Here is a 72,089-nt window from a genome sequence, read left to right on the forward strand (position 1 = left end):
CATTGAATTGTATTATTTTCCACGCAGCTTGCTTCTCCTTCCTCGAAAGAGATAAAAGCTCAACTGTGAAAAACGTGTGTCAGGGCATTTATAAATAACTTTATATATTAATTCAATGGGATTTGGATTAATAAAACTTGAAATTTTTCACGTCTACGGAGAACAATTCACGCAGAATTTCAGGAATTCAAAGAATTCCCGGTGAGTAGTTATCCTGGGGCAAACATACATGGACAGGACACAGCAAGGTACCCTCAACAGTCTATACCACCGAAAAAAAGTGAAAAAGTTAGTTAATATTGCGTTGTTCATGAACATCTTCCTTTGTTTTTAGCTCGCGGGGATGTGTTACGATGAAGCGATGTACCTCCGTTAACTTAGCCTGAAGCAGCCCAGTCCGAAGGCTTCATGCAAGTGAATATAGCACCTAACACGACAATCCAACAGCAGACGGGACGTAACCTACCCCTTCTAACACACAATTTTAATGACAAAAGTCAATAAATTTACAATAAATATAATTTATATTGCATTATAATGCATGATAAAATAAAGTAAATCAAACAGGTCTGCAGGTTTTCTTAAGGTTATGGCCCACTGAGAAGCCGGAAGAGAAACTGGTCCGTTTTGTGGCCGCGCTTCCGGCATCTGTGCTCGTCAAGCTTAAGAATCAGTGTTATAGCGAGAAATAAATGCGTAGGGAGGTGGGATTAATGGCACGAAATATTTTCTGGGAGGCAATCGCAATTAATAGACCCCTAAATGCCATAGACGTTCAAAGACTTTATATTTGGAATAAATGGGTTTTGCATCGTTTTTCTTGTTTGGTCTCCCTGTCACTACTTAAAGGAATTACAATTGTGATTACTAACAGTATGTAAGAAATGCGACTAATGCCATGAAACAAGACAGTTGGCAACTTCAACGTCAAGATTCTGTCGGCCAGAAAAGTAACAAATGGCAGACTTTCAATCAGATAAAGTTAAAATATTGATGAAAAATTTGGTAAAGCTATCAAAGCCGAGAAATGTCTGTAACTCGATTATTCTGTAATTGTTGACATTCGTAATTACCTATTCTGCATTGCGAAAGATTGTTTAACAAGGGATTTCGCTTTTTTTTTTTTTTTACGAAATTAGTATCTATTGTCGACATATCGAGTAATTATTGTTCGTTCTTTTCTCGCTTCGTGAAGAAGCAAAATGGCGGGCAAATCTTGACTAGCGTTGTGTTTCAAACGGCAAAGCAGTGTTTCAACCTTCTTAACAGAAAAATTCCCGCATAGCCCCGAAGACCATTCTCGCATAGCCCAAAAAACCATTCACGCATAGCCCCAAAAACCATTCACGATAGCCCCACGCACCATCACGGTAAGGTTAGGTTAGGCTGCTTTAGGTTGGGCAATATAGTGAAAAAACTGTGTGTTTTGAAACACTTACCGGGGATTACGTCATCAGATGCTCTGAACATCCGGTTCAAGTACATGGATGGAAATGCAAGCAACAGCTTTCATGCATCGGACGGACATTATTATAGAAAAATACAGGATTTAGCTGGCAAATACATTGAAAAATGCGAGAAAACACTTCTACGACCTTCCGAAATTACACAGAAACTCAATTCCGTAAGTACTTTCTCCTGTAAATTTGAAGAAATCCATTTCCCGGCTATGACATTTTTACCAAAAATTTCTATATTGTGATAATCTAAGCCAAACTATCTTGTAAGTTCTTGTAACATTGAGTACTTCCCTGTTAAAATATTTATGTATAATATAAGTTAAATTTCGAGTTGTTTGTTTTTATCGTAATTTTAGAATCAAATTCTTGTTATGCCATATGTGAGCAAAAAACTAAGCTTGAGGTTATGTATTAGAATATTAGAATAAGTGATGGAAATTCAAAGCTACAGAGTGTGTGATTCCTAGTTAAGGTGGGACTATTTTCGTTGTTGAAAGTATACAACTCACATCTAATAAGTTAGGTATAATGAAATCGTTGAATTTGCGTCATGAAGACACTAAACTGCCCCCGAAATTAACTCTTCAACACGCCACTGCCTCACCTTATACACGAATATGGATACGTCTCACCCCTACACGGCACACAAAGAAATTGATGAAGAGAAGGGGCAGAAATGCGGGGAAAGGGGGAACAGGGTCTTCAGACGAACATTACACATTCCATCCAGACACCGGAAAGGGGGAGAGAAGAGGGGGGGGGGCTGAAACATGAAATAAATTAGCATGTGTTTTTCACGGAGATTTGAATTCTACCCAGGGGCGTGAGTTTAACCCATCCCCCCAAAAAAAATTCTTCCCTCCGGCACCGGAGAATGCTGTCAACGGAACGTCAGTTAAGTTGGCACCCGAGCGAGGAAAATAGATACACGGCGCATATTTTCATATTTTCTTAAGCGACAGGCGCGCGGTATGCACTTACCACGCGATCCTTTTGGAGGGAGGGGGAGGGGAGCTTCTGAATCGCAAATGTGTGAACGGGTAACATTATTAATATGTTTTCAGGAAATATATTCTTTGCAATATAAAACTGAGGGGAAAACTCCATTCGTTTTCTCACCACCTTGCTCCGAAAGCCCACACCGTAGGATTACACCACACGTTAGAATAGCGAAAAGATGCCCTTTCAAGGTTTTTCTATCCTTAAAGGTGGGCAACCCGTTTGGCACTGTGTATATGGGTTGCGATCTGTATCATACTAACTAGTGATGGACGATATAAGAAATTTGATATCGCGATATACTGTCAAGAAAATATCGTCACAGACGATACGATACGCTATGTATTTCCGTATCGTGATATCGGCGATATATCGCCAAATATCGTGACGATATATCGCCCAGACGATGTATATCGAGAAATTTTGTGACGATATATCGCCGACACGATATATAACGCCAAATATCGTGACGATATATCGCCAGCAAGATATATATCGTCAAAAATCGTGACGATATATCGCCAACAGGATATATATCGTCAAATATCGTGACGATATATCGCCAACAAGATATATATCGTCAAATATCGTGACGATATATCGCCAACGAGATATATATCGTCAAACATCATGACGATATACCGCAGACACAATATATATCGACAAATGTCTTGACGATATACCTCCAACGCGATACATAACGCCAGATATCGTGACGATATATCGCAAATACGATACATATCGCCAAAATATTGTGACGACTTGCACGGGAATTTTTTCGTTGTCTGTAACGAGAAAATAAAGTTACGTAGGATCTCCACTCACTAGTAATACAACATAACATGACAAATAAAAAAAATCAGAAAATCAAAACAAAATGTAATACTTTAGTTTAAGGGCTTTGAACAGTATTAAACAAACAGACTACAATACTAAATCTTACAGAGATGTGTAAATAAGAACAGCAATATATTCATATATTATTGCATTGTCTACTCAATAATATCTCCACTGTAGCTCTAACACTGTTGAAGTACATTACAAATTTGCATGTCATCTCCTACAAGTTATATTACTTAATTGGCTTTTATTACGTGGAGCAATTTTTTTAAAAAATATATAAGATAATGCGAAAAAACATTACGTAATCCCCTAATATCCTTTTATTTCAAGTGAAATACTGAGAAGTGTCTGGAGTATTAACATTTCATTTTTAATATATGCTCATCATAAACATTGCCCATCTCTTTTCTCAAAATTGCATCTGTAAGAAAAATGATATTTTCATAAAATCACAGTTTGCAACACTGACTTAATTCCTCAATAAATTTGTCTCTTTAAGAGGATATATTTGCCAGTTTCTTCTCTAGGTTGCCCAGTATGAAAAATGATATTTTCATAAAATCACAGTTTGCAACACTGTGACTCAATTCCTCAATAAATTTGACTGTTTAAGAGGATATATTTGCCAGTTTCTTCTCTAGGTTGCCAAGTATTAAAAATGATATTTTCATAAAATCACAGTTTGCAACACTGACTCAATTCCTCAATAAATTTGACTGTTTAAGAGGATATATTTGCCAGTTTCTTCTCTAGGTTGCGAAGTATAGAGTTTCTATATAAAGTGATATTGTCGCATCTTCTTTTAATGATTTCGATGTGGACATGTCCCCCCCCCCCCGAAACCTTTCCTGACCTGAGACGTCCGGCAACACTGCATTCGCGAGAGATCCATCGTACTGGGAGATCGAAGATCGACACGAGAGGGTGACGCATCCCCGCTGCTATATTTTCATAAACACGCACACGAGGTCTTGTATAATTTACCACGTGAGAACACAGCCACATGTGTGCGAGTGTGTGTGTGCATATGTATACGCAACCGCGATGTGATTGCGTAAGCTGAATGGCATGGGAAAGCGACAGTTGGCCTGATGGACCTCCACCTGTGTACATGCAATGTGTGCGCGTGCGATGAGGTTCAGTATAATTAACCTCAATACAGCTGATGGGTGTTCGAAATGTGCACACACACACACACACACACAAGGATAAGGATGTAAACACGCATCCATTAACTCTCGCTTTCGGAGCGGGGCAACACTGCATTTAGTGCACTTGCAAACACAAGTAATATACCGGGTGTTTCAGAAATATTTGAAGGGCTACAAGAATGTATTTTCTAGTATTGAACTTAAGTTAATGAAACCAGCCACCTACAAATGCTCAATGTGTGCACCAAGGGTGACACGGCACCCATCCACACGATAGTGTCTTCGCTGCGATGATAATACTTTAAGGGAGCGCGATATCACGCGCCATCTGTGGGACGAATAACCTGTCTTTGATGAATCCTCGCAAAAAGAAGTCACACGGTGTAAGGTTCGGTAATCTTGGGGAACGAAACATTGCACAAAACACTGTAAGTGATGTGGGTGATTTGAGTGCCGCCTAGCGGCAGGGATGTGAACTCTCAGCTTCACAATACATACACGCACAAACTGTTTGCGTTCGTCGATTGTTCTGCACTGGTCTCATTAACGTTAAGTTCAATACTTGCAAATACATTTTTATAGTCCTTCATTTGTTTCTGAAACACGTGGTATTTTAGCCCCTGCGGCTACAAATAAAATACAGTGTGTCCACAATGAGACTCCAACATTTTGAAAGTCTATAACTTTTTCATTTCAGATTGTACAGCTGTGATTCAGGAAGAAGCAGAAGCAGAAACTCAAAAAGTTTATGTGGTAACGTTTTAGTGCGCGCAATAGCCGTATTGGCGCTGCAACAATCGATTGTTTGAAAATGGAGATTCCAACCGAGCGTGCACAGGTTCATTCGAAAGGAGTCCACAGAAGTCAGTAAGACAAGCAGTGAAGAACTGTGTGAACTGTCGACCGTTTCATACCAAGTTATCTCGCTGCTCGTCTTACTGACGTCTGTGGACTCCTTTCGAATGACCTCCGCACATTTTCTACAACCTGTTCCTGGATTCTGCGTTTACCACCACCGTGTCCTTTCAAAACATTGCCGGTCGCCAAAAACTGGTCACACCACTTCTTTATAGTCTTGAATGTCGGAGGATCCTAATTGTACACACGACGAAAGTTTCGTTGCACTTGAATAACTGATTTTGTTTCTGCATACCACCACACAACCTGTGCACGCTCGTTTGGAATCTCCACATTCAAACAATCGATTGTTGCAGCGCCACTACGGCTATTGCGCTCACTAAAACGTTACCACATAAACTTTTTGAGTTTCTGCTTCTGCTTCTTCCGGAATCACAGCTGTACAATCTGAAATGAAAAAGTTATAGACTTTCAAATTGTTGGAGTCTCATTGTGGACACGCTGTATTATATTTTCATCCACACCGAAAGCTGAATTACAGCCCTAGAGGGAAAATTCTACATAAAACTCTGATATCTGTTCTTCCACTTAACCAAAAATTACGATTTTTCTACAGGCATGTGCTCCCTTGCCCCCCCCCCCCCACCTCTATTGTACGCCCATTCTTGAAATATGCTCTTCAGTACTTGTTCAGTTTCATGTTCGATCGTGAATGACACGAATGTTAGTGGACGGACATACTAACTGTACAAAAATAGGAAGTAATCCACTTTCAACAGTCCCGGAAATTTAATAACATATTAATGTTAAATTAAGATAATGTTAATCGACTAGAATATTTCATAACATTGTTGTCACTCCCTTTCTTTCTAATGAGCCTATGCCAATTGTTGCCCATTTCATAAACAAACAATCACCACTAATTTGTTTGCTGTGGTGCGACAACCCAATTCAGTCGAAATCGATTCTCAAAGTATTTTGGGTCAAATACACAAAGGGCGAAGGGATTCTGCCAATATTGACTCGCCGAACGTTGAAATAGGGAGTCCGATTCTTTTTTCCAGGAGTTCCAGCGCGGTCATAAAAAATACCAGCTCCAATGGGAAATATGCCGAGGGTGTTGATGTCGAACCCCGACACGAAGATTTGTTTCGAGAACAACAACAACGGGTCGGGTCATTTACTGAAATGTCGTTTATTGAGATTCCACGGGGCCTGCCTTCTACGCTCAATGCAAGCTTAAAGGGAATGAGCTATCACGTGTGCTGCGAAACATTGACGAAGTTGGTGTTAGGTTCATTTTATGCACAGATAGGCTAATTGGGACTTGAAAAATGGAATCCGAAATATACTCACCGGGATTCGAAGTTGGAACGTTTGCTTAGATTTCGACAGCATTAACTGCAGTGTCGGGATTCCATAATATGTTTGAGTTTGTTTTTAAATCCATTTTGATGCAACCAAAGTGCAACAAGTTCGCTTTAATGCATGAAAAGTGCGTCATCTTCGCTTTAACGAATTAAAAGTAAGTAATGATTGCGTTAACGCATTAAAAGTGCGTCATGTTTGATTTAATACATGAAAAGTGAGTCATGTTAGCTTTAATGCATGAAAAGGGCGCCACGTTTGTTTAATGTATTAAAAGTGCGTCGTATTAGCTTTAACTGGCCACAAGTGCACCAATAGTTTATCAACTTTAATGCATGCAGTGACGTGCTAAGGCTGTGGCCCACCCTGACAGATATAATACCCAACAATTTCTTCGTAAACTAAAATGAAGGTGTGTAGATTATGAAAGTAAGCCTCACTTATTTACATTGCGCAAGAAGTATAAATATACCAGAATACATTTTTGTTTGAAGATGTGGCCCACTTCAAATCTTCACCAGGAAATCTTACGCCACCACCGAATGCACGAAACGTGCGTCATGTTCGCTTTAATGCAAGAAAAGTGAGTCATGTTCGCATTCATGCACGAAAAGTGCGTCATGTTCGCTTTAGTGCACAAAAATGCGTCATGTTCGCTTTGATACACAACAAATGCGTCATGTTCTCTTTAAAGCACGAAATAATCCTTCGTGTTCGCTCTCAAGCACGAAAAAATGCGCCATGTTCGTTTCAATGTACGAAAACTGCGTCATGTTCTCTTTAAAGCATGAAATAATCCTTCGTGTTCGCTTTCAAGCACGAAAAAATGCGCCATATACGTTTCAATGCACGAAAAGTGCGTCATGTTCGCTTTAATACAAGACAAGTGCGTCATGTTCGCTGTAACGCATTAAAAGAGCGTCATGTTCGCTTTAAAGAACGAAAAAATGAGTCATGTCCGCTATAATGCATGAAAACTGCGTCATGTTCGCACAATGTTTGCTTGGAACGAATTCGAGTCAGCGTTTAGAGCATTTTCCACTGTGTTGAAGGACTGCTTAGGGAAGCAAGAGTTTAGGAGGACAGTATTCCGCGGCCGGGCGGGAGGGGGGTGAGCGGGGGGTTTGGAGAGGAGGGGAGATTAACGAAAAAATCAGGCTCCTCAAGTTTATCCTCCGGCCTGGACAGAACGTTCTGTCGTCACCCCACAGACATCGGATAGGGTAATCCATCTTGGGCCTCATTTCTCAAAAGAAGCGAACTGCGGTCCGACAACTTTCAACGAGAACCAGCGACAAGAAAATGATGCTGAAAGGAACAGAGGAGAGGGAGAGGAAGAAGAGAGAGGAGAGCGAGAGATAAAAAAGTGAACAGAGAAAGAAACGAGGTTCTGATGATAAAAAGAAAAAAAAGTAGACCTCGAGGAAGACAATAAGAAAGAATGAAGGACAATGGGCTGAGAACGAATTCATCACCAACGCAGTGTCCACCACTTATACAGCAGATGATAAATATCTCAAGGATGGGTGACATAGACATGTCTCCCCCCTTCCACCCCATTCCACACCCCACCCCCACCCTCTGCCAAGCAGTACTCTTAGTTTCAGGTCTTGACATTTTCTGTTCGAGCTGAATAAAATGGAGTAAGGACACTTCAAAAATTATCTGTTTTTACTATTTCATATTATTCTAAGTGTGAGATAGCTAGAGCTCAGAACTGATTGTTCGCCGATGATAGGCTATATGTACTAAGAGTATAACACGTTTCTTTAAAACTTTGTTAAATACGCGGCACTAGCGTAGGCAGGGGGGAAGTGATGAGGCTGCTACCTCTCTCAAAATTATCGATATATGGTCACGATATTTTGGCGATATATCGTCACGATATTTTGGCGATAGATATCGTGTTTGCGATATATCGTCACGATATTTTGGCATTAGATATCGTGTCTGCGATATATCGTCACGTTATTTTGGCGATATATCGTCATGATATTTCGCGATATATATGATTGAGACGATGTATCGCCAATATCACGATTGATTGATCGATTTGGTGTTTCAAGTCCACTTCAGGCACAGTAAGGCTAATCGGGATTGGACCTACAGTCTAAAGTGGGATCCACCGGGTATCGAACCCGGGACCACTTGATTTCAAGGCGACGACGCCACCACTGCGCCATCTGAGAAGCCCGCCGATATCACGATACGAAAAAAAATATCGCATCGTGTGACCATATTTATTTGACGTTATATGGAGATATGAATTTTCCGATGTAGTCCATCCATACAGAAAACACACTTTAGTGCAAGAATCAAATTCATAAAATAGATTCGATTCAATTAGTTTCAAGAATCGAAGTATCGATGTCGGTAATATCAGTATATTCGATGTCCATAGTTATCGACGATATAAAAAATCGAGGTATATATTTACATGTTATGGACGCTCAGATATTATTTAAAACATCAACTCAATATCGATATATCGAAATAGCTCATAGCACTACCAATGTGCCCTCACTTCCATATGTTAACAGTTTTGTTAATAGTCTGCAACAATACAACACTAAGTATTCAGGTAGCGAAACAAATTTAGCAAAAATGGTTCCTCAGGGTTCATATTTCAGTGTACGACACAGAGAAAGAATTGTTCATTAAACCAGTCTAAGGGAAAAGATAATTAAGTTTTTACTGTCGCTTGACAGGTGAGTACATGCACCATAAATAACCCCGTTCCGTATTCAAGGAGTTACGTCGCGAAAGGGAATCACATATTCATGCAGGCACAACGTAAGCTGTCTTCATGAATATACATTCACTTTTTAAAAAGTATTCTTTAATATGACGTGCTCAGCACATATACACAGGCAGTGAATGGGAAAACTACAGAAATGAAACAGGTTGTCATTGTCAATACACTTACAAAGTAAAACAATATTAATATTGTTCTGAAGAACAATGTAAAAAGTTGATTGGAGAAATTATAATTTAAGAGTCAATTACCGCTACCATCCAACTACCGTCAGTAATGTAATTTTCATAATTCAGATATTTAAAATATTTTATGTAAAAGAAATATGTATCTTTATCAAAGATAAAATACAAACTGGAAGATCAAATTCAAATTTGAACGTTTCCTCTTTATATATATATATTTCAGTACTGTAGTATAGGTATGTGTGTGTATATGTGCCATCAGCACTTGAAAAGATAATAAAATTTAAATACTGTGTTATTGTGTATTTTTCAAAGGAAACTATCAGTCTTTCTCCTGCAGATGAACAGAATATGCAGTAATCGGTTTCACTAAAACACGTCCTGCCATCTATTGTCTCATTTTGTAACCATTTTGCTAATAATATCCAACGTGTATATCTGCCCTGGCTTTTATTCTAACTGCAGTCGGGACGTTGAAATGTCCTGACTTCTTATACGCACATTCACGGACATTCTTCTCTTTCATTAAAACAATCACTGCTGATACTTACCATGCAATTAATTCTATAGTACATAATACGTTAGTTCATACGTAATAAGGAAAATTGGTGAGAATATGTTGCTAAAAATATTTTTTAAAAAATGTTAATTTTTTAAACTTGATTGATTGATTGATTGATTTGGTGTTTTAAGTCCACTTTATGCACAGTAAGGCTAATTGGGAGTGGACCTACAGTTTAAAGTAGGATCCGAACCATTGTGTGCCTATACTAAGTGGCGTAACTCATGGTATCGCACGGTTAATGAGGACGATGGGGGATGACTTAATGATTTTATGAATTATTCAGGATTCGAAGCCGGAACCTTTGGTTCCGTAGTATGCTACGCTAACCCTTACATCCAAGAGGCTGTCGAATACATCTTTCATAAGCAATTATAGTGACGCTATTCACACACTGGGAATAGAAAGAAACAAAATAATTCCCGTGGCCTTCACCCTTCACCCGATTATATTTTTTTGGTTTACGAGGTTATTCAAGCTGTGTTTATAGAGCTGTCTTGTCATGTCTCTACGAGCGTCCCACAATTGGCAGAGGTGAGGTAGGTTTGGTGAACTACTATCTGGTTCTCCCAGCTAGATCCTAGGGATCCTCCAATCATATTGGAGTTAGGCGTAGAGCTGACTACTGCACTGTTAAAAAAGTTATCAAGAAACAACAACATGAGGCCATGGAAGTTTACAACATATCATATTCTGGAAAATTGATGCACTACGCTCTGAACGTTATATATACAATTATGTAGATAAAATAATAGCCTTAAAAAAAGTTCTAATGCGATATTCATTCAATTTTCCAGCCATTAGCACTTGAAAGGATAATAAAATTTAAATACTGTGTTATTTTGTATTTTTGAAAGGAAACTATCACTCTTTCTCCTGCAGATGAACAGAATATGCAGTAATCGGTTTCAGTAAAACATGTCCTGCCATCTATTGTCTCATTTTGTAACCATTTCGCTAATAATATCCCACGTGTTGCTTTAGAAACGGCACACAGTGCCTAATTAACATTTCATTTGGTGCAACGCCATCTTCAGTAATTAAAACCCGCCCTGCGAATACTTCCCTGATAATAAAAGCATTTTCGAAACGGTTATCCTGCGAAGACGCACAAAGTGAGGCGAGGCTGCTATGCGGGAAGGTCATAGCTGTCAGGGGACGAAGCAATTTATAACCGTATTCGGACGAGCACCATTCAAGCCTCATTACAAACACGGGCGAGTTATGGACCCGCGCATATATGTACACTGAATCACAAACACGTTGCAGAGCAGTGTAAATGTATACACAGGGTCCAGTATTCAACCGGAAGTGGCAGTTAGCCGCAGATATTCCACAAGCACACAAACAGGGAGGGAGGACATAATACATATAGACAATACTCAATGCTATGAAGTCCCGGTGTCGAGCATGTAGGTATACAAAAGCAGCATGCATGACAATGGAATTACGCAATAATTAGGTGTGTTACACTGATTAAGATGTGATTGTTTTCTTTGACTCGCCGCAGAAATGGTCGCTGGTTTACTCTGTGAGAGAAACTGATATTGTGGAAGCATTGAAGCGAAGGTTAAAAGATTTTTCGTATTGCGATTTGCTAAAATCGTTCACTTCACGTCTGTCGAGTGACCAAGGGAGAATACAGGGTGATTCAAAAGTCTCCTGACATTTTCCTTATATCACTAATGAATTTGTTGTTTTCCAGCAAGATGGTGCACCACGCCATTTCGCCAGAATCGTTCTGGATTACCTCGCTGACACCTTCCCCGATAGGTGGATCGGCCGTGGTTCAACAAGACTTTGGGCGGCTCGCTCTCCAGATTTAACTTCCCTAGACTTCTTTTTCTTTTGGGTTTCATTAAGTCTAGGGTTTACCAAGTAAAGATCATCACCATAGAGCAACTGACACAGTGAATTGATGCAGCAACAGGGGAGATCACGCTAGCTATGTTGGAGCATGTGTTCCGGTGTACTCAAGAGAGGTGGGTGCTATGCCTAGACTTACAGGGCCACCATATTGAAATGTATTGAGCTTGTATTCTATTTACTTTTCAGCAGTACTGTCAATGTTGTCAATAAAATGCTTTTTGATTAAAATGTCGAGCCTTTTGAATCACCTTGTATACAGAACATTTGTAAAATCTATTTATTTATTGCAATTTCCAGTACAGCAGAAGCCATTTTAAACCGAGTAAAACAGTACCCTAGTGTTAAAAAGAAGACACGAAACAAGATAAAATAAAATAAACAAAATATAAAAATAAATATTAACATAAGCAAGCCAAGACAGTACGAAGGTAAACAGATTACTTTCACAATGCATTAGGCTACTTATGTACAATGTTTTCTACGTTTGTGATAAAAGACGAATATGAACTGAAAATATCTACTTGGTTTGAGATGATATTGAATTGGTTCGGTAGCCTATGAAATAGTGAACGTTGAATGAGTGAGAGTCTTGGAGTTGCAGTGTGGAAAGTTTCCTTGCTCCGTGTTTTGTGTCTGGGCAGTCTGAGGGAGAGTTCGTGGAGTGGGATGCTGCATCTTAGGTTTCCATTAATGATCTTATGTAGTAATTTCATATCTGCAACGTATCTACGTGATTCTGAAGTATTTATGTTTAAGTTTGCAAGCAGATCTCTCTTAGGCAGGTGTCTCAGGGCCGGCACTCTATATCGAACGATGGAGGCTGAGAACACTGTCGATCTTGGAGGTATGGGAAGGGGCAACCATGTTCCAGATGGGTGAACAGTATTCTAGAATGGGGGACACAAAAAGTTTTGAAGTAAATGGAAAGTGCTTTAGGGTTCTGGATTTCGGTGAATCTGTAAAGTAAGCCTAGCATACGCATTGCCTTTTTTGTGATGGTTGATGTGTGATTATCGAAAGTTAGTTTAGAATCTATGAGGATACCTAGATCTCGGTGTTGTGCTTCTTTTGCTAGAGGGATGTCGGTGAGTATATAAATACCTTGAATAATGTTTTGCTTCAATGAAATTGAATGTTAGAATCGGAGCAATGAATCGGTTAGAAACTAAGATATTTACTCCTTTCACTGGCATGTTCAAATCCCCGTGATTTGGTCTCTGAGCTACCGACTTCCGAAATCCTGGATGGACTTATGAAACGCCTTCTATGTGTTGCATGTAGTTATTACGAAGTCATTCCGTTAGCGGAAGTGGGTTTGTGGCGTGGAAACGAGGCGTCAAAAAGAAAAGCCTTTATTGAGAAAAGTTGTTTGCCTGAATGACCTCTAAACGCTGTGAACGTTTGCGAGGCGGCACGCTGCGTAATTCGAGACTCGAAACAAGAATGAGATGGATGTTTGTAAATTAAGACCAGACCTAAACTGTCAAATCTAGTCCTGCCTCATACATACACCATCTCTAACACAGAATATACAGCCTTCTGGGGAACTTTGTAATGTTTTGATAAAGTTCTCCGTGAGCTGTGCTGTTTCAAACGAACACTAACTTGGGAGTAACTCAAAAGTTGGAAGATTGACGGAAGGCTCGCTTAATACAATAATCAGAGGTTGTACAGGGTAAAGTGCAGAGGAATCCAAGTTAACTGTTGAATTAGTACACCCTCCCTTTCATCCGAACCCCTTCCTTTCATTTCGAACTACTCCTCAGGCTTTACGACCCGAATACACGAAATCCAAGACGACAAGTGAGCCACCAGGACTACAGATCATGAAAACGAGGAAAGCAGCAAGATGGAGCTATGATCGCGGCGTCAGGAGCATGATTTAAAGGCATTCTCTACAGATGTCCCAAAGTACGAGGAACGTTCCAAAGTAAGTTTCGTCTTTTTTTCTTCACAGGGAAGGTTTATTACAAACAGAAGAATACAATGTCATAACAAAATACAATATTTTGGCTATTTTTCCACATAGTCGCCACCGACATTGATACATTTGTCGTACCGTGAAATCAATTTGAAGAAGCACTCCTGGTAAAAATCATTGCCCAGCGATTTAAGGAAGTTCTTCACAGCCTGTTGCACCTCTTCGTTGCTTCCGAAGTGACGTCTCGATAGTGCTGACGTCAACGCAGAAAAAAGGTGGAACTCTGATGGGGCAAGATCGGGGCTGTAGGCCAGGTGATTCAATCTCTCCCATCCCAGACGACGAATGTGTTCTGCAGTGACCCTTGCTGTGTGGGGTCTTGCATTGTCGTCTCCATAGACACTCTGTAGGCATCGATGAATATCGTAAACACTAGTCCCATGTGCCCATTCATAGCGCACGACAGCACACACTTCCATTTGTGACCACGTTTCCAGCACACGTCTTTCTGCCATACTGGTTTGCACGCGAATGAGCTCGGTCACGTCGGTCTGCTGCTTGTCTCTATTCTTCGGCACTCTGCGCATGCGCCATTGCTCCTCTGCTATCGCTCCTCCCATCGTCAATGCAGGAAAGATTGTCTTTTGTTATGGAAATATGTTCTCTCACTTTGTAATACAGCTTCCCTGTGAAAAAAATGACGAAACTTATTTTCGGAATGTCCCTCGTATATCAGTCTTTCCATCTTTAGTTCTGATCAGTGTGCGAATTAATGGGGGGGGGGGGGCAAGCAGGGAATTTCCCCCACAATTTTTTTTATCCTCGGCAGAATACTTTTTTTTAATCCCCCTCAAAGAAAATGAAGTTGAAAGCAAAGAGTATAAAATGTTTAAACTAGGGAACAAACATAACTTAAAAACCATTCAGGTAAAGTTATTTAACTTTAAAACAATTGTATCTACTTTTCTTCCGAAGTTCTACGTATTTTTAAATAGCCCATTGTTTACTTGTTCGTATTGTCGCCGGGAGCAGAGGTTTTAGAAGAAGCTCCTAGACTAGTGCCTTTGCTCTGCCCATTGTTAAATCTACAGCTATATAAATATAATATATATAAATGGATGTATGTGTGTATATATATATATGTATGATTGTTCCGGCATAACTCTCGAACGCCTGGAGCAATTTCAACTAAACTTGGCACACATATACTTGGAAGGAAATACTGTGGGGCTAAGACACCCCTGACACCCGTAGGGGTATGGTGGGAAAGGGTGACACGTAAAAATAATCGAAACGACCGATATTAGTGTGGAATCCATAGTTTTCGGGGTCGCTAAGATGAATAGTGACTCTGCCAATGCCAATGCCGTTCAATTTATTTATTCTTGCTCCTGGAGGTGAAACTAAAAATGTTGTTTAAAATCAAGTTTTGAGCTAAATTAATATTACTTATAGTGAATTTGTAAAATATTTTACCTTATAATTTGTATTCTGTACTTATACTTTTATAAAATTAGTAACATTTTATACTATAGTTAGAATTTTTTATTTTTTGTCTAATAGAAGATTGGGATAAATAAATACACGGGCAACGCCGGGTAAACAGCTACTAAACTATAAAAATGGAGTTAATTTCGTCAGCTTTCTTTAGTTACTAATTCGGGTTTTCTTAGAACGTAAATATACTGTTTCTAAATTACGTGCAAATGTTATCATAAGATTTAGTGACCTAGTTTAAAACCACCGTTCTAAGGTACTTACAACTGCAAGACAATAGTTTTGTTCACAACTGGTAACATATACAAATTTTCACCCCCCCCCCAAATGAAATAAAAAATACCCCACCGAGTGGGCAACACTCAAGCAAATAGCTTAATTCGCACATTGGTTCTCATTGATCTGTAGACACACATTTTTGTACCCTTAATTTTGTTCCGCTCCTTTGAAATGGCGTTCCGTAACCTCAGCTCCAACTTGCTTGCACAGCCTAGTAAAAGCGCGGAAGAAATTATATTGACCTGAAGTTAATAGCCACGTAGAACTTCCTTATCGGATTGGGTAATTAGAAGTCAAATATTTTCCGTTCCTGCTTCCGTCGTTCCTAGTCTATTGATTTTTTTTCCCTCTCCGGTCCGCTAATTATGCGTCATTAAGTAAAGAGCTGAACTTGCTGAAATAAATGCAAGGGGCCCTGACATCAGCTCGTCAGATTCTTATTTGCATGACGCTCGCTTGTATAATTCAGATGTAGGCTCCGGCTTCGGAGCTTTTTAGGGGCGGAGGGACGGGGTGGGTGGCCGTGGAGGAGGGGACAAAGACATCTTCTTCTACTTCTTTTTCCGGATATTCTCGGTTTTTCATTGGTTCTTCTCAAGACACTTCGGCAAATGCTGGGTGGTGCTTGAGAATTTGTCGTGCAAGATGAAGGAAGATTAGAGACAGGGGATGAGAATTTTTGGACGATGAAGATTAGAGGCTGTCTTTTTAGAATTTCTTGACGACAATGATTGGAAGGTGGCGTTAACAATTTTTGGACCCTGATATTTAGAGGCTGGTTTTTGATAATTTTTGGACGATGAAGATTAGAGGCTGGATTTTAGAATTTGTTGGACAACGAGGATTTGAGGCTGGCATTGAGAATTTTTGTACCGTTGAGATTAGAGGCTGGGGTTGAGAATTTTTTAACGATGAGGATTAGAGGCTGGGGTTGAGGATGTTTGGAGCATGGAGATTAGAGGCTGGTGTTTTGAATTTTTGGACCGTAAAGATTAGAGGCTGGTGTTGAGGATTTTTGGATAAAGAAGGTTAGAGGCTGTCATTCCACATTTTTGAACCATAGAGATTAGAAGCTGGTGTCGTGGATTTGTTAACAGCAAAGATTACAGGCTGGTGTCGTGGATTTGTGTACAACGAAGATTAGAGGCTGGTTTCGTGGATTTGTGGAAGACGAAGATTAGAGGCTGGTGTCGTGGATTTGTGAACGACGAAGATTAGAGGCTGGTGTCGTGGATTTGTGAACGACGAAGATTAGAGGCTGGTGTCGTGGATTTGTGAACGACGAAGATTAGAGGCTGGTGTCGTGGATTTGTGAACGACGAAGATTAGAGGCTGGTGTCGTGGATTTGTGAACGACGAAGATTAGAGGCTGGTGTCGTGGATTTGTGAACGACGAAGATTAGAGGCTGGTGTCGTGGATTTGTGAACGACGAAGATTAGAGGCTGGTGTCGTGGATTTGTGAACGACGAAGATTAGAGGCTGGTGTCGTGGATTTGTGAACGACGAAGATTAGAGGCTGGTGTCGTGGATTTGTGTACAACGAAGATTAGAGGCTGGTTTCGTGGATTTGTGAACGACGAAGATTAGAGGCTGGTGTCGTGGATTTGTGAACGACGAAGATTAGAGGCTGGTGTCGTGGATTTGTGAACGACGAAGATTAGAGGCTGGTGATGTGGATTTGTGGACGATGAAAATTAGAGGATTTGTAGACAATGAAGAATAACGACTGGAGAATGAGTGTTGGAGGCTGATTGTGTAGCGGGCCACTTGGAGAGCTTATTTAACAATCTATTGTAAGAGGTAAACAGAGTTTTTATGAAAAAGTCAGTGAAGAAACATGGATATAACCAGCTTAGATACATAAAATTGATTGTAATAAATTGTGAAATTTTTATAATCAATGCGTGTTTCATTACCTCGAAACTAAATAATAATTAGGGGAGAGTCGTACAGTACCGGCCGTCCTACAGTATCGGCCAATTGCTAGTTCGGACATTTGACGCTACATAGCACTAGTTCACGGGAGTAGGAGCGAAGGGTATGTATTCGTGTGCGCTATAGTTCGGGGTCACCAGCTTTCACGCAGTATTGTGAGAGCTGTGCCTGTGTTACTGTGAAGAGTCAAGTGGCTGCGTGAGAGAAGTAATTTCTAGGGCCCTGGTATTCATGTTCGAGGTAAGTGTTTGATTTTATTGTCAGATTCAGTTTATCGTTATTCTACAAGGATACGAAAACCTGTATACAGGTTAGGAAATTTATTATAAACAACATGCAATCGGAACTTTTGTTACCACCTAATGATCGTACAGTATCGGCCACACAGAATTTCGTACGCACCTACTGCAGTCCCAATTGCTTTTGTTTTCAGAGTAAGATGGCAGACGAGGGGGGCAACAAAAGAGGTAAATGGAATGAAGAGGCCATGAAAGAGACGGTAAATGAGGCAATGACAAACAAAATGACAGCAAGACAAGCAGCTAGTATATTTTGTTTATCAAAAAGCACGTTAGGAGATAGATTGAGAGCAAATCAACGTGGTATGGATGTGGACCTGACACCTCAGATGGGCTGATTTAAGAAGACGTTTGATGACGAAATGGAAAAACAATTACTATCGTATATGAAAGACTTGGAAAATAAGTTTAGGCCCCTCAGTAAATAAGAAGATAAAGAAGACAACAGTAGAAATTGCACAATGCATAATTTGTCTAGAGTCCTTTGAGGAAGATTGGGTTCAGTGTACCGAATGTGGAGTTTGACACATGTTGAATGCGTAGATCAAGAAAATATTTTGTGTTCTTGTGACTATTGTAAAAATGTGATTTTAACTCTGCTTTAACGGACTTTATTTCCACATTTTTTATCTACCATACCTTTGTACACATAGTTCACAGTTTCTTCATAAAACTGAAGCATTTATCAAGAGTTACAACCACCTAAAATTAAAACATTGACTGGCCGATACTGGACGACAATTTTTTCACTCATTGAAAATTCAGCTTTTCGTTTCTTGTATATATCTTGTAGTTCTGAAAACATTTCAGAGAAATTAAACCCGTGTTCCTTAAAGTATGCATTGAGGTATCATATTACTATGTTCAATCCGACTATCTCCTAATCCTTTATCAGTTATAATCAATAAGCTTAAGGTGGCCGGTACTGTACGACTCTCCCCTATATCAAATACGAAACAACAAAAATGTGTAAAAAGTAATATCTTATGGAACAAAAACCAGAGTGGAAAAATAGTAAGTTCAAATTAGACGAAACAGGCTAATATCATAAATGGTAAGGAATGACAGAACAGAAGAAGAGAAAAGGAAAGTAGCGATAAAAAGTGCTCGAGAGCTTCATGGCAGACGCCTGAGACCGCTCGCAGGTGCTACCCCTCCCCAGTCGCACCAACCCCACTTTCATCAATGTCACGTAGATGGGTTGCGAGTCCTAGGATTGCGGGTTTTAGAATTCTCCTCAGGCGCCCTGGTTGCTTGTGATAAGACAGCCCGAGTTAATTACCAAGTGTCCAGCCTTCAAGTGATATATGAATAGGAGCGTGGGTCGAAGCGATCGATGCTGGGGACTCTTCCCTCAGACAAATCTTTATTTATTTCCTTCTCCTCGCGCGCCCAACAATGGATAATGGATAAATAAAGCTCCTCAAATTACTTCGAAGTTAATTCTCTTGATATACTCAGCTTTCGAGACATGAAAGTTCATTTATTGCACTGACAGGCTAACCGGGACGGGGCATACAGTTAATAGTGGGACTCTGAGGCCTTATGGGAAGGCACTCAAATGTCTCTTTCTCAACCTCCACACTGCAGTCTTGCACACAGAGGCGGTGTATCCTCTGTAGGGTTTGTACTCTATGCCCTGTTCACGCACTTTAATGAAGTTGACGTCAAATCGACACAGAAAATGGTTACAGAATGTGCACACCATTTTTTTGTTGACGTTTAATCTCAGTGGTTGTAATCAACATCATTTCAACATCACTGAGGTTAAACGTCGACAAAAAATATGGTGTGGACCTCCTAAGACTAGTCTAAAACCAGTTTCTCTTCATGTTTGTGATTGCCCTTTTATCCATTTCATCTTCATCGCCACGATTAGCCAAAAACAGCACAAAAAACGACATGAAACGAAACAAATGCGAGATTAAAGTCGATGAAATTTGCTCGTATATTACTGTAGTCTCTGACTGGGTTCTCTTCCCGCCAATAATAATGACGTAATAATGCGCAATCTGCGCATACGCATGCGCAGTGAAACAACAGCGACATGCGTGGCGCGAATTGAAACTAACATGTGACAAAGAATCAGGTGACAGATTTCCTCGGGAAGGGTGTAGGAAAGCTTGTTCCCCGGTATGGCAAGTGTCTGGACAATGGTGATGACTATTCAGAGAGAAGTAACGTAACTGATTCTGATCATACCAGATTTCTGACAAAAATGTTTTCTGGATTGTCGAATATTTGTAGCAAAAACTGCTGAAATTGGCAGTTCCCTCTTTGATGGGTTCACCTTACATAGCAGCATATCACCTGAGCAACGTCCTTACGTAAGTAGAAAGTAGAACATTTCAAAACGCACAGACTAGAGAACAACTCTGGTTATTTGATTCAAAACACCGCGAACTGGAACCGAATTCAGCGTATTTGACTGACTTTTAGTTTGGTGGTACGAAGGAAAAGAAAAAATATTACTTAGAATTCTTGTCTTAACATGGATATGCGTTCACATAAAAAAAAGATAGAGAGATATGGTTCTTTATTTAAAATAAAGTGTAACATAATAGGCTGTTGATCATAATTTGTCACTTAGTTACGAGCTCATATATAAATGCAATAAACATGAATTTATATTAAAACGAAACCCAATTGATAATTATAAACAATAACAATACTGGATGGCTATACTCAGAGTCCTCTGGAGCCCGTTCGAGGCAACGGATTGCGGGGGCCTCCCCATGGCGCAGTGGTAGCGTCATTGCCTTGTAATCGAGGGGTCCCGGGTTCGATACCCGGTGGAGGCACAAGTGGTTCGGATCCCACTTTAAACTGTAGGTCCAGTCCCGATTAGCCTTACTGTGCATAAAGTGGACTTAAAACACCAAATCAAACCAAACCAAGCAACGGATTGCGATGAAACGATATGCAGGCTATGGAGACCTTAGGGAAACGAATGCTATTGAAGAGAAAACAGTTCAAATTTTCACCACTAGGTTGGTACAGCAGTGTTCAATGTGAGCCCTGTGAACGTGAACAACCCTTTGGAAACGTTAAGGTGTGATCATTGGGCGCACGAAGAGTTTCCCGTGATGTTGGTCACGGTGCACCATATTTAGGCACCACATTTCCACCTAAACGACACACGCTTTTAGAAGCGATATCGGGTGGGGCCACGCAGAGGGTGTGCGTGGCGATCAACCAATGGCAGGAGTGCAACGTTGTACAGTTAGGAGACTGCGGCGCGGAAGTTAAAAGCCGTGTTCTGTATTTTTCTTGCGCGCAAGAAGTTTCCATAAAACACGTCACTTTAAGGTTCATCATAAGATGGGGAAAGACATTTTGAACCTGGCTGTCCAAGTCCCATGAATTTCCGTCGCCTACAGCCGGAGTTATCGTTCCTTGAAGAAACAAGGGAAACAACACCTTTCAATTCCTTCCGCCTGTTTTTTTCGTCGCCACCGTGTTGACGCAGCTGAGTTGTTGTGTCTAGGGAAAACTATCGATGTTTATATCGCCTCGATGTAAACAATGACCCTTCATTGTTCTGGGCGTTCTTTAACATTGAAAGTCTGGGTCAGTTTGAGTTCAGCGTTTTCGTAGCAAGGCCGGTGTAAAATTATTCGCTTACCGTTCACTCGTGCGCCACAAAGAACAGTTTGTGAAAAGATTAAATACAGCCCTTTCGTGCGATGGTGTGTGTTCCGTGTGTTCTTTTTATTTTAAATAATGTCACCCTCGAAACCTAGCACCAGTAGTACAGGCACCAAGGGTGCAAAATCTAATCATTAACCTCCAGGAGAGTGACTCGGAAATGAGTGACACGGAGACCGAGAAAGACGACGAGAGCGGTGATGAATAAATACCTTGAAGCTTCTTTCAGGTATGGGTTTCTAGTATATGCTATAGTGATATGATACGAATCATGTGTAGAAATATTCACTATATTATTTCACTGTACTCATATATACTGTGCATGCATTATCAAAATAATTGACACATCGCGAAATTGCTGTCCTTCCCATGCGCTAGCAGTTAGTTTGGCAACAGCGCAGTAGCACTGGCTGGGTATTGGCCGAACTCATGTTCCTTCTAAAAGCGTGCGCCGTAAAGTGGTGAAAATTTTAACTTTTTTTACGTCAGCATTTGCTTCTCCATAGGCTCTATACAAAGTTTCAGCGCAATCCTTTTCTTCGAACGGGCTGCAGATGGCTCTGAGTAAGACAACTTTTATTGTGGCCACCCGGTACATTAAGTTCACATAAAAATCTCAACTACAAATTGATAAAACAGAATCAAGAGAAAGGGAAAGATAAATGTATGAAGGGAGGAAAAGCAATTTGGTGATCGGGGACGAGAGAGAGCGGGTGAGTAGAAAAAGAAATTAGGGACAACAGGGTGAGCAAAAAAAAGGCTAATGTGTAAATAGAGGAAAACAAGAGAGGAAAAGCAAGAAAGAGGAAAACAAGAAACAGGAAAACAAGAAAGAGGAAAAGCAAAAAAGAGGAAAAGCAAGAAAGTGGAAAAGCAAGAAAGTGGAAAACAAGAAAGAGGAAAACAAGAAAGAGGAAGACAAAGAAAGAGGAAAACAAGAAAGAGGAAAACAAGAAAGAGGAAGACAAAGAAAGAGGAAAACAAGAAAGAGGAAAAGCAAGAAAGTGGAAAAGCAAGAAAGTGGAAAAGCAAAAAGTGAAAAAGCAAGAAAGTGGAAAACAAGAAAGTGGAAAACAAGAAAGAGGAAAACAGGAAAGAGGAAGACAAAGAAAGAGGAAAACAAGAAACAGGAAAGCAAGAAAGAGGAAAAGCAAGAAAGTGGAAACGCAAAAAGTGGAATAGCAAAAAAGTGGAAAAGCAAGAAAGTGGAAAACAAGAAAGAGGAAAACAAGAAAGACGAAAAACAAAGAAAAAGGATAAGAAAGAAACAGGATAACAATAAAACCGAAAAACGAATAAAGGGGAAAATATATAGGAACATAGGAAAATAAACAGAAAAATCACAATATAGGGAGCAGGGGGAGAGGGAAGAAATATATTGACCCTCCGTATGGTTCCCCATGCCTGACATTAACCGAATCTTAACAGTTGATTGGCCAATACCACAGCAAGTATTGAAACTAGCAAAGATGGCGCACGTTCTAACCGATTTCACTTCGCAGTAAAATAGAGCAAGGGGACCATATATTGTGAGTTGGAAATTATCTATAAATGGACTTAAAATATTACACCGCGCCCGTGATTGGAAAGTGCCTTATGATAGCAAGAGGATCAATTTTCAATGATCGTGTCTTGGAAGCGCGCGCTTTCCCCAGACCCACAAGGCCCTGCGATAAGGTGCATGAATATCAAATTATTCACTTGAATGTTCCAATTTCGGGCAGCGGGTACAATTTATACGCCCATGAAAGTCACGTAGACAACAGGGCGGTGTAATATATAGGTATATTTCTCTTTGAGACTGCGATTGTTATAAATTTCTCCGCTGCAAGATGTGAGCGCTGTTTGACCTAGAAGCTCCGTTCTGTTCTTAAACGATGTAATTAATGTGGTGGCGCCACCGGTAGATTTTAATTTGTTTTCTTTCCGCTGTGTTCTTTTTGGCGCTGCAGTGTCAACGTCTCGTAAGGTCCCCTGACTGACGTGCTTATCTTGGTTTATATTGTTTAAGAGTCTATTACGGTAGAATTACGGTAAGTTTTGGTCCAAATAGCCATAAGCTGGGGTCTGGGAGTAGGGGGGAATTTCCCCCTCTCCAAAGTTAAGAAAATTTTTAAAAATCGTAAAACGACACTATATCTGGTAATCTTCATATCCATGTACAGTCAACACCAATAAAAATTTGACATCTAGATATTGAAGTACTCGCTTTTCTGGTAGCCTATAAGTTATGTCTGGTTGACTAACTCGACGGGGATGATCAACACGTTGCTATTGATCTCCGTACAGTTTAGACAACACACGCAACTCGTTGCAGGTGAGAGAGCATTTCAATCTTTAAGTTTCACATTTTTTATTGCCGGTGAGTGTACATATAGTAATCCAGAATGATTTAAAGGGAAGCTAATTCATCTGCTGATAAAGATTTTGACTGTCATTGCGGAATGAAAAGCAAGTTGAAATTATCTTAACAGTATGTATCCATCAATGAAATTGCCGACCTGGGTGGCGGAGTGGTTAATACAGCGCGTTCCAACGCCAAGGGTTCCAGGTTCGAATCCTGGCCTGGGTGTTCTTTGCGAGTGTCCCTTCATCATTTTCATCATATCATCACTCATCCTGACGCTGAGTTGATATAAAAGGCGCTGCAATCGCTGGAACTATAAATGGGCGTTCAGTGCAGGATAAAGAATAATGTGTCTTATCGCATCATGGGATCAAGTCACCAATTGCTGTCCAACGATGCTTTTGTAATCAGTCAGTCGTGTACCATATTCCCTCCTAAAATGTCGCGCATGAAATCATAAAACACATTGAGTTTTCTCCTTCACTGACGCCATTTTCAGTTCAAACGACTGCAGCGCCTCCTATACGAACTCAGCCTCTCCCTTGAATTAAGGGGGAAAATTCTATCAGATTCTCTTTCTTTTGCCACAAGCCATGCTACTGTAAGTGTAATAGTTTCTTTGTAATAAACATTATTGATATTGGAAAGACTTTATATGGTCACCCTGTACATTAATTATATTGAACATGAGAGTATCATTTTTACATTTAACTCTGGTATTTTTAAAACTCCTACTTCTGTGTGTGTGTTATATTAATATAACTTTCCCAAGCTTTTCAATCAATGTTGCCCAATTTTGAGATGTTTCTTTTATCACACAATTATTTCAATTTTTTTGCAAAACCAATAGTAGGGTTTTTGGTCCAGTTAAACCCTCCTCTTCTACGCAGCCATAGTCGTGTATTTTGTATATCGTAATTTTTAATTTAATTAGTGATTACTCTTTACCCTTAACAGCGTTGCTGCATACATTGAGGAGGCGCATAACATCAAAACGTTAATAAAAAATTGTCTGAATATGTCTCTATCCGCTGGGAAAGTTTGTGCGATGATACGCTGAGTATACACAGCACCTGAAACGAATCAAAGCTTGCATTGTGGCCTTTTCCAAGAATCAGTTTTACAGTTTCATGAATTTTTGCATGTCATGTATAAAGGTAACGCCAAATATTTCTTTGATTTGGTTCATTTTACTTCGCTTTTCTGCGACTTTTTGGCTAATCGCGAGGGTAAGGGTTAGTGATATGATGAAATTGATGAAACCTGAACCCTAAAGATAATGCCATATGATACAAGGAGAATATATTTCTGTTACGAGCTGTACCTTAATACATCAATCAATACATTTTTGATGGACCTTTCTGCATCTTTCTTCATGATGCACATAAACATCTGCTCTGAGCTCAGTGTTGAATCTAGCCGGTTCCCTCCGAGGATGGGGGGGGGGGATCAAATTCATGGGAGAATGTCCTAGGCATCGAAGTATAATACCAATAAAATAGCCCCTTGCTTCTGAAATGTAATTAAGTTTAATTTAGCAGTTAAGAAAAAAAACAATAACTTAAAACTCGTTCATGATTTTGAATTTTAATTATAAAGTGGGCTGAATCAATGTCTATTACTACGGAAAGGACATAGAAATGATGTTCTAAGTTAAATTAAAGTGAATGAAAGAAAGCATTCATTGCAAAATTGCTATTTTCCGATTATTCTGCCAGGTTGCTGAAATTGAGGGGGGGGGGGGGGTGGATTTCCCTCCGGACCACCCCTGAGTTCATCACTGTCTGATTGACTGATTTGGTGTTTTAAGTCCACTTTATTCACAGTAAGCCTTATCTGGTGGTTGGTTTGTTGAGTTGGTACTTTAAGTCCACTTTTTCACAGTAAGGCTAATCGGGACTGGACCTACAGTTTAAAATGGGATCCGAACCACTATAAGCCTCCACCGGGTATCGAACCCGGGACCCCTTGAAAAGAAGGCGACGAAGCTACCACTGCGCCATCGGGGAGGCCTCATCACTGTCTGAGTTATAGACTTCATGCATTTATTTGTCTCGAGTGATGTATTGAGTTTTCTGTGTGTATGTTGCTTATGCTAGAATACTTAGTTGGGCAGGCACGAATGGGAGAGGAAAGAAGAGTTTACAGTATTCTTGTTGGAAAACCTGATGGTAAGAGACCTGTAGGAAGGCCAAGACGAAGATGGAGGGATAACGTTGAAAGGGGCCTAAAGGAAATCGTTACGGATGGAAAAGATTGGATTGATCTTGCCCAAGATAAAGACACATGGAAGGATTGTGTTGCTGCAGCCATAAACCTTCGGGTTTAAGAAGGCTGGAGAGTTAGTTATGTTGCTTATGTTGTATGTTTCGAGACGAGAAGGAGAACGAGACAGACCTCCTCGCACACGAGACGAGAGTCTCAACACCATCAGTGAAACACCACCCATAATCGAAGTCTGCGATAAAACGACCCACCATCCTCTTCGTCCGATTCCAAAACTCTATTTTTCCCCTCCTCTGTTACCTTTCGGAGTAGAGTTGAACTGGAGCCAATTCGCAGAGAATGATGATATTATGCTTCTTCCCTGAACATACAATCAATTAATGCATGGAGCCGAAATGAATGCTAGTAGAACACGGAGGCCGGGAAATGAAAATTTGTGCTCTAGGTAAGCTGCATTAGAGAGCAGTTACAGCACTGCGAACCTTCTAAATACATTAAAAAGAAAAGAACGGCTCAGGTCGTCGCGAAAGCAAGGAGGTCATGCTATCTGGACCAACCAAATCTTGGCAAAGATTTTCCATAAGCTGCAATAAAGCGCCATTGACATATTTTTTTTGGCAGATACTCCAACATTTTAAGAAATTATTTAATCTCTATTACGACTTTCACCGAGGGAAAAGATACCAGCGACTCTTGATATATTGCCGGCAATGAATCACTAGGAATTTAACGTTTTGATAACCAATGCTGGGTCAAAAGCTATACTTGCAGTGATAAATTCCATTCGCTTTCGGGGAAAGTGGAGACAAACGGACGAAAATGGAAAAAGGGAGAGGGGGGATGGTACGACAAGAAAAAAAAAACTGAAGATCGTTCTTTATGTTACGTGTAGCTTTAGTTGGAACATTTACAAGTGATTGGTGCAGCTTCGCGTTTGACAAATCGTCGCGTTCTACTGCACGGATGGTAGACCTGCTACGCATTCCCAGATCTCATCAATTCACCTCTCGTTATTCAAGCATTGAGATTCGATAATCCAAATGGTAGCCTCTTCAAAGAATAAGCCTATATAATAACAAGAGGGGTACAGAGAATAAGCATCACATATAGCGAGTCAATGCACACACTTTTGCTCTGTGTAGAGTTTCTTAACGCAAACTACTATACTCAGTCCCAGCTAACTGTGGAGCAGGCAAACGAAAACAAGGCTCTGCGCGAGTAGTGACGCGAGACGGCTCCACCAATGAACAAGCGAGAGGAACAGAATCGCGTGGAGTGGTGGAAAGCGACTGAAGTTACCAGCCTTCCCATCAGCGTCTACTGCTTCGCTCTGGCCACTCGATTTCCTCCCCTTCTCTGACGCTATGCGCGGCCTTGCCCCACAGTTAGCTTGGACAGGGTATATTTCTTAATATTTTTCTATTATACTTTTGGTTCCGACTGTACGAATCCTCGGGAAAAAATCCCAGGATTATATGCTGAATGAATGCAACCACGTTGCACGATAATGTATTTAGTTGATTTGAATGGATTAGATTTTTGTTATTTAGCGTTGGCTTTCTTCCATCTCTGGCTAATCGAGACTATGAGTAATGGTATGATTGATGAAAGAGCACCGTCAAATAAAACGCATGCCCAGACCAGGATTAGAACCCGGGGCCCCTGGCATCGTACAGCGCTTTAATAACCACTGTGCCACGGAGGTCGGCAGGACTAACTTCGTAAATACGATAAGCAAAATATGTGACCTATCTGTAAATTATCCGCAGGCATTCGCTTGGTATGTTGATATTGCACATTATGGTTTACCAAAGTCTCTGTTTGATCTCGATAAGTTTTAAAATCACTGGTAATGCCACTTATAAAAGATGAAATGCAGAAGTCACACAGAACTGAAAAAGTATGGTGTAAAAGTAAAGCTTATTTATTATACACGGTGTCCAAAAAATTACGCACGATTTTTGGACACCCTGTATATGATCTGACAACCGTCACAACGTGTACTGAAAACTTACAAGTGTTACATACCCATTAAAAGCAAGCATTCATCATAGACATTCTTGGTCAAACGTCGGTTGTCAAGATGTTAGGTCAGTACTGCCCAGACATATCTGCAGAATAACCTCAGATATAAATTCTCAGTGTTGTCACGAAGGGTCTCGAACGCACGACCAGATCCACTAGCGGTGGTTTCCTACACATACAGGGAGAGTCAAATGAAACCATGAAAAATTCGACAAAAACAGGACAGACTGAAAACGGCTCAAATTTACATGAGGAATCAACTGTTATTTACAAAACTACCTCAGGGCTGCAACAGGGATCAAGTGTGCTTCCCAACACCATTTCTGTCATTTTAAAGATGGCATCTCTTGCATACACATGCACCAGTGAAGAGCAAAGGTTTCTTGCCTCTGGAATCCTAAAACGTATAGACATTATACGGCAAATGAAAATTCAATGGCTCCATGTATGCTCACCACGCCAGCAAGTTTACATGTAGAGAAGGAAGTTCGACAATGGCCTCAGTCAGCACGCAGATGGGTGTAAACACCTTTGCGGTGGCTCATAAGTAGACCTCGGATTTTTAGATTCTAAAAAGTGTGGTTTTAGGTTCATAAAATAGGCTCTAAAAATCCTAAAATAGGTTCGAAAAAACCTAAAATAGGTTCTAAAAATCATAAGTTACGGACGAAAAATATTGAAGTAGGTTCAAAAGGCTTAAAAATAGTTCAAAATTCCTGAAAAATGCTGATTAGGTATAGTCCCCGGCAATGAAAATGATGGGGGGGACTATATTGCATAACCCTACAGCGATGGCAGAACTTACTATTGAAAATTATGCTACTAAAATCCACTCTTCCCCGTATAGTTAAGCAAAAATCTTTTATCATGTTATCCGAAGCCAAACTGTGCAATTTTGTCTGTGAGGATCATCTTATATGCTTAAAATAATATTTCAACATAAACACAGTCAGTGCAAACTTCAATGCTGAAATGTTAGTTGAATGCCACAAAGCACCGAAGTGAAGAGAAACTGAGCAAGACCACACAGATCAGACAACTTTGGAATGTACAGGTAACAGTGGCCCCAGACGTTTTGCTCTGTTTAGAGGTTTGAAATATCACCATGGACTTGGAGGAAGGGAAATCGACAGAGAGTACGTTTCAAACACTTTCTTCATTGAATTTTTTCGTGATCAAAGCAAATGCCTCTGTGCGACATAAAAATCCTGTAAAACCTTTAAAAATATATATATATATATGACTGCACATAGGTTCCAAATATTCTTCTTCTTGAGGTATACATACTCAAACTTGAAAATATATCTGGATCAGCAATGGGTCTATCCAAAATTGCAGTACATTTGTGCAACCACACATGCAGAAACCTACTAGTTAAAAAAAAAAAATTAAGGTCTTTACTTGACTCATGTGATAAAGATGCACAGAAAAAAAAACTTCAGGCCTTCCTTCTTCATTTCCTTCCATTTTCACTACAAGCCTTTATTTTTGCACTGTACTTTTTAATCACCCTGTATTTGTAGTCACGTATGTTACAAACACTATCACAAGTAAAAGGTACTTCACCCATAAAACAATTTGGCGTATCTTTAACACATATTCGCAGCGCTGCGCCAATGCGTCAAAACAGCAAGTGTCAAATCGCATAAACAATTACAAATAATTACAAATGCTCAGAGCACTAGCGTTGAGAGAATTAGCAATAGGAGACTGAGTAATTTACATTCCACACGCCGCCGCATCAACATGTGTAATTGCGTGTTATGTTCATTACGCGTGATAAACGCAATGTCGAAAGAGAGAGAGAGAGAGAGAGAGAGCGAATGCCAATAGCAGACATAAGGAAACTCGTCAACTATTTCTTTCATCAAGTCCACAAATCACTCTGGCTAATTCAACAGCATTCTTCATTTGGCAGGAACATTAGCATATTTTCTCATCCCCCCCCCCTTCATTTTCTTGTAAATATGGCAATCCCAAGATACTTGAGTTTGTCACGCTATTTTTCCATTGAAGGACGAAGAAAGCGGAAAAGGTAATACAAGCGATAAGGCAGGGTCGTTAACGGGACAAATTTTCTCTTGTAACGTGAAGTAACACAGGGAGGAATGAAAGCATTTCACGCTTTCTTTTTTTTTCAATTATCTTTCGGTAGGTTGAGGAAAATGACCATAAAAGTATTCCGCTTCACAATGAAGACGGTGCGGGATTAATGAGAAACATTGCATTCATTACTTTAGGTACTTCTTTTGATGTTCACATTTTTAAAATTCGCGCTTCTGATGAAGACATATGAAATTTCAGTGGTTAGTTGTCTAAATTATGATTCATCCATGTAGATTTTTTATCGTTAAGTCACGCTGAAGCTAAAGATAGTGCCGACTACAATTGTGGCATTCTTGAACGAAAAAAACTGGTGTAATATGTACTCTAAGAAGCCAGAATTATCGCATAATCTCCGCGGTAACATCGCGCCATCTGTTGTTAGCTTTTTATTTTTTCTGCATTCTCTCATGTGAATGATCAATTCCCGATTCAGGGTTACCTAACTCAGGAACTAGAGAAATTCCAATGAAAACAGTGCCATCACAGGAACTGTCTCTTACCAGTTGGATATTTCAGTCAATTGTCCTCCCAACTCAGGAAGTTAATTGCCTCGGCGTTTGAAATAGTTGACATTACACACATCTGTGTAACTGCTAACCTAACCTACAAGCCAGGGTTGTTAACGGTCCAGGAATTTTAAATTAATTGAATTCCGGTCCAGGAGAGAAAATCAGCAAGCGTAAATGGGTTCTGGACCGTAAAGAACCTTTTTATGTTTAAAGTATTTCAATTCGGTCCAGGAACCTTTTTTCAGGATCAATTTAAATTCGGTCCAGGAACTTTTTTTTAATGAAACAATAAGCAGCTTGGACCGAATTTAAATTGTGCTAGAAATAGGTTCCGGTCCAGCAGCGAAACCTAATAGAACTCATTAGAATTTATGTGTTCTTGGACCTTTAACGACCCTGCTACAAGCAAAACAAATATACAAAATATACCCAAAATAAATGAGAGGAAAGAAGAAGCTCTCCGTTAAGCAGAGATCCTTTTCTGCAAATGAATATATATGTCCTTCGTATTTTAGGATAATTTGCAGTAACGATAAGAACCTCTCAAAAACCTGCCGATACCTCTTCCTTCTCCCTCCCGAAGCAGCGGTTCCTGAGTTGGCAACATTGCACTTCAAACATTCCACGCCATAACAACATCAATTCCTGAATTGGGAACTTTCGTCGCTTCCTAAATTGGGACGTCCTGAGTTGGGACATCACCATATGTATTGGACTTTGTTTTGCCTCCGCACTTATGAGGTTCCAACAATTCTCTCTTTCTCAGAACCTCCCCGATAGCGTGGTGGTAAAGTTATTGGCTTGTAATCAAAGGATCCAGGGTTCAATTCTCGGCGGAGGCACATTACATAGTGCCTCTTTTAACAGTAGGCCCAATCCCGTTTATCCTATCTTAGAATAAAGTGACCTTTTTGTTTCGCTTATTTCCCAAGAACTGTTTTTCTATTTTTATCTTCTCTTGCTGTAAAGCATTTACAAATTAAACTTATTCATTGTAATCTATATTGTTGTGGAAATTTGTCTAACCTTATTTATGTTGAACGTGAAGAGTCAGCCCATGATATTGACTGATTTAATAATGCGTTAAGTAGGTGAACCCTTATCTGTAACGTCACATACAGGATGAGTAAGAATATCCGCAGTAGTTCCCTGCGTCTGCGCAGTATATAAAGCGTTAAATAGGAGGAACCTGATATATAACGTCACACGTAGAATGCGTAGGAACATGAGCAGTATATAATGTTGGAGAGTTGTCTGTAACATCAGGAGCGATGTAAAACAAAATAAATCAGCTGCTGGGGAGAGCCATCTATACTATTGCTCTCTCCACGAAAATAGACCAGTCAAGGTCGGAGCTTTCCCTTGCCTCCTCTCCACACCCCTGGCCCTCCAGGGTTGCAACATTTCTTCTAAGCTGCTCGGTTCTACACTTCGCGCGCTGTACGTATGCGGTTGATTTCGTCGTTTGCAATTATTGCTTATTGGCAACACTGGAGGTGAGGGGCATGACCTTGACTGGACTAGTTTCATGGCTTTATCTTAACGACTTCCACGGACAGCGGTCAAAATTACCAACCAGGGATAACGTGGAAGTAAGCTCGTTATGGATCTAGGTTTCAATCGAATCCCAAAGTGTTACCGCTGCAAGACTGAAGGAGGGAAGAGAAGGAGAAGGGAAAAAGAGAAGGGGGAGAACCTTCCTCCTCCTCTAAACGCCCTCCCAAAATACACAGGTGCCTAATTGCTTCTAATGATGAACGTTGATTACATCTGCAAAGGGTACAAGATTCAGCGGTTCATGGGACATCAGTGACGCTTCATTTCTCCTTTCCTTTGACCTTCTCGTGCCTCGCGCCAAAGAAATCTGAATGAATAATGCAGGGCATTACCGAAACTCCAGAAGCCCCTTTCTCCGACATCTCTCCGTACTTTATAAAATGTCAACATCCTATTCAGCTTGCAGGAGCAAAAAACATCCGAAGATCGATATACCATGTCAACAACAGGCCCTAACAGCAAGTCAGTGGAACCTCCGGTCAGCCCCCCTTCCATAACCATTTTTCTTTTCATTCGGTTATTGATTTGTTCATCAATTTGTTATTTTCTTGAAGGTACGTAAAAGAGAGTATAAATTGATTTGGGAAGCAAGGAGGGTGGGTTATTGCAGCAACTAATGGTATGGTCCCTTAACTCCAATAAATTCATAGATATAATTGCATCACTTGTTTTGCACTTATTGGAGAGGACATTGTGAATACAGACAATTGTTTAAGAAATGTTTCATGTCACCCGATATTTACAACTCTAAGAGACAGAACAAGTTAGGAAGCATCCTACCGTCAATGAATCCTGGGTTCGTTTTCAACAGTGAGGCCATTCCCACGGTTCGAATTCTACTTCTAACTATATAGATGTGTTCCCGAGTATCAAGAAAGCTTCTTGATAAACCTACTAAAAATATATTTGAACTCTAGACTCATCGCGTTCTAGAGTATACTGTAGCGCACAGTATAATTCTCAGATATATTTTGAGAGACATTTGTGCTTCTGATGTAAGAGATCACGTGATTAAAGAAGCAGCTACCCTCCTTGGAATCAGCCAATTTCTGTCTATCGGACTATAGTTTTGAGTTTATTTTGTACCTGTATTTGACCATGAAATACACGCCCGTCAATTCTACACCGAAATATATTTGTGTGTTCTATATTTTACGTCAATATTGTGCACTTTTAGGCTAATCGCAACGATTAAGAAAAAACAGAACCGAAAATGTGTCACCTGACAAAAAATACACGTTATTTACTCCAGCGTGCATGGAATGCTAATTATGAATTTATGGTGCATCTGTACACACAGAAATGCGTCAAGGGTACTTTAGCAACTGCTGTTGCGTATGATGCATTACAATGCATCAATTGACATGATTTTTCAAAAAAAGAGACCAATATTTCACTTTCAATTGTCGATTCACTTGATGCAAACTTGAATTTATGAAAGGGCAATCACAAAGAAACACGAAGCTCAGGCCCCACATCGAATCCGGAATGAATTGTTGTGATGTTACTACACATTATCCATGTGACGTTGCAGATAAGGCTCCTCCTACTTAGTTCATTATATAATGCGCAGACGCATGAGGCTGCTACGCAATGATTTGCTCACTGCCAGAGTTGGAAAGACAAGTCACTGAAATATCCGTCATGAGATGGCACTGTTTTCATTCGAAGTTCCATAGTTTCTAAGTTGAGAAATACTGAATCAGGAATAAATTGTTCTTATGAGAGGATGCAAAGAAGAGAAAAAGCTAATTAAATGGTATTTATTTCCAATTTTCACTACATCTCTCTTTCAGTGCGCCGGAATATATGTGATATGGCGCTTGAGACCAAACCTTTTGGAAATACATATAGAGAACGTGACACACTAGTGTGTGGGGGCTGTCTTTGAGTATCATTGTCGCAAGATATGTCATAGTAATCAATAAGCCCCCGAGTTGAGTCCACCGGCGTATGCAAATTGCGCAAAGGTTCTGGCAGAGAGGATTATAGAGAGTGATTCCGAAGCGTCGGTTTCTTTGATCTTCCTGTCCCTCGCGTGGCGCGCAAAGTGATTGGTGGACGGATTTTGGGCGCAGCGCCCCTGCAGGTTTCCCCAATGTTTGGCGCGTACACTGTTGAAAGTGGCTGTGGTAAAAGTGTTGTTTGAAGCAGCACAATGCGGAGAAGAGGGTAGGCTTGGTGTTCTGCAAGAACAATGGAGGAAGAAAAGATGAACGAGGAAAACATATAAGTTTCTTCCGCTTCCCAAAAGAACCAGAAAGGTGTTTACTTTGTATATTCATGCACAGAACAGAATGTTTTGATAGTCGCACAACGCTTAATTTTGATCGTCAATAGCATGGAACTGTTAGAAATATCATCACCCTTTTTTTATATATATTATAAAGATCCGTCCACTGGGGTGTTTTTAAAATATTTCCCGTACTTGTTTATCACTGTCATATAATGTCGTCAAGAAATTAATAAATATCGTATCCAGAAGTGTATATTGATATTTTATATTTTACAAGTCGAGGAAAAGAGATCTACCAAACAGTTGCCTTGATGTGATTTATTGCTGGATAGAATTAGGCAAATACCATGTCCACGTTCCAAAAGAAACACCTTTTTTACCTCTTTGTACGAATGAGGATATATCATTCTATGAAAAGAATGAATAAAGAAACTTTTCGAAGACAGCTTGACACAAGAAGAACGTTTCGTAAAAACAATATTGAAGGCCATCCATTCATAACATATCCATTTCAGCTGATTATAAAGTCCTATTATTACAGAATTGCAATCTTCTGTAATAATATAGTGTTATTTCGTAATATAGACATCATATTTGACAACCATGAGCTGATTTATAGACTTGCTTTATTTACGAGGTGTACATTTGAAAATATCTCTTGATTTTTGTTAAAATCCAATGATAAATTTGTGGCCAAAATCGCTCGTGAGAACTAATGTAAGTAATGTACATTATTATTTTTTGTCGACCCCGGTGGTCTAGTCGGTAGAGGGTGTCTGACTGCCACGCGGGAGACGCGGGTTCGATTTCCGGGGTGGGTGATCTAAGGTCGGAATTTTTCCTGCCTTGTACCCCTATAACGTGACTCCAGGGCTCACCCAGCCTCAAATCAATGGGCACCTGGAGGCAGCCAGGGTGGATACAGGCTGTAGAGCGTGGTGTTGATCACACATCGAGAATGTGTCGGACCCTGTAATCACGTTCCCTAAAAAGTGCTTTCGGGGCTTGGTGCATATGCACATACATTATTATTTGCATTGCAATTGCTATTATTATTAACATTGTTATTAGTCTTTTTATTACCATTATTAGGGAAAACATTGCGAGAGGAGCAAGTAAGGAAATTTTAAAATCTCTTTTTGAAAAATGGTAAGGATTATTTTAAAAAGGAACAATATTTTCATTGTAACATGTAGAAATCCTGTTGTAGTCAAAATGAGCTACAAAATTGTTACTATATATATATTTTTGATTTTTTGAAATTGAAAACAATATCAATTTAACAGGTCTTGAACACTTCCAAAATATTATTAACATTTAACATTGTGCAAATACTAGTGGTTCATACAAACATAAAAGGCACGAGCGTAGCGAGCAAAAACAAATTACCAAATTGTAGGTAAAAATTGATAATTTAGACCGACTTATTAGCGTAAATTTTTTATTTCACGGGTGAATTCACCCTTTTTTGCCCTCCCTGTGGATGCCTTTCGGAGAACGAGTGCCAGTATCTGTAATAGCGGATAAAAATCAGTAAGCGTTCATACACAATTATATTTAAAGGCAGAAAATTGTAATGAAAAATCACGAATTGCCTACCAGAAAACGAAATACGCACATATGAAACTACACACGTAGAAATTATATAAGAAATAGTAGATATCATATATAATTAAAACGATGAATAGAAAGATAAAAATGCTTGTATAAAATTCGAAGCTTGTTCCTGTATGAGTTCAGTGACTGGTGCAAATCAAGTTGCCCTTAGTCCTATGTAAGAGACAGTCGTATGACTTCAAGACGACAGTCGATATTCGGCATTAGTTTTCCCCACTCTTGCCTGTTCTCCAGATAATTTATTTCAATCCAAGGGTAAGGGGGAAATGCCCACTGACCCCACTGTGGTTGCGCGACTCGTTCAATCATACTTTGCAATAAGCTGTAGATTTTATTCCACCGAATGTCATATTTTTATTATTATTATTCTTTTTCTTTCACTAAAAAATCATTTGTAATAAATAAGTAGCACAGAATTTGCAAATGCAAATAATTACATTCAAGAATATTACTCATTATCATGGTCATGTTATTTGCGCACATTTTGAAGAGCATATCAGGCAACTCAGTGAAAGAAATAAGTCAAAAAGTAAAAGTATTACGCGTATGCTTTAACATTACAGGCAACTGGAACGCACGCGCCCAGCTTTGCAAGTGCTGTCGGATCTAGGGTTGCCAGACATTCCTCTTTTATCTTTAACTTCGCTGCTTCTAATTGAATTAATATCCAACCAACATTAAGCCACGTCGTTTGTGAACTCAATAGTTAGTTCACAGATTTAAAATGAAAGCAGTTTTGTTCCAACCTGCCGTCAAGCACTGTTGGAGCAACACGGGAGTAGATTTTCTTGCTTCTCTTCCGACCGCGGCAAACATAAGCGTCAGACGCAGCGGCAACAATGCCAGCGTAAGCTCCTCCTGCCTGGGAACAGAAACTGTAGGCCCAGACTCGATTAGCTTATCTGAACGTAAAGTGGACTTGGAAGTAACTCTTGGCAAGCAGTGGAATTGTCACATTGATAGCAAAACTCACAATGTCGGTGTGGCAGTTTGAAATGTGTGGAAGCACGGTTGATACCAATTCCGGAACGATGCGTGGTCTCGTATAGTGGAACGTCGCATAACCCGACCCCCCTCAACTCATAAAGGAACCACATGGATATGTGCTTAGCTGCTCTGTATGTGGCCACACGTATAACGCCGAACGCATTTGCCTAATGCACTGGCACTGTGGAGGCTTCGCTGATGGTAGAACAACAGAGAAGCGTGTGCAGCCAGTGACGGAGGCCTGTTACGCAGAATTCTACGACGCAGAGGTCCATGATATTGCCTTACGGTGCGCCGCTGAGCAGAGCTTTATTTCATGCACTACGCCCATTAATTTGAGACCGTATCCACTTTTTGCAGAGAAGCTAATTGGCGCACCTTTGTTAGTGCTCTAACCGAGAATAGAACCCGCAATATCCTTGAAAACCGATGATGAATCTGGAACAATACACCAGTCGCGTATACAGAGTCAAAGATACGTTGAAATTTAAAATAAAAGGTGGCGCCATTTTCATGTCGTACATGTATTGGTATTTTTTAATTGAAATGGCATTGTATACAATTATTCTCTCATTTTAAAAACTGGAAATAGCAATTACAGTATAATAATATTTCCATTGACCCATGATCATAGACATGTTAAATGCCAATTAAACGCATTAATATAGGAGACCTATGTGTAACAGGAAAGCAATATGAATGAAATAGGATTGTCGAAATGAAATAATATACCTGCCCAATCCAACTTGAGGATTTCTACGTTAATATATAAGACTAGAAATCATGTTCCCAACTCCTGAAGTACCATCATCTTATTCAACACAGTTATGCATATATTCTAATCGATTTTTCTTCTGTAGCCTGCCTTATTTAGTCTGTGCACTTCAGGAGCTTAGCTAGCTTGGAATATACGCTTCTGGTATACACCTTATTAAAAAAGTATATGCGTACATGAGTTACGTGGTGTAGTGTTGTGTTGTTTGTTTTTGTGTGTGTGTGTGTGTGTGTGTGTGTGTGTGTGTGTGTGTGTGTGTGTGTGTGTGTGTGTGTGTGTGTGTGTGTGTGTGTGTGTGTGTGTGTGTGTGTGTGTGTGTGTGTGTGTGTGTGTGTGTGTGTGCTTTTGCAGATGCTACCTTATGGGGACACTCGTCAGTTGTGAATCCACCTTGTGGGGACCGCACCGACTTGTGGGGACCAAAATCCGGTCCCCACAAGGAAATCGTTACGAAAATACATTTAGAAGCCTCGAATCACTGCCCTTGAATTTTTGAGAATCGATAATGGAATTACCTAATAGGAAATACATGCAAGAACCTGATGGATAGCATCCTTACTTTGGCAAATTTGTTTTTCACGTGTCCCCACAGGGTGGCAAATTTCAGTGCAACGTGTGGGATGAGCTTACTATTTTCCACACCAGGTGGCAGAAAAATCGCGTCCGCGTTACACACCCACACGCTCTGGTTTCATCGCCCTTGTCGGTACCCGGGGGGAAGTGGAGTAAGGGGGGAGGTTTCGGGTGGTGGTGCGGTGAGAGGGGGAGCGCATACACACGATTTCTTTCCGAGTAGACCTTGTGGGTACCGGAGAATCACCTCCCGGTCAAAGGCCAAGATATTCAAGGTGTATCGGCGCTCGTCAGGAGAGGTTGAGACAGTGTCTGGCTGAAGGTCACTTTTTACCACACAGCTTTCTGGAATTCGATTTCTGAAATACTTTTAATTATTATTTGGCGCCATTGGCCTCTATCTAAATCTATGTTTCGCAACCGGTGTTCCTCCAGAAGGTTACGGGTGTGCTGCGAACTTTTGTCTGTAGTAACAAATTGAATGTAAATTATTTAATTTGACTACCATGCGAGAGACCCGGGTTCGATCCCCAGCGGGGGAGAACCAGTATATTTTCCACCTGTTCAAGCGGTTCCGGCGTCCACCCAGGGTTGTATAAAGTGAGCACCTGGAGAAAACTTTTGGCGACCTTGGACGTTATGGTGATCACTTCACCCCCACCTTCGACCGTGATCAAGAAAGTGTAAGGTCCAAACTCCACACGCACTTTACTCCTTCATGGCATGGTGCAATGCACAGGGAAGCACTTGACTTTTTACTTTACAAATTTGTTTTCTTATGTTTGTATTTTTCGCTCTGTCATTGTCATGACTTAAATAAGACGCCCCTTGATGGCAAGGGCCAGTTTGTTTTTACACATACATAATCTCTACAGGCGTTTCGGATCCATATAATCAGCTGCGTGAATCGTTTCAATAATAATAATAATAATACCAAAAGTACCTATGAGTGCAGTGAATTAGATTATTATTATTATTATTAGTAGTAGTAGTAGTACTAGTAGTAGTAGTAATTTTAACTGATTATATTGTAACTCATTCCTAAACTTTTAATTTATATCAACAGTGCCGTAATGTATTTTTTTTAGATAAATAAATTTTATGATGTGCCGTGTTCAGTACTAGATAATTTATGGTATTCTGCGAGGACAAGAAGGTTGCGGAACATTGTTCAACCTTTACTTTTACAGTTGACCGAGTATTTTGAGGGGTTTAGAATTATCAGAAGGAAAAATGGGGGAACACCATACTTTCGGAGGTATTTTCTTATGCCCTGGTACCTTAAAATTAACTCAGGGCGTGAGTTCCGCGATTTTTCTTTTACGGATTCCCTTTTTGATTCATCCTTTATTTTCCTTATTTTTTGTTTACAGTAATTCACTGTGACATTGGGATGAAGAACCAAATTTGTTCGGTATTCCTGAACAACGTTGGTTTTACAGCATTCTACGAGGAGATAAGTAAGATTAAAATAAACGTTAATAATAGTAGAAGGTAAATGTGTGTTAGTGTTCAACATTAATAATATTTATGAATACAGATACAAAATCACATAAGTGTGTAATTGGTTTGGTAATGTTTTGTTAGGATAGGTTATATTGTGTGTCGTGTGCCTTAATGTTAGTGTTAGTGTCAGAAGGAAGTCATGAGCTAAAAGGACGTCCGTTAAAAGTGTAAAGTTAGAGAGGCCCTATCACGGTTAAATGCATGTTGTTTAGTTATTTTTCCCACTTATTTCTCCTTGCTTCAACCTCGATAGCGAGAAAATATTAATATTCAGTTGAAGTGAAGAAACTTCTATTGGTACTTAATTACTGCGATGTGTAGGGAGTAAAACCACAGACTGAAAAACGAGGGAAGAACAACGTAAATACCTATTTTGTTCTTTGTCTCTTGACTGTAAACTTACTGCTCTCTAGGACACAGCCTATATATTATGCAAGTTCTGTCCCAAAAGTAATTACACCACTTATGGAAAAATCGTTTTTTTGAAGGTACTGGTGTGTTTAAGGGGGCTATTGAATTTGAACCTTCTCAGAACATTCTCTGCACATAAATACTATCAATTAAATTCAATACCAATTTATGTGATGTAAAAATGTGAATAGAATTTATATTTTTTCACATACGCCTTTTTGAATGTAACAATGCCATTGTACGTTTAATATTGTTGCCAAGTTGCTTGATGACTTAGAGACAGTCAAATACGACAGTTGCTACCACTAAGTTATCCAGATACCTGTACCCTGCACCGTCCCGTTTCAATTTATTCATCATTGTTGCGGCCTACGAGGAAGGAATCATTGATTCTTCAAACTGTTAAGGGTTTCCAGCGACGCATTTATGTGCAGCAACCATAGGCGTAACTTAGCAGGGGCATAGGAGACACTTGCTCCCAATGTTTTTTGGTTTATCACGAGATAATGGTACTTTTGTTAAACTCCTGAAACCCGAGGACTAAAGTAATCAGTAATTTTATGATTTTGCAAATGTTACACCTATTTATCAAAATAGTCCTGGATGATATTTCTATGAGCTGCAAAAAAGAAAATATTCTGCACCCCTTCCCCCCCCCCGGAGTTAAGCTCCAAATTTTTATACTATATTCTGAGCATACGAAACAAACATTGAATATTTCATTCTGTAAAATAACGTAAAGTTTTATGGTTGACGTAAAAGTGTGGAAGAAATCGAAGGAAAATTAAATTTAGATAAATAAAAAAAATTAGATAAATAACATCATAAAATCGGATCGTCTTAACGTGAACGAAATTAAATAACGTCTATTTCTGCCATGAATACAATGGCGCTTCCAGAAAATTAGTAAGAAGCCTAATGCTGCTTTTTCACTCTTGCAGATGTATTTTCCCAGTATTTCATATTATTTTTGACCGAACCGAGCGGAAGTTTACGTCCACTTTATGCCCGATCTGACCGAAGTAGGAGCTACAAATTCAAAGTGCGACAAGGACAACTTGAAACGTGACCCCATAAGAAATCAAATCCTGGAACCTATATTTACAAGACCAACGTCCTATCGGCGAAGCCCCTACGTAAATTCCTCAGTTTATGTGTAAATAAAATAGAGTAAGTTAGCATATATTTTTAACCGTGTTTGGAATTACAGTTTAATGTTGAATCGGTCCCGGGGAACCTTGATTTCAGCTTCAACCACTCGCTATCAGTTGTATTACGTTTTTCATTTTTCTCGGTAAAGGATATACGTATTTATATTTGGGTGGTCACTGCTTCACATCTCACGACAGCCTAAAGAGTTCTCGTTGTCTTGTTGAGTCTATTCAGACGACTGCCGAGATAGTGCCGCTGACGCTTTATTCCCTGCCCTTTATTTTCACTTTTTATACACCGTTATCCTCTCGTCGCTGTTCAGTTAATTGTGAGGCCTCCTCGATGGCGCAGTGGCAGAGTCGTCGCCTTGTCATCAAGGGGTCCCTGGCACATAGTGGTTCGGATCCCACTTTAAACTGTAGATCCAGTCCCGATTAGCGTAAGTGTGCATAAAGTTGACTTAAAACACCAAATCAATCAATCAATCAATCAATTCAGCTAATTGTGCATATAAACAATGATGAGTAAATAAACAAGCACCCAATCACAAAAACGATCCTTCAATTTTCCGCTTCTCATTAACTTAATTCATAGTTTCCAAAAACCTTTCAGCAGACGTGAATAAAAAACCGTAGGTCGTTCCCCGTGACGTAAGCATATCAGAATCAGCTGCCTTGTGACTTGAGAAGGAAAGGAGAAACGTGACAGGTTAGAAGGTCAGATTGCAATGCCTCGATTCGTGATACACACACACATGCTTGGAACCTAATGTCTTGTGTTTCGTTGTTGATAAAAACACAGCAGCCCCAGAGAACATTTGTGGGAGTTGCTCACAGCATGTCCACTCCTCCATTTCGACCTTGAGTTCCTTCGCTGGAATCACTTTGAACTGCATCGTATGATGCAGGTATATTGGAAGTCAAACGTCCCATCTTGTGAACGTCGAATTACATACATCTTTTATTATAAAGTTGATATTACAAAATATATGCTACGAATGATGTGATAAAAAATTAATGGAAGTTATTTTCCTCAGGACGTCTAACTGCCAAGCGGGTGACCAGGGTTCGATTTCCGGGTGGGGCATGATATACTTTCGGAATTTTTCCCGGCCTTGTCCCCGCATAAAGCGGGTCTGGGCTCACACAGTTTGAAATCTATTGCTACCTGGGGCCAACCCTGAGGGGGTAAAGGCGGCGGCAGCGTGCTGCTGATCACATCACCTCCAAATGGCCGAGATAGAGTTATCCCCTAAATGTGCCTTTATGGCACGGTGCTATCTGCACGGGGAACTTTACCTTTTACCTCACATATATCACAACAGACAATTTATGTTTAATATATATTAAAAAATATGGTTCTGACTGGGTAAAGGCTGTGTAATATCTAACTTTATTTTTCATGATTTTCTTTAAAGTTACTAAACACGATATTTATTGCTATATTATTTTTATATTATATTTGTGGGTTATTTTACATTCCTTTTAGGACACTGATTAGCGAATGTGTAAAGTGTTTATGTCCAAGTCCATCAGCCCGTATGAACGATCAGTGTCTCATATCTACAAATTCATAAATCTCATAGACCTAACAGATAGTAGGTAAACACATCTCTATCGGACCTTCCGTCTGTCTGGTCGTGAGGGACAAGAGTCAATGCGAGGTGAGACATCCATATCACAGAATTTGTTGACGCTACATCCGAAAAAATAAACACAATTTAACGACAAAGATAATTCTAAACAATCCCTGTATAAATTATCTCCAAACCAATCCAAAAGTCGGAAACCACCCATATATTTTCTCCAGATATTATATATTTATTTATTTATTTATTTAACGAATGATGCCACAGAACATTGTTCCATTGAGACATGCATACATTATGTGCATTATATATGTGCATTACATATATCTGTGCATAACATGAATTGTTTCACTAATTCCTATACAGACGAACCCCTCACCCCTTTCTCCACTGAGCCAGTAGGACTCTTTTGAATGATTGAAATGACAGACTGTTTATATCAACGCTCGGATCATTTGCTACTACTTCATTATAAGTTTTACCCATTTTCCACATCGGAGATATATTTACATAATTTGTTCTAGATTTTGGAACATGAAACAAACCGGGTTTCGGCCTTCTTCTCATTTGAGATACATGATATTGTAATGCAGATACGTACTAACCCCATAGAGTCTATTTTGTTATTTGCAATTTTATATAACGTGCTCATCAAATTAAGATTAAACCTTTCTTCAATTTTTTCAATGTTAAACTGCGATACAAGCTCAGAGTACGGATTGAATTTAGGATATACTTTGTCTTCTCTATACTTTATGAACCTCAAGAACTTGGACTGAATCATTTCTATTTCCCTCATATGTTTTTTTTTTTTTTTTGTCCAAGGGCTGCCATATTACCGATGCATATTCTACGAGTGAGCGTACTAGGGAGACATACAATATTATTAATATTGATGTACTTTCTAGATCTTCCTCACATATTTTTATCAATCCTAATTTCTTATATGCTTGGTTAACGATATGATGCATATGCTCTTTAAAACATAGATTTGCGTCATACGTGACACCAAGATCCGTGAATTTAGTGACCTTAGCTATTTGTTTTCCTCCCATCTGACACTGGAAGTTTATTTTTATTTCAGCGTTTGTTATAGACATTACCTGACATGTATCAAGATTAAATGAAAGTCTATTATTTTCGCTCCATTGTAGTAATCTATTTACGTCTGCCTGCAAGTCAAGGCTGTCTTCGTTCGTCAGAGCAAATTGTTCTAAATATTTTTACATATTCAGCAAATATAAGTCAATGTGATTTCGTAATATATTTCGGGAGGTCATTAATAAAGAGTAAGAAAATGAGTGGGCCAAAATTGGATCCCTGCGGCACCCCAGAATGTGCAAATTCGGCAAGGTTTATATTCGCAATATAAAACCATGTTACATGGGAGATATAGCCGGTCGTAGTACGTTGGCCATTATTCTCTCGTACAGTATTTGTTCAAACACTTTGTAAAGAACTGAGAGAATTTACACTGGCCTAAAGCAATCAACGTTCTTTGCATTTGCATTTTTTGGGAAGGGATTAACTTTAGTGATTTTCCATTTTGATGGGAAGTTGTGATGTTCTAAAATGTTATACTCAATGGTTTTATTTGCGGTTCAGCGCACCCCTTGACCACATAGGGAGGAATGATGTACATCCTCACTGCTTTTTTGGCTTTCAACATTTTAATTGCTTCCTCGATATCATTCAATTCGATATGCGATATATCGAGTTGGGAAAGCACTCCGATTTCGCACTTAAGTGATTCAACTATAGAGTACTGTGAAGCATCTTTGTACACCGACAGAAAGTAGGTAGTAAATGCATTTACAATATCGTGCCCATTGTGTAAGATTTCATTGTTGTATTCAAAAGTATTACTACCTGAATCCTTCTTTTTATTTCTAATATACGTCCATACGTCATTTACATTTATCCTTATGTTTTCCTCCGTCTCACGGATGTACATTTTGTACGCTGCTGTTAGCCCTTTCTTTATCTCTTTCCTAAGATTATTGTATTTCCCTTCATGATACTCTGCGTTGCAATGACCTTTTCCCACTTTTTGTAATGATATAATTTTGACATCATTTTCCTAATAATGTCACCATTGAACCACACAGGATATTTAGGTACCTTGATGCGTTTCAGTGGTACGCAGTCATTCAAAAGATTATATAAAATATCATAGAACGTATTAGTTAGTGTATTGATATCCTCAATATCGCATAGATTTACCCAGTCATAGTCTGTTAATTTTCGATATATAGACTCGAAGTTCGCTCTTATGAAGTTTTATTGAAAATTTACATTTTCTGTTCGAGTTGAAACATCGACCATTAATGTAGTCATATGCGGTATTAGGATATAAAGTGCTTCATTTCTGAGGCATGTTAGATACCCCGTCCGCCATATTGGATTCGACATATTTGATTTAACCTTTATTCAAATGGGAATAGGGATAAGTAACACATCAAACATCTTTGACAGTTTTCGAGTTCAGGAGAACCATGATTAAGTACGTAATTTTATATTATGCAGACACTCAAAAACGAATAAAAATCCCTTAAAAAGGATTTCAAAATGTGATATTTCAGAACATTTCACGTTATTTCGGTATGACACATGATCCCCTTTCGAATTAAAAAAAATAAGCGGATTTGAAGTTGGAGCAGGTATTCTTGTTGCACTCTTTAGTCCAAAACATAATGGTAATGATATTATTGGTTTAACGTTATGCGTTGTCATGAAATTGGGTGGTTCCATGTTTTTGCCTGTTTATACGTCGATAATTTTTGACACCCCGTAACTTCGAAAGTAATACAGATGTCTTAAAACCGGATTTCACCATTCAATTTTTCAGAAAATTGCCCGCCCTTGCCCCCGGCAAGTTATGCCTATGGCAACTTCTCTCGGCAAAATGTTCTCAAATGGTTTGTTTGTTTGTAAGTGAGAGTAAACAATTTGACAACATATACCTGTCGATTGCTCAGAAATAATTGCAAATTGGATTGAAAGTAGTCTTAAATCTAGTATTATGGAATAATTGACATGTCGATAAAATTGTTTGTCTGTCAATGTGAGTTCAACTATGGATATACTACTTTCTGATTAGTACACATAGCATAGAGCATTCGCAGTTTCACTGTAAACACCGCTCTAACTTATTTTTACATATCTACGACGTGACATAAGCATGAATCATGAACTCATGAAATAAGTGGAGGAGTTTTCGCACCTGCATGCTTTACTTGGAATTTCAACCTGAGGTATATAACGCTATGCTTCATTATTTTTACGTACACTGCTGTTATCCTCTAATCAACCAGCCCGAATAATGAAGCAAATTTGCATGTAAAAATTTAAAACTGTGGGTTAACTTTATTCATGTATTATAATTATGGACGGAAAATACATAAAATGTGATCTCCATAGTTCGCTTTTATTCACCATACCTTCATCAACTATTTGTTTTGTTAACGGTAATGTCGAAGTTGCCAAATTCCGAACATAACAGTGGTACAACTTGCTGCACATGGAAGAAAAATATTATTTAAAGTTCTATGTAAAATGAAATACACTAACCGTCGGAGTGGTCAGCGCCAGGGGCATGAGTATTCTTTCTGAGTATCACTTAATCAATTTCGTCTAATCATCACTCATCCTCATCTTCACGACTATCCAAAAGTGGCAGAAATGGGAAGTAAAATGAACCAAATCAATCAATCAATCAATGAAATATACTAACTTGAAGTTTACAAAATATATTTACATGTAACTCATACATAATCAATTTACAATCAATTGATTTAAATATATTTGCTAATTTGCGGTGATTAGAAGACAGTCAAAAGTTCTACCAATTCTTGACTTTGGTCGTTGAGACATTTCATTAGTATGTTCTTAAAACGTGCTCATTAAAATTTTCGAAAGCAGATATTTTGATGCATTAAGGAAGATTTAGGCCAAATCAGATTTCATAAGAATAAGTAAACAAGAAACAATTGTCGTTTGAAACGAACATTAAGAAGCAAGTGTGACCTTCCACACCGGGGCGACGCAATAAGCAGCTCAGTCGCCTGTAGATTGGGTGACTCTCGGAAAGGTTCGTTTTTTTTCTATAGTCTAGTTGCACCGTTCACGTGCAGTGAATGCTGTTTTGAAGATTGCAAAGAATATCCAGGTGTTGTATCCCTTGCATTTTGTTGCTTTGGTACGAAACCCTCTGTTGGTTCAAGCAACTTGCTTGTCTCCTGTACGTACTTGTTATTTGTATCTTTTGTATGAAAGCTTCGTAACATAAATGTCATAGCCAAGAAAAACCTCGCAGCACTTGTAATGGTCGGATTGAACATTACTGGTTTTGGAAATATGTTAATTAATTGCTGGCCAGCTACAAGGTGTAGGGTAAAGTAATATGTTTTTCATGTGTGTACTTTTATGTTATTACTGGATGTAAGTGTATGTGCTCATTAGATTGTGCTTTACTGGATATTAGATTCCCCTGTTTTTATCACCCCAGTGGGGGAGATGTCTTTCCAAAGACCGTTACAGTGGAATTTCCGAACGCTACGTGGTCCACGTCCACGGACGTTTACCCAGACTATAAAAAAGCCAATTGGGCTTTTATAGAAAACAGTGTTTCCCCATCTTTCGACGACGAGGAATGTCTCCTTGAGTTTAGTCCACTTTTGGTGGCTAGACTATTATAAGAGTGTAGAATTTGGTTTAAGCCAGCCCCTGTTTGCTGTCCCAAGTACCCTTTAGAAAAGTTTTGAATATTTGGATATTTCCGTATTGAATAATTGATGCCCAAAAGAAAGAGTAAAGGCGTTAGGAAACGCATTTGTAATGAACGGAATATCATTTCAGCTGAAGGTAGGCCCGCAGAGATAGTTTTGCTAACCCTGCTGTAAAGAAAGTGCCTATGGTGTAAGCCATAGGTGCGCAATTATGTTGATTTAGAGCTCTGTTAATTTGGTGTATGCTGGACACACATGGAAACGATATGTAAATAAGTATATATATATATATATATAACAACGTATAATAAACAATATAATCCTACTAAAAATGTTGTTGCTGTTGTTGTTGATGTTTTAAGTCCACTTTATGCACAGTAAGGCTAATCGGGACTGGACCTACAGTTTAGAGTGGGATCCGAACCACTATGTACCTCCACCGGGTATCGAACCCGGGACCCCTTGATTACATGGCGACAACGCTACCACTGCGCCATCGAGGAGACCCTACTAGAAATGTTATGATTTGCTGAATTAACTCTAAGAACTACAGTACTGTCCATTTTAAACCAGTTGTTTATTCACTTGATGTACATGCGTAACGAACCAGGGACTAAAAATATAAATTGTTATGTGAAACCCCCCTTTCGTATTTCCGGCTCAAATATAATCTGCTCGCTTGGCACCCAGGGTGAGGTGAAAGGAGAGATTTGAAGGATTAAAGCAGGAAGTAATCCAGAGGGCCGGATAGAAACCAGGGACTGGGGACTAACCTTTCAAAAGGGGGGGGGCGGGTTGCACTTTAACACACTGATCCTAGGTTCGAATCTTGGGTAATCGATGTGTGTTTGTTCCGTCATCTGTTTCATCAATTCATCCTTCATCCTCATTGTATTGTGATTAACCTAGAGAGGTAAAAAAGGACGTAAAATAACAAAACAGAAGAAAGTAAGGTATGGACAACAACGTTCCTCCGAATAGAGGAAACATTTTATTTTGAAAATATCAAAGAGCTTCTGTCAACATTGCAGTGTCGCCGAGAAAGATAGAAGAAAAAGGGGGAACCGAAATATTTTTGTAGGAATAGTCAAATTTTATTCCCATTAAATATCGCATACAAAATGCATACATACTTGAGGAGGTAAAAGTTGGTTAAATGCCAATTTTTCTTGTAGGGACAATTTTTCTTGTAGGCTAAGGTATGTTCATGTACGCATGTGTCAAGCATGTGTACGATCGTGACGTGCCGCTCCTCCACCCTTGAATTCCTCAAATCCTCAATTGTTTGTTATCATTGTAGTGAACAAAGTTGTAAAATTGTAATCAACATGGTCGTAACGAGTAGTTTCATTGTGAATTAATTAATCTTAGTTTTTAAAATATGTTCTAGATTTGTGTTTGAACAAGTTGGAGCTAGGGTTGCAGCTTATCATGTTCTCCATGGGTATCGAGGCATTTAATAATGCCCTGAGTTGTCCTGAAGCACAAATTCGAACGACATTATGCGGGTGTGTCTACGAAAACCAATCCAGTCAGCAAATCAACCATCAGCTTGTAGATCCACTGTTTAAAATAGTAGCTTATATCACTCGCTTATAGCAAGCAACTGAATGTGTAGATATTTGTGCGACATGAAAGCACTGTTTCTGTTGTTGTGGCAATGTTTGTACAATTCAAGATATAGCCAGAGGTTAGAGTAAGTTTAACTTGTTGAAACAAGTTCGCCACTTCTACCCAGTAGAGGCACATAATGGTTTGGATCCCACTTTAAACTGTATGAAACTGTATGTCCAGTCCCGATTAGCCTTATTGTGCATAAAGTGGACTTAAACACCAAATCAATCAATTAATCAAGTTCGTCACTTCGCCGAAAGAAAAACTAAACATCTCTCAACTTACAGCATTTTGTAATCGCGCAAAATAGCGAAAATCCATTTTCCTCCCGCCTTACCGAAGGCCTTGACCCAATTTTACTGAAATGAATTATCACTCTAGTCCTCAAAGGTATACAGCGACTGTAAAAAAAATCTGGCTAAAAGCTCTAAATTTACAGTAATTACCACCTTAGCAGAGTTGTAAGTTTTCTATTTTGTTCCCGCTCCCCCACCTATGCACTCAAAAGAAAATTTCTTACTGGCAAATTGTACATCTATTGTTTGTTGAGTTTCGATGATTAAGCTCTGAATATTTAGTTTCTACAGAGAATTGCAAATGTCAAAAATGGGTAAGTAGTGAATATGAATAAATATATTTACATACATATATACATACATATGTACATATGTACATATAGGTATATGCATGGATGTAAGGTTCAAGTGACGGTTACATCCAATGGCTGGAAGCCCTCTGTTATGCTAAATGAAATGAGGTATGTATCATCAGGAAAGCAGATCAATATTTCTGCCTAACCTCTATTTTTGTTGTTGGTGTTGTTGTTTCCTCACTATCATTTCAAGAATATTTCTTAAAAAATAAAATAATGCGGGTTCAACCTTACTTTACCCATCTTTTCACACCACTAGGTTTCGTGCGAATTCTTCTCTTGTCTTTAAAGTTACACGTTATTTCACACGCATTTGTTTATGAGAACTGTGAATTCGTGACAGGGCAGAAGTCGCTAGCAATGCTATGAAGAAAGCACAAACTCCCTTGCTCCTCCAATGTTTATTTTGATCTGGTGGGCCTACATAACACTAGGACCCATCTCATAAACAAGGGTGTTCTAGGAATAACCAAAGATACCCGGGAATTATGAAACATACATTGTTTACATGAATGTAAAATTAAGTACATGTCTGTAAGTAACTCTCAAAGTATCTTGATACAAAGTTTCGTTCCAGTTTGTGTCGTTCATTACAAACAGACGTTTATTATTATTATTGTTATTATTATTTGAAGCTCACCCTGACTCAAAGAAATTAGTACCTTGGGGTAATCCTCGGGAGTAAGGGCGGCCGGAGTGTGGTGCTGAACACATGATCTCCAAAATGGCCGAGATCAAGAATATGTGCTCCCACCTCCCCTAAATTTGCCTCATGCACGTTGCTATATGCGCGGGAAACTTAACATTTTACCTATTATTATTAAATATGGTAAAAAGGTAAAGTGCTCCCCTGTGCTTAGGCACCACGCCATGAAGGCGTATAGGGGGTAACGCCCCACACTTTCTTGATCCGGTCATGAGTGGGGGTGATGTGATCAGCATCACTCCCCTAACCGCCTTTACCTCCCAGGGTTTCCCCCAGGTACCCATGTTATTCGACGCTGGGTGGGCGCCGGGACCGCTTCCTACGTTAGAAAAGTTCCCGGATTTGAACCGGCCGGGGATCGAACCCGGGACCTTGAGCATGGTAGTCAGACGCGTTACCGACTGAGCCACCGCGGCCTTAAATGTGTGAGGTATATATATATAAGCTCTTTGTGGTATCAGTTATTTCTTCGTTATTTTACGTCGCTTTTCGTTGGTTCGATGTGGCTTACAGACTGGGTATTGTTTATCTGTTTCAGTACGGAATAAACATAACTTGATACGGAAAGCATTGGGTCGCCCACGTCGTCTTCGTGACCGCGTACGTGACTTCATATGTTTAGAAAACAAATCCATGTTGTTTCCACTTGACCTTGGAAGGGGAGGACTATAATTGTGTTTTGGTTCCATAAAGAATGCAGCGTGCTGTAGAAAATAATTGGAATGTATATTCTTTCAATAGGTTGCCGCAGCGCGGGATGAAAGGGAATGCTTCCACAACTAGTGTTCAGCTTCAAGGCCTGCATTTCCCTCAGTAATAAACAGATAAGGAAAGAAAAAGGGGGAACCCCTGAAGTCGCCCAACCTCCACCCTCATACGTTCAGGGATAGGTGCTTAGTGCCCTGGTGCCTTTAAAATAAACAAGGGCGTCAGGTCAGCGGAATTTCGGTTTCCCCGTTTTTCTCTTCCACCTTCTTTATTGATGGTTTCAATTATATGTATGTACGAGGCACTAAAGCTAAATCTAGTTAACGTCTCATGGATATAGTGGACCAAGCTTGTTTCGGCGATCTAGAAACGAACTTGGTTGTAAGATCTTACTTGCTAGTAATTGAATTAAATTAATGGCATCTGCATTGTTAGTAATAAAAACCGCGGTAGCTCAGCTAGCGTCTGATTACCATGCGAGAGACCCAGGATTATTTCCACCTGTTCAAGCGGCTCTGGGGCCCGCCCAGCGTCGTATAAAGTGGGTACGTGGAGGATGCTCGGGAGATAAAGGCGGCCCCAGGGAGTCGTAACGTACCCAATTTGCGTTACACGGTACGTTCCATTTTGTAGGAGGAAAAGTATGGTTCCACTGCTGGTACCCATGTAACGTAACGAAATGCAATATGTTATAGACTGACGTTACAAGGAACGTAACAAAATGTATTGTGGTAGATATTAACGTTATAAAGGAACGGAACGAAATGAGCACATTGGAACATAACGTAATATGCAATATGGTATATACTACCGTTACAAGTTACAAGGAACGTAGTAACGAAATGCAATATGGTATATACTAGCGTTACAAAAAAACGTAACGAAATGCAACATGGTAGTAAATAACGGTATACATAGGAACGTAATGAATGCAATCCTCCGTAACGGAATGAAGTGAAAGGCAATATGGTTAATTAACGTTACATAGGAATGTAACAAAATGTAAACCACTGTAGCGGAACGGAACAAAATGCAGTTGGGTACATACCATCTACATAAGGAACGTAAATAAATTCAGTATGGTAGATGTTAACGTTACAAGGAAAGAACAATTCACAAATGTTAGCTAGTAACGTTATAGGCGCGTGACGAATATAATCTATTTAACATCACGGAAGAAAAAGGAATAGCCAAAATCTCTTACCTTTCATTGGAACATTGCGAAAAATAACTCAGTATATCGTATGGGATTAATGTGAAATAGCCGTGAAAAATATGGTTGTTTGTAAACAAATGAATTTCAACCAGGGTTGTTAAAGGGTCAGGAATTTTAAATCAATTCAATTCCGGTTCAGCAGGGAATATTAGCAAGCATAAATGGATCTGGACCGTAAAGAGCCTTTTTATGTATTTCAGATCGTTCCAGGGACCTTTTCTCCTGATCAATTGAAATACGGCAAAGGGACCTTCTTTCCGGATCAATTTAAAAGACGGTCTAAGTTCCATATTGAAATGAAAGAATACGCAACTTGGACCGAATTTAAACTGTGCGATAAAAAAGTTTCCAGTCTTGTTGCGGAACCCAATAGAACCCATTAGAATTTATGGGTTCGTGGACGTTTAACAACCCTGATTTGATATTAAATTACATTTTTGGCTCGAAACTGAATAAAGCTTCCAACTAGTGTAGAAAGGAGTAGCAATAGGCGTGCGCACGGGGTGCAAGGGGAGGGGTAAAATGCCCCCCTCGTCATGGACATCAGAGAAATATGCCATATGCAATTGCATATTAACCCGATAATAGTGTTGCCCCCTCAAGAAACACCACTTGAATTCGAAATTATCGCATTCCTGCATCCCCATTATAATAATTAATGTAAATTAGTATGACAAATCAAATTATACGTGTGAAATATATACTTTTAGCTGACATTCGTTTTCTAAAGGGGAGAGGTGGCCATCCTCGCCCCCCTTCCAGATTTCCATGCCCTTATATTATTATACTTTATTCCAGAAATTTAGGGTAGAGGAATCATATCGCCGGTTATTAAACGATATTATGCTCTTGAAGAAAATGAAGTATTTTGAAGCCGATGAAAGTTCACAAAGGAACAACGGCGGAAGAAGGTGTTGTGGCACAACCACAGGGGGCAGGGTAGATTAGCCTTCAAACTTGTACAGAAATCAATTCTAGGAGGTAAGGAAGGCAAACATTGGACTATAGAAAGAAAGGTTGCAGAATCTAAGAGTAGCAAGACAAAAGGATACTCAAGATGGATTTAGTTTTCACGTCTTTCGTGCACTATTTCTTCCAGACGGCAAGAGCACCTGCAAGGGGGCACAGAGGGGCAATTGCCCCCTCTCGATTTCTATCTTTATACCAATTTAAAAAAAAGTTATATAAACTTGGACAGTTGCTGCTGATTACGGTGTAAGTTTTGTCCGTGTAAGGTAATAAATAGATTTATTATTAATTTTTGAAGCCGCACCGTTCATTTATAAACACACTGTATATGAGTCATTGTGAATTCGAGTCAATTTAAACATTTTGCGTTGTTGCGAGATTATCTATTAGGATACAATTTGGACATAAACAATCTAAGTAGAAAAAGTGCATCTTGTATATCAAAATTGCCATGTCCATCTGATCTCCGAAAGTAGTGTTTAGCACGTCATTTTTCAAGTATATGATTGATTGATTTGGTGTTTTGAGTCCACTTTATGCACAGTAAGGCCAATCGGGACTGAACCTTCAGTTTGAAGTGGAATCCGAACCACTTGTGCCTCCACCGGGTATCGAACCCGGGACCCCTTGATTACTAGGCGACGACGCAACCACTGCGCCATCGGGGAGGCCATTTCAAGTATAGTCCATGATTGTATCTAGTATATGAATGAGATTTGTCCCTCCTCTCAAACAATTCGTGGCTTGTCCCCACCGAACGAAGTGTGTCACTTATAAATTAAGTTTCCGAAAGCAGGCATTATGCATGAACAGAACAAAAAATACTCCTGAGAAATTACAAACATTATAAGCCAGTTCGTGACCGGGAGTTATTGACGGTCTCCCCCCCCAACCTATCCACTTTAGGTCCCGGGTTCGAGTCCTGGTCTGTAAATATCTTTTTTAGGTGTCTCTTCATCAATTTCATCTATTTATCATCCATCTTCATAGTTTCGATTAATTATAAAAGTGACAAAAGCAAAGCAAAATAAGAACAAATAAAAATAATTGCAAAATGACTACAATGTCAGAACTACATTTGAAAAATAAAATGCGAGCAGAAGATTCATTTTCAAACAGGTATTTGGGTAGAATTGTGTAGACAGACAGCATGCTCCCGAAAGTTGCCAATCCACGTGTAGCATGACCTTCGATACTGGGGTTGCGCTTTTTCAGGAAAGTTTTCTCGACCCTCCTCAGGCGTCTTATCAAGAATGCCTCAGTGTTCGTAGCATTGCTAACTTATTTTCCGTCGGAAAAAGTATTTTTCCTCCTATTTAATCTGCGGTTGGCTCTACAATACATACAACAACTGAATTACGGCGAAGTAGGTTAGAAACCCTGCGTGCTCAACAGCAGCTTCGATAAGGCACCTGATTGTTTCGAGCTGAACCAGGAAATGGGCGATCTTTATTCCCCAAGGCCATTCCGTAAAACTAATGCCACAAGAAGTTTTCTGTGTGGATTTGAGAGCATGAAATTGTAGGCTGATGATAGTACTAGAAGACGTCAAGTGGATTTTTTTTCTGTTTCGTTATGTTATATAGCTTTCCTACCTATATAGTTTGAATAACTAATCAATCATTTGATGAGTAGACAAACACGAAGAAGCCGATCCCGTGGCAAATTAGTTAGCGTAATACACTGCGAAGTCTAATGTCGGATTAGAAAATATGGATGGGTCATTTGTCTTTATACCACTTCCATCACCTATCACATCCTTTATCATCGCGATTAACCGAAAGTGGTAGACGCGAAATAAAAATAGAACCTTTGCATGAATGTCCGAAAAAAAGGCAAGGGCACGAACCACCTGGAAAAGGAAAGTCAACCAAAAATTATATATATCGCGCAATTGCATTTTAGCTATAATAATATATGTTAATTATTGCATGAACATGCTTGAGGGGAGGGTGGGGGAACACAATTTTTATCCCGAAATTTTGGAATTTTGAGAGTTAGCCCCCTCCCCCTCGCCACATATTTGCAAAAATTTCATATAGTCTGAATCTCTGGTTCATTCCGCGTACAACGGTATATCACTCATCTCTCTAGGACAATTAGCTTCCGATCTACACTTATTTAATTGAAACTCTGCATTTTGCTCAAAATCGGCTCGGTACCCAGAGGCTTACTTGTGAAAAAGGTCTTGGGCGTCAAAAGGTTAAAACAAGACAAACTTTCATTCTAACCTCAGTCAATTGTGGGAGCTGCTTAGAAGTAGTAGTGTTGCTGGTATGGTGGACTTCGGTTCTTACTTTTGCTTTTAACAGATAGATACATTTTGAATAATAGTGAAATCAAAGTAATCGATTATTTTACCGAATGACAAAGTTATAATGGAATTGTGTTATCTCCATTACAGAACAACTACCTAATCTCATTCAATTCCAGTGTTCTATCTGGTAGATAGATATATCAACCTTTGCAATGATGTAAACTTTCAGTGCAATGGCGACAAAAGTCCAAGAACTATAATGTCAAACTTTAAAGGTTTCCTGACAAAATAAAAAAGGGACAGATCATTTACATTCTCAATGGACATGTTGAAAAAAAGACTAATATTCATTTTTTAAAATTTCTTTTTTTAGCGTAGGTAAAAGGAAGTCACTTGAATAAAGTGGGAATATAATCAAAATGTCCATCAGGTATTCATTGATTTCAAAAAAGCATATGATTCGGTCAAAAGAGATAAATTATATAATATATTAGTCGAATTTGGAATACCTAAGAAGCTTGTTAATATGATACAAGTATGCACCAGTGAAACAGAAAGTAAAATTCGTGTGGGTATTTATGTGTCTGACAAATTTACAATTCATGATGGGTTAAAACAAGGAGATGCATTATATCCATTGCTCTTTAATTTTGCCTTAGAATATGCTGTCAGGAAGGTAACAGAAACTAACGAAGGACTAAAATTAAATGGTGTGACTCAGTTGTTAGCATATGCAGATGATGTAGACTTATTAGGGGATGATATAAATACAATTAAGAATAATGCTAAAATACTTTTCAAAACTGCTAAAGACATAGGTTTGGAAGTTAACAAAGAGAAAACTAAATATATGCTTACAGGCCGAAACCAAGTGTTAGGTAATAATCAAAATCTAATTATTGATAACAACTCGTTTGAACCAGTTTCCAAATTCAAATACTTAGGAGTAATATTAACCAATGAAAATTATATTAAAGAGGAAATAAAGAGTAGGCTTAATTCAGGAAATGCAAGTTACTTCTCTCTTCATAAACTTTTGTCTTCTAGTTTAATAACTAAGAAACTAAAAGTTAAAATATACAAAACAGTAATTTTGTATGTAGTGCTCGTATTAAATGGGTGTGAAACTTGGTCCCTTACATTGAAAGAGGAACATAAATTGAGAGTATTTGAAAATAAGGTTCTTAGGAAAATATTTGGACCTAAAAGGGATGAGGAGACAGGTGAGTGGAGAAGGTTACATAATTTAGAACTACATAATTTGTATTCATGTCCAGATGTTATTAGAATAATTAAATCAAGAAGACTTAGGTGGGCAGGCCATGTGGCACGAATGGGAGAGGAAAGAGGAGTTTACAGGATTCTTGTTGGGAAACCTGATGGTAGGAGACCTGTAGGAAGGCCAAGACGAAGATGGAGGGACAACGTTGACATGGACCTAAAGGAAATCGGTAGGGATGGAAAAGAGTATATAGATCTTGCTCAATATAGGGACAGATGGAAGGCCTGTGTTGCTGCAGCCATGAACCTTCGGGTTTAAGAAAGCTAGAGAGTTAGTTTGTTAGTTTAAAAGGAAGTAGCTATAAATGAGTAAATAAAAAATATTACGTGGCAGAGTGGTTAGCACAGCGCACTACGACGCCAGGGGTCCCGGTTTCGAATCCCGATCTGCACATGAGTGTTCTCTGTGAGTGTCCCTTCGTCAGTTTCAGCATTCGTCGCTCATGCTCATCTTCGCTTTCTGAACCGCCAGGTGTACAGCACCTGGCGCAGCGTTTCGCGTCCGAATTCCAGGAACAGGCAACTTACGGTTACCTGACCAAGTAGCGTTTCGTCCGAGGGCTACCATCCTAATAGTGTTTAATGAAGCAAACTCTTGCTAACACTCTTAAATGCTCCATCGAAGAAAATATATATTTTTTTGTTTTAATATTTCTTTCCCTCTGGAAATTGCAAATCTCACCTTCGTAGTTGACAGATAGTAAGAAAGTGTTGCCATCAGCCATGACTAAAATTTCTAGATCCAAGTTCACTTCCTCTCGACGATTTGTTTTGATTTGATTTGTTGTTTTAAGTCCACTTTATGCACATTAAGGCTAATAGGGATTGGACCTACAGTTTAAAGTGGGATCCGAACCACTTGTGCGTCCACCGGGTATCGAACCCGGGACCTCTCTCTCGACAATTTGTCTTGAGTCTGCACTCCGCTGTCTATGCATTGTAGTTTTAAAAGTTGTAAACCGAGGTATACTAGTCACCAATTCCATCGCTGCCAGTGGTTAGTCAAGGTGTGACTCATCATCAGCCAGGATCGAACAAAACGCAACTCATTAAACCGTCGCAGACGAACTGTAGCATTTTTCTAGAAATTTCGCTTTCGGACGAAACGCTACTGAACCGTACAGCAGTCCCAATGCCTACTCCAAGTTGCACAGCTGCTTTCGGAGCTCTTGGTTTGGAAAGGGGGTCGGGATGAGGAAAGGGTCTTGATTTTTTATACTGAAGCTCCTTCATTTCAGTCTCCTATTTCTCTTGGTTGAATTTTCTGAGATACGGAATCTACCTCATTTTGCTTGTCATTACGTTTTATTGCATCACCCACGGTACGCTTACATATACTACTTAACATTTTCAATTTCCCTGTACCCTTTGGTTAGGTACGGTAAAAATAAATAGCTGCCATTCGTCAAATGTTGTATTTTTGTTTTTGTTACCCATTTTTCTCGTACTTCAGTCAGGGAGCAATGCAGCTACTGGTAACAAATGTAGTCAGGAAGTAGCATCAATTGTTCCTTCCCCGCACTGTAGTTGACCAGTAAAAAAAAACGATGTAAAGCCTCGTTTCTATTACCACAAATTTGCCGCGCAACATGACGCGCGGCATGCGACGCTGCATGTGCCAAGCATTTGTTGAAATGGAAATTGTCTGCAACATGCCGCGGCGCAAGTGCCGGGGACAAAATTGCCCCAACAATTAAGACGCACAACATGCGCCGCGGACAATGGAAACAGCCTGCAGCAAGTTCCTGGGGCATGCGCACTAGAGTAGAAACAGACGACGCGACTACAATCTGTGGTCCAACAAGATTTAATAACAATGCAAAATCACTTACAGTCATTCTTACAAAGTTTTCGTATCCACTTTGAAGACGTAAGTCTCTCATCAACGAGTTATATGCTCCTTCCGAATTTCTTTTCGCTAGAAAACTTCTAATCCACCATCTAGGTCGTTTTCGCCTCTTATTTTTACAAGTTCATGGTACGCGCCTGCCATAACCACAAAACCCGCCATAGTTGTATTGTTCATCTTTACACAAGTTAAATCACTACCAAATTATTACAATACAAGAGAAGAAACACTGACTACTCTAAAGCACAATGGAACAACGCTACACTCAAGTCCTGCACTCCGGTGCTGTTGTAGGCGTATTTTGCAGAAGTAGTTTTGAATTGGAAACAGTGCACTGAATGACGCGCAACATGCGCCTGCACATGTTGCGCGTCATGGGTCTGGAACTTGTCAGAATGGAAACGTAGCTTAACAGAAACAGAAGGCTTTCACGATTTGTCTGAATATTAAAGTGATCTCTTTTTTCACACCCAAACATAAATAACTATTTTCAAATATTTAAACGTAACAGGGGTGTAAGGGGTGACCTTCCACGTATTACATCCAATCCTCAACTCCATTCCACGTAGTACGCCCTGGACTGCTCTTTCCAGACTAACGAGACTCTGGCGACTGGCCCTATGGCCAGTATAATTCTGTGTGTTCTCCTGCTTTCTGTCATATGCGCTGAGTGCCTCTTTACAGCCTCAGCTTTTAACCTAAGTCAGAATATTTTAATATTTCAGTTATGCGACATTACAGTTATGTTATTTGTTATGGTAAGGGGCTGCACCCCGTATAACGTGGCGGGTGCAAAATAGCCTAAGTGCTGACGCACCCAAATTTTTTAAAAAAAAGTTACATATAACTTTAAGAAATGCGTATAAATATTTCACCATCGTTTATATTTATGTACATGTTGTTAATTTTCAAATATTGTGAAGGAATGCAGCAGGTTCCGAGTTCGGATCACAGCCTGTGCATTATTTTCTTTGTGATGTCCTTTCATCAATTTTGCCATTTCATCACCCATCCTCGTCTTCGCGATTAGCCAAAACTGGCATAAAACCAAATTTAAGTATAACAAATCAAAATCAAACATTACTTGGCATGACAAGAATGGATAGGTTATTTTGAAGCTGCTGTTATTAAAAGCAAATTGTATGTAGCTTTCCTAGACAGAAGTTTCACACAGAGAAACTGATTGATTGGATAACGGCTGCGGATTCCTACTCGAGCAGAAAATATATATATTTCCATTTATTACTCACAACAATAGCAGACTGATTTCCTGCTAAATCAAAGAAAACTTGCATTCACAGTTACAAATTGACGTGTTGAATGAACTTAACTACAGATTTCTCTCACTCCAATTCTGATTAATCGAACAGCACACCACAACGTGGGTCATTATATATTTCCAGCTTACTCTCGAGTTCCTCAACTAAAAATAAATTGACTGCGAGACAAAAACTCCTCTCCGATAACACATTATATGCAGATTGTACGTAAGTTGAAATTCCATCATAATAATAATTTGAATTCTTCAAGTAGTAGCTACAAATATAATTTTTCATACATATTTTCTTAGCAAAATATGAAGTTCCTCACTTCACAAGGATAACATATACACAGTATTTCACAAGAGTTTTTAGTTCGAGCTAGTCGTAGGCCTAATATGAATATAAACGTCACTTCATTACTTAGTTAAAAAAAAAGTGCCAGGCAATCAGAATTCAAGGGTATGCCTGAAACTATTTGTAGTATCTCATGTATAAAGGGGGCTTTTTAAGTAAAATGAAGGATACATACCACATGCTTTGGTCAATTCAGAGTAGTAGAAACGTAATTATACTGCATGTTGCAACTGAAACCGTAGCCTCGAAGGCCGAAGTCGTTTAGTAATCCATTCATACACTCGGTACGTACCAAACATTTCAAGTTCGAGTAGACATCTGGGCATGGCTGTTTTTTTTTATAACATCCCTTCATAGATTTAATATGATCATCATTCATCTTCATAGTCGCGATTATCTACAAGTGGCAGAAAAGCGATATAAAACATGAATAATACAAAAGTATAACAAACAAAAGAGGATAAAAGGATGAACTGAGTTTGAGTTAATTATAGGAAGTTTTATAAAATTACTGTTTCTTGAATAATCTTGTCCTTTGTTCCGATTGTATTTCTCAGTCACACGTTGCTCAATATCCATGTCGACTGCCGTTCTTGCGTTCTTGAAAATTACTTTCTTGTCTGTCTATGACCTTCTTTCGAACGTGGTAGGTAGGCGGGCATTCTGTCTGTTTCTACACCAAAAAGTTTAATGCACCTCCTGTCCAAGAAGACAAGAATTACTGAAAGTAATTTTCAAAATTGTAAGCGGATGAGGGCCCTTGTAAATGATAAAATATACTGTCATTTTATTCGCTTAGTTTTAAGAATCACTTTCCATACAATTCTTGCCTTCTTGAGAGTCCAATGGCCCTGTCTAGCTACAGACCAGTTGCACAAACGCGGTTTCGTTTGTTTCGTACAACAATTCCATCTAACATTTCGTTTCTACTCATTTTCTACTTGCCAAAAGTGCCTTTCATATCGCCCCAAGGCGTTGTCTACTCGGATGCTTCGTGATCGAAAGTCACGTGTACAAAGTTTCAGGATTCAGATTTTCCGATTTTGCGTGGTGCTGCTGCTATCAGTTCGGTTCGCCTTCTCAAGGTCGCGCAACAAGCAATTATTTTTCGTCTTCCGATAGGAGAAAGCTTGCCTCTCGCTTAGGTGGACGAACGATTGGCACGGATGATTTTTTGGCTCGACCATGGTTGGTCCTTATGTTTCGTCCTTCAGCAACTTAATCTAAGCACGAATCATTCTCATCGCCAAACAACTGTATTTTTTTTAAAAAAAAATGATGTAACACATGTAAACAGAGAGAGAGAGAGAGAGAGAGAGAGAGAGAGAGATGAGATAGATAGATATAAACGTTTTCCCTCAACAAACGTTTGCTTTGCTATCGTATAAAGTGAACGTACATGTTAAAATTCATCTTGCATAAATAATCAAATTAGAACAAATTCACATAAAGCGATTAAGTATGCAGAAAAGAAATATATTTGTGATAAATACATAGTTAATAAGTAAATTCCAATAACCAGAACTTTTGTCACGCCGAATCTTGTTTACGGATGTTTTCAAACGTTTTGTTTTACAATTTAATTTTTTCACTGACATCCAAAACGAAAATACGTATTATAACTTAGTGACTTTCAAGGGGTCAAAGTACTGTAATGTTAGTATGCTGCCGATCATAATTATGAGGCTTCTTCGAAAACGCCTTCGATAACGGTATTTGCTATTCGTAACGGATATGTGTATCACTTTTTCGAAACAGACTTTTGTGGAGGAAAAGAACTGTAACGTTACAAAAGTAACGAGCACAATTATACGAGAGACCTATGTTATTCTCTCCGGAACACGGCATCGGACACGGTATTGCACATCGGAACGTCTGTATCATACCAGCTATAAATAACGTTGTTGCTTTGAGAAAAGGAGTGTAACGTTTTTACAACCGTGACCTCAATTAAGTTACTGGTTAATTGTAACGTTACTATCACTTTCCACACACACTAAAGTTACTAGTCAATACGTGACGAACCTCTTTCTTACCCTGTAACGTTACTGGGTGCCGGCAATGGATGTAACGTTAAAGTGTCACGTGAAGACCTACTCCTTTAGAGATCAGTTATGGTTCGGTACCGTTATGCACACCTGTAACGTAATGTTCATATACCTGAGGTAACGTTTCTGTTCACGAAAAAAGTTATTCTGTTTCTGGTTGTAACGTAACGGAAACCGTAATTGAAAATACCGTTCCATTTCGTTACGTTACGACTCCCTGGCGCGGCCCCACCTTCGGCCGTGATCAAGAAAGTGTGGGACCCTAACTCCACACCCCGTATACGCCTTCATAGCTTGGTGCAAACCACAGGGGAACACTTTACTTTTTATGTTAGTAATGAAACGAAGGTTGAGGAGCGGGAAGAATGTGTTAAGACAGAGGGGAGAAAGAGTGGTATTTTAGGAAGGTTAATAATTAAATGAGTTAAGCAGTGTGCGAATTAAGCGAAGGGGGTGCCGGTGATTTCCCCACCACAATAAATTTTATCCCCTGCAAAAGAAAATTATTTTTATCCCTGCCAGAAAAATGGAATTGAAAGGATATATTATTCCATCTCTTAACTATGTAACAGACACAATTGAAAAATCATTTGCCCATTAATGGTCCATTCATAAGATTTCCCTGCCCCAAAGTATGCAGCTTTGTGGATTAAGTAAGGACACCATTCCGAAACTGACAACCTCACCGTGCCAAGACAACAGAAACGCAAATTTTCGTGGCATAGTGCTGATATTTTACACTTATTAAATTGTTCACAAGAAACTTGTAGGTATGTAAGATTGGCATTAAGTATGAACTTGGCAATATACAGTTGGTACCGTTTTCGGTGTTAGTAGTTCAATAGCTATTTTCGTGTATGAGTTTGGGTTTACTTAGAATCAGGGGGTCCGCCAGGAGGTGGGGAAGGGTGCTTCATCACCCCTTCATTTTCTTCCTCAGGCCGTCCAGCATCCCTTGTTCAACTTGTTAAACCATTTCATATTCAGCGTAGAAAGGTTTTGAAGTGAGATCGGTATTACTGCATACAACAGGCAAGTCATCGATCTTAATCTGACATCAGGCACGTATCCAAGGGGGGGGGGGGCTTTGCCCCGAAAATTTTCTGTTTACACTAGATAAAATGAGGCTTTTAGTTTCTTGAATAATGTGATCATAATTTGAGAGTTATAATTATCGAGACAAGACAGAGAATGTTCTATAACCCTCTTATTGTTAATAGCACGTATCCACGGTAGGGATCGGAAATTTTTCAATTTACTTTAGAAAAAAATAGGTTTTTGTCTTCTTGAATAATGGGACGATGACTTAAAGAGAGAAATAATTATCAAGGCAAGACGAAGAATGTTCTATAACCCTGTTGTTCATAATATTGCACACAAACTTTTCTTGCGCTTTCGGTGTTGAACTTGAGCACTATGGAAAGACTTGTCAGCATTTGAAAGCTGCACAACAAAGGTATCGCCACAAATAGGACGATTCGTTGTAATTTTTAATCTCTGGAAAGAGCGAGAGGGAACGTTCTTGAATAAGACAAGGAGTCGAACTACTACTGGGTATATTAACGAATCGCTTTCCTGCTGAACGTTCTAGAATATGAGAATATTCAATTTCCCGGTTGATCTGTACAATAGAATCGGTTAATGAGACTTCAGAGATAAGTGTGACAACTCATACAGTCGATTAGTGATCAGTCAGTGTCCATTGGTGGCTTTATAAGATATAGTGATTTGAAAATGAAAAGTAACGAAGTCTACTTCTAGTTCCAGTTCGGGTCCAAAGAAGGACACAATGACGACAGCGGAACTTCCAGAGTTTCAGTGTAGTGCTAGTTCAGGTCGAGAGCCGAAGAGATCGAAGGTCTCTTTCCCTAAAGTTAATATTTCAGCAATACCGGGTATTGGAGCAGTTTATTAAGAAAGAAAAAACTGCACTGAAAACCAAAGTTCTGAGTGATGATTTAGTTGTGCCCGGACCAAATTTCGTGTATGCGGTTTGTAACCTTATATAATAGAAAAATGCTTATGCATGTGTGCCTACAACAGATGGTGATATTTCAGATATTGGCTTTGTTATACTTGTTACCCAGCAAGTCTTGATGAGTTACTAAGAGTCTCATGATCCCGACAAAAGGAGTAACGGACTAACTTTGTGACGACTGGTCTCCAACTGGAGGATGTTGCAACATCGCGCTACGACGCCATGGGTTCCGGTTTCGAATACCGGCCTGGGCACGGATGTTTTTGAGTGTCCATTCATCAATTTCATCATATCATCACTTATCCCCATATTCGCAAATTAGCCAAAAGTGGCACAAAAAACGAAGTAAAATAAAGCAATTCAATCAATCTTCTAAAGTCTTGAAGATCCAAGTCAAAAGGATGGAAAATTAGGGCTTTGTTAAGGTTAGGTGCGAAGGCACCCCAAAGGATCATATACAAACCTGCAGGAAGAACATCTTACTTAAGTCTCCAATACGAAATGATAAAAGCTTCTGGTGAGTTCATTATAAATAATGTGTCCGAGATAAAGAGTGGTATCCCCAGAATTTTCGGAAGGGAATACTATTTTTGGTGGTCAGTCCTCATTTTGCCATATTTGTCTGTTTTTGACTTTCTTTTTTTTTTAAGGAATACTTTGTCAAATGGGGTTATGACCCCACCTACCCTCCCTTGGGCACGTCACTGTAGACAAATGAGTAAGCATTTGATCATATTGGGAGACGAAACATTACATGTATTGGGAACTGTGCATTAATTGTTTCTCGATCCGGCTATATTGGAGAAAACTTCCTTTGTTTCGTGCCCATATATGACAAGACTGAGGAAGCTGTGATAGACATCTTTGAACAAAGTAAAATAAAGCAGATCAATGAATCAATCACAATTTTGAACACTTGCGAGTGCCTGAATGTGGACAATTTGGTGGGTTTCGGCTTTTATAAGAGCTGCAAACATGGGAGGACAAGACACATTAGTGGTGTTCTGGTTCGAATCAGAGAGAAATATTCGAGAACTGCCTGCGTTCAGTTCGAAGCCCACAGTTTGAATCTCGCTTAGTCTAGTGGATTGACCATTCCGTGCATGTGTAACACCTTCGTAAAAACACTCACAGATACCACAGATGTTTTGATGCCTGACGAGAAGAAATGGACAAACACACATACTCAGATGGTTCCGGCACAGAATGTTAATGCTTGGAAACAGAGGAGTCGTGTTGTAAAAAATGTTCCGATTTCACGTTCTAATTAAAATGGCAGCCTTAAACAGTGGCGACGATTTAAGGGATAGTTGCTCCCCATTTTTTTTGCCTCCTCACTATGGCCTCTTAATGGTAAGCCTTGTCTACGAAGAGAAAGTAAACTTTCCTTGCACCCCCCCCCCCCTTTACGCCAGATTTTGGAAGACAATCGCCACCATTGGCCTTAAACATGCAATTCTGAGGTTCTATCTATACCTCTTAAAAATATGTTGTTAGTGTTTGCTTGTATAGATTCAATTGTTTTTATGAGCCATTGTTGCTTTTCATTGTTATGCGGCAATAAAGAGGGTCCAAAATACAGGTTCCGACTGAATTTTTACTTATTTCGGCCCGTAATATCTTGGTTAACCAACACTACCCATATTTTTACTCGGCATGGAAGCTCACTATTAGCACTCACTGAAATAGCACATAACTTGGATATTGACGCTGTTAGTAGATATAACCCTTTAAATACTAAATTATTGCAAAATCCGCAACTTCAGAATTAGGCTTTTCTCAAAACAGCAAAAGGGAAGAGTAAAACTTGGTATGCGAAGTTTTTTTTTTCGTTTTTTTCTTTCTATTGAAGACTCGTAGTGGCGCTGTCGGCCACCAGAAAGCAGTTTAGTAGAAGTGAGGAAAATGGCTACCACTGGACATCAGAAAGCGTTCTGTATTCTCGTTCAGCGGCATTTCCGAACAAGATTTGTGGTTGAACCGCCTTCTGCAAGTCAATTAGAAAATGCTACAACATTGGTGGAATTGCGTGAGCGCAACACTGCAGCCATAGCCGACGTGGACCCTGACATGCTAGGAAGAGTGTGGCAGGAACTTGATTATAGACTAGATGTGTGTCGTGTAACACGTGGATCACACAGAGAACATTTATAATACTCCAGGAAAAACATTTTGCGTTTTTCAATCTGTGTGTGTAATATCAGTCATTTACGTATCATTACAATGAAATAAATAGACACTGAAATCGGGAACATCATTTTGACTTACGCTGTATGTACTCACACATGGAAATAAAAAATCATTGGGGCCTCGTCCTATTTTTGAGGGGAAAACATCAAAATGTTAAGAAATGTCAATGTATATTATCACACTTCCTTCGCTATCAGAAAGAGGAACAGACCTTTCTCCTACCCTTCTATGTTCCAAATGGAACAGTTCCTGTCTTGAAAAGTTTTGGAAGAGTTACAGTTTTTATTTCTTTGATGAGTAGCGTAGTGGTAATGCCACCTCTTTGTAATCAAATGTCTCCGGGTTTAATGCAAGGTGGAGGTACAAGTTGTTCGGATTCCACTTTAAACTGCAAGTCCACAGTAACGAAAAGCTTTTATGTGCATAAAGTGGGTTTAAAAATAAAACTCTACCGAACTCTACATACAGTGACATACCAAGGACTTTCATTAGCCATCATTTTGCCACCTTTTCCTGCTTTAGACATTATTTTTACTGGGCCAAACAGGGACTATGATTCCCTCCACCAGAAATGCCCATCCCCCTCAAGGCCCTGAACGCAGTCCCCCAAATCAAGAATTTCAAGCCAGCAAGCATAAGGATAATAGGCCAAAATTCATAACTAGATTCGATCATCATAACCCCCCAATATTATTTTGATAAATATAGTAACTGATTTTAATTTGGATGCAATAGCCTGTCAAGTGGTCGATAGTTATATCTTAAAATATATATTTTCGACACGCAGAAAGCTAGCACATTGATTTTTTTAGATAATTTGAAATGTCCGGAAATAAATTATGTGTATGCCGTGTTTTCGGACGGGGAATATATGTTAAGAAGCCCACAACGTAATGATAAGATAGAAAAATCTAACAGGGCACACCACTTGCATACCCATGATTTTTCTTTTCGGAGGCGGCCGGAATTGTAAAGATAGATATTACATAGCTGCTTCACTGTGTTCTTGGAGAAGATGGGATATAAAATATTTCATAAATATTATTTTTTTGCCTTCTTTTTTAAAGTTGTTCAAAGACAAATATCGGGGGGTTGTTTTAAGGGGAGTTTGCTTTTATCATTTTGCCCTTTCCAGAGTTTTTTACTGCTTTCATTTGAAAAAAATAATTTTATCAAAATTTCAGTTTCAAATTTTCTCAAAAATTCATAGGTAATTGTGGATCTGCAGCACCATCATCTCCCCCAACCCCAACCCCTACCTTGCCTCCTGCAACAAATTCTCCTCTTAGGCTTAGAGTATTTCAAAGTAAAAAAAAAATCTGGATTATATCTCACGTGTAAAATTCACTTTCTGCCACAAGTTTGATAAGCACATCTTACATTACATATTTTTCTGTTGTATCGAGTTCTTTACAATGCGTTAGTATGTAGTATATTTAGTACAATTATGACAGCACACGGAACAGACAATACAGTAGTATTTTTAATAGAAGTACGTCGTTAAAATGGTGCACCTGCAGGAAGAATTCGCACGGGCCAAGTCCTGTGAATAGGCTGGATGGGGAATAAATTAGAAGCAAAATTAGTGCAATTTTGCCTTTGAGACGCTAGATTTGTGGGATGGCCCGTTTTTCTGTTGCAAAAGCACTTTTTGGGCTTTTTGGAAAGTGATTCACCTAATGAACTGCGACATGATCTCCTAAATTTACTAAAATATTCAATCAACACCAAGAATATTGGTCGTGTCTGGTAATGTAGCAGCCGTCCTTCGTGGCGGTGTGATTAGCACAGCGCACTACGACGCCAGGGACCACGGGTTTGAATTTCGGGCTGGGCATGAGTGTTATTTGTGAGTGTTGCTTCATCAATTTTATCATATCATCACTCATTCTCATCGTCTCGATCAGCCCAAAGTGAATGAAAAGCGATGCTAAATAACAAAAAGGAAATCAAATCGTAATGTAGCTACAGTATAATCCATCACAATCATCTTATCAAGACCCAAACAGGGATAATTGCGAGCGAAGGTAGCGGGAAAATTTTTATATCTATTTCTTTGCATACTTACAAGAATATTACATTAATTTAATTTTGCGTCAATACTTTCAAAGGATGCCGTGCTATTTACTCTTTCCCAACTTATTCTCCATTTGCTCATGGGCGCCAAAACCAAAAAGGGTACATCACTAAGAAATGGGGTGGAAAAGTGGTACAATATCAAGTGAAGGGTAAGACACGAACTACAATATTTTTTTTCGTATTTAATATCACAAAATGTGAACGTTTTTGTGGTGACTTCCAGAGCTCTATGCCCCTTTTCTTCAATCCGCTGTTTTACACTGTGCGAAGCACTGCAAGCGAATCGAACAAGAAAAGAATGAGGGCATTAATTAAGAAACTGGCAATAATACTAATTTAACAAGGAGTAAATATTTGCACACGGTGCCGCGACCTTTACTCCATCCAAATTGTTCTCTTATTGTTTCTTCAGCACCCACTTTGTCGTGTCTGAGCTCGTGGCGCCACCGTACCTGATGCTGTGTCAAACCACCTCTCTCACCTTCATTATCCTAAAGTGGCAGAAAAGTAACGTAAAATAAGGAATAGTTACCCGTGGATTTCTTATTTTGTAGTCGGTGCTCTATTTTTCTTCACTACATTTTCATGCATCAGATGTTTGTTTTAGGAAGGAAGAAGGGCGGATGACTATGACCCCCGCCGCCACGCCACTTAGCGAATAATCCAGAGTAAAATCCACTTTATACATATGATCATCAAATGGTATGGTGTCTAAATAATGATCACCATACGAATTTTATGCCAAAGCGCTAAATATTGATTGCCCCCCTCCCCGAACTTCAAAGTTCGTTCCCTCCTTACTATGGAAATTCTGTGCCAATCTAAAACTTAACATTACTATCCAATGTATGCCCTCGAAGCAACGTTGGAAGCCAACTCGAATTTTACCTGACTGGTAATCCGAGAACACTTGTTCGAATTGTGCATTCTTGTTTAAATATTTAAAAAATATGTAGGATACATGTATTCCATTCAGACTTTTGTTATATTAGGATATTCCAGTTAACGATTTCCTTGCTTATTTTGTTCAAGGACTCTTGAAGAAAATTGTCAACGGGGGAGGAAGGGGGCTGGAATTAATGGGAAACCAGAAAGCAGCAAGAGCGAAAGACACGAATCAGAAAACATAAACAGAAGCTTGTTAGAATAACGAAAGAATACGAAACAGAAAATATTGTTGGGAAAGTCTATTGTAAACGCAGAGTATGTACACTGAAACAGAAGGAGCTTTCAACAAACGCCGACAGTGAAGTGGCTAATGTTGTCACTTTCTAATCAAGGTCCTTGATTCGACCCTCGGTGGAGGGCGCATTTGTCCGGATCCCACTTTGAACTGTAGGTCTAGTCCCGATTAGCCTATATGAGGATAAAGTGGACTTAAAACATACAATGAACCAGTGGCGTACGCAAGGGGGGGGTTACCGGGTTTAAACCCCCCCTTGAGCTTTTGAAATATTATGGAAAATGATGTAGAAAAAAATTAAAAATGGCTAATTTATCACAGTCAAAGATCTGCGACAGTAATAATAATAATAATAATAATAATAATAATAATTTGAATTATTATTCCCATGCAGCATGAAGAAAAACACAACATTCCAAACACAATCTAAGTTCAATTTTGCAATTTTTTTGCAAAACGTCGCGCAGTGACTCTCGCGAGAATTGTGAAAATTCCTTGCTTCGTCCTTATTGCAAACGTTCTTCCCGGTACTGATTCCACATCCCCTTGTGAACTCTCAAGTGATGCTGAGTCTACATCCACATCATTAAATAATGTTGAAGTTCTTTGTGAATCACCTAGAAGTGATAAATGTGTTGGAATGTCTATAAACTTACTTTTCAACGAAAACATAGACTGAGTGGAATTTAGCAACATGTATTCTCCCGCTTCATCATCATCCTGGGTGAGTTCCATAGGTAAAGGTAATGTAAATTCCCCCGTTCATATAGCACCGTGCCATGAAGGCACACATAGTGGTGTGGTGGGCCCCAAAGATTCTCGATCTCGAACTATTTTGCAGGTGATGTGATCAGCACCATGCTCCGGCAGCCTTCATCCCCAAAGGTTGCTCTCAGGTACCCATTGCTATGAGGCTGGGTGCGGAGACAAGGCTGGATAAATTCCAACCAATTCCGGGAATCGAACCCGGATATCCCACGAAGTTGTCAAACTAGACCAGCGCGGCTCCTTGAATGAGTTTCATATTTCGATTATTTCAATAAATTTAATGTATTTGCTTGTTTTTTATGGATTTGCTTCATACTTAAAATGTCTCACTTATCATATACAAATAACCGTTGACTAGACAATTATTTTGAAACAAAAGAAATCTAATTTTGTTGTATTTCTTTCATAAATAGCAGCTGCATTAGTAGTAATTATTAGTAGTAATTAACTTAATTAATTAATTATAAGAATTATTAATTAATTTATTATTATTATTAATTAAAGTATAATAAAACAATGGTAATGTGAATTTGTAGAAAGTTTTCGAAATAACACCCCCCTTGATGAAATCCTGCGTATGCTACTGCAATGAACATCCATCTCAGAACTGACAATCTGCGTTTTACACGTTGGTAATATATCAATTAGTTATGATTGTTGACTACAAAAGTTAAGTGTAAGGCTCAGCCTATAAAATAGATATGTATATATATGTAATGTAAATATATGAAACACTATCCTGAAACATATTGTGCCTAATTTTTTTTTCTAAAAAATATGTTTTTATGCCGCAGGAGCGACAATCACTGTGAAATGCTGTGTGATTTGTTGTTCACACAAAACGTTATTGTGCACCATTGAAATTTCTTGCTCATAGTAATGAGTTGGATTGTCTTACAGAGGAACTGTGCCAGTCTCCTGTTGAAACAAATGAAAACGTTATTTGTCGTGCTTTTTGCCAAACAACTGTTCTCACCAAGAATTTTTAAATGTTCATGTGTTT

Source organism: Lepisma saccharinum, chromosome 9, assembly GCF_977018435.1.
Source record: "Lepisma saccharinum chromosome 9, izLepSacc3.1, whole genome shotgun sequence".
Lineage (NCBI taxonomy): Eukaryota > Metazoa > Arthropoda > Insecta > Zygentoma > Lepismatidae > Lepisma > Lepisma saccharinum.